Below are 72,089 nucleotides of genomic sequence, written 5' to 3' on the forward strand. Positions count from 1 at the left end.
TAATACCTTATGATTATGTAAGATTATATAAAAAATTGTTACAAAAAGTACTTTAAAAACTCAAAGTTCATTAAAACGTACTAAAAACTACTAAATTAAGTTGTTTTTCTCTAATATCGAAATCTCCCACAAACGTTTAATAATTTACTAAAGAAAAATTCAAGAAGAAAAGAAAAAAAGTAATATTTTTCGACTTAACCGAGTAAAAAAGCTTCATAGTGGTTTAGGAGCTCTTTGCCAATTTTTTTCAAATGCAACTTATATGCATGGCTGAGTTTATTACTTCACAGTAGAATTATTTTTTCAATAAATGCGTGAAAAAGCATTTTTTATCAAATTATAAGTTCTAAGGTCCAATATACACTTATAGTTGTGACAAACACAGTTCCCTAATTAAGTTGTCAGCTTTTTATTTTCTGGACGAATTTAATAATAACAAAGTTTTTTTGTGCTCTGACAATACTGTTTATAATTAAATTATCTTTAAAGTAGATAATTTAATATAAAACGTGCATTGACTAATACTTTTGTTAATTTTTGGTATAACTTCCTTGTTTTGTCAGTAGAATAACAAATAGAAACATTTTTGCCTCGCTTTAAAAAGTTTTATAAACAAAGTTTAATGCATAATTTATTAGCCTGCATGGCTTTTAAAAAAGAAACTACTAACTAAAATTAGAAATGCAAGAATATCATTAATATTTTTTGCATCTTTTACTAGATTAGAAGTGAATAACAAATAAAACATTCATAAAGTTAAAAAATTGTGTAAAAAAAAAATACTTTTTACTTCTATTACAAGTTGAAAATAAAGTAAATTTTATTTTTCCAATAATACTAATTTGTTTGTTAATGACTACACATTATGTAAATTTCTTACTTTTGTTTTATCTCTTGTAAAAACATGATATTTTTGATCTCTATCTTTTCTTACTCATCAAAGTTTTAAGATAGGTTTTATAAAGAAAAGTATTTTGACATATTAAACTCATACACAAAATTCTTAAAATATTTTCTGATTTCACAAACTAAAACAATGCTATAAAAAAGCTTTGAAAAAAAAAAGTTTTAAAATTTTTCCAATACTGGTCTTTAAACTCGAAAATAAGTGTTTCATAGTTCTATGTCTTTTATTTATTTTTTTTCTAAAATAAGCTATAAAAACAAACAATTGTAATAAATAACTAACAACCTTTTGGTTTATTAAAATTTGCAAAAACGTTACACTACACGTTGAACTTGACTGGCGAAGTCGCTGAACTGAATACAGCAGAAAAGAGTAAATATTTGTCGTTCGCATATCTTCGTATGCATATTCAGATTTAATTTACATTTTATGTGTTTTTGGACTACAGTAAAGAATTTATCACAGCCAATTTATTTTTATTTCTATCAAAAAATTAAGAAAGTAACACAAAAAATTAAGTTTAAAAGCTTATATGACTATCAGGTTGAAACTATTAGGTTTAAAAGTTTGTAAGACTATCAAAAAGTTAACTTTAAACTTTTTTACTGCCAAATTTTATTTTAAAACATATAGATTAAAAACAACTAATTTATATAAACAAATTCTTCTAAAAAAATAGTTTAAACTTTATAATATCAATTGTAAACTATATATATTAACTATATATATATCAATTTAGTTTTTTTTCTTTCCTTTTTCGGAAAAATAAAATAATTTTGCTTAACTGGCTGTATGCAACACTTTTCAATACGTCGAAGAAAATGCTTGATCGCATATTTCATGCTGCTCTTTCATTTGCATTATATGAATATTTGTTTTACAATTGAATTCGACGAAAAGCTTTGTAGTTGTTATCAAAAAATTAAAACTTTTTATTTTTGCAATTCCAAATCAAAACAAAACTAAAAGTACAAATAGTTTTTACTAGCTTACTTAATTTTCAAAAACACTAAATAAAAAGTTGTTAAGCTTGACACTTATGTTTGCATTAACTGTAAATTTTAATGTCAATTTTCGATGTGAAAAGAGTAAAGAAAAATAACATGTTTATTTTTTGTTAATTTGTAAATGCTAAACGTCTTTGAAATTTACCTTTGTGCAACACACCTTTTTAAGAAGTAAAAAGAAAACAATAAACGAGTATTGTTTATAATTTTAAGGTTTGCTTAAAAACAAATATTTAATATAGAAAAAAGAAAGAAAACTAAAAAGTTTATTTAAACTTCATATATTAATGTCGCTATATTCTAATGTAACGTAGTAGCTTAATAAATACAAAAGTATTTATTTACGTAGTTTTAAAACAAATAAAGTATTTCATTTGTTTAAAGTTTAATGTTTAAAGATCATAAGACTTACAGAAGTGTTTTATTTTATTAAACAAACATTAAACTTAAACGATATGTAAAACTTCTTTTTAGTTTTCGATGTTTTAAATTATGAAATATTAAGCACTTTATTACCAAACTTAAGGAAGATCAAATAACATCAATGTTAAACTGTTTTTACGTTTTATTATACTACAGAACTTAAAAAAAAAGTAATTTATTTTAAGAAACAAACTATAAAAAAAAAAACGTTAGAGCTAGATAAAATAAACAAAGCATATTTTTCAATGTTAGAAGAAAATGTTTTTTGTGTTGGTGATAAAAACAAATACGTTATTATGTACCAAAAATTTATAGTAACTACGATAATGAGCGCATGAAACTTAATAAAGAAAAATGTCTTTGTTTCCTGTTCTTGTGAAAGATACAAGCTAAAAGATAAAAAATAAAAATAAATTTCAATTTGCTAACAGCATCTGTTTGTTTAATCATTCAGCATGCATATTTTATTTACTCGAAGGTAAATTTTGACAGTTTAAACCTTCTATGTACATCTAAGCTTATTTATCTGTTTTTTAGCAGTAAAAGCGTATGTTACTAAATTTGTATAGTATAAAGTATAAACGTTCAAGCTACATGTACTAAGTTTTAAAAGAATAGTTAACTTTAAACAAAACACAAGTTTACAAATAGTTTTATTGTAATAATATACTCTTTAACTTTCTAAGGTGGTAAGAACAAACAGATTTACCGAAATATTTCTTAGCGTTTTAAAATAAACCTTCACTAAACTTCTATAACTTTCTAAATTGATGAACTTGAGTCGACTAATATAAATAAAATAATTTGATCAAGCAAAAAATTGTTTATATATAAAAATTAGATATTCAAACTCTAAAACTAAAACAAGTACAAAAGTTAAAAAAAAACATGAATAAAACTTTAATTTAGTTTTATTAGTGTCAAGGAAATAAACATTTAAAGTTAAGTGTTATTTTTAATTAAGTTAAAAGCTTAATTTATGCATTTGAAATATTTTTTATGTGGATATTTTAAAATCCATATTTCAATTCATATTTTTCACCTTTTTTATTTGGTCTTTTCATCAGAAACAAACTTAAAGTATATAAAGTATTTCTTGGTGTGATTGTACTAGTTATTTAATATGAATTTTGTTAATTTCGACGTAGTAATATGCATAATGAGTGCTTTTTCTAAACTTTAAATTCGTAAATTTTGCATAAACTATTCTGAAATATAATTAAAGAAGGTTGTCTTTTTTATGGCAAAAATCAATTAAACTGTATAATGTGAAATATAACACTCTCTTTAAAAAAAAAGCTCATTTAATAAAGTTCAGCTGTTTAAAAAAAACAATAATTCTCTTAAGTTCAAGTCTGTTTAAAACAAAAAGCTGTGAACTGTATTTGTTAATTAAACTTGAACACACATTTAAAACTATTGAAGCTTGTAAAATACATTCGCAGTTTACCGGTAAACAGTAGTATAAATAGAAACTATGACACTGTGCGGAAAAATTTAAAGATAATTTAATTGATGATTTTCTGATAAATATTTGCCAAATACTTAATTTTAGCACCAAATTCCATTTATTAACGACGGTTTAATGTAATGTTTATGGTCTTTTCAATACCGTTTGTGTTTCATAAGTATTTTTTTTTTCTTTACGTGAAATTATCCAATGTGAAAAAAAATATTGTGTTGAAAGGTATTTTTGACAATATAATACTAGTGTGTGTACAATAGCATGTTTAGCTTTGTACATTTTAAACATTAAAACTTTTAGTTGCTAATGTAATTGTGTTTAATCGTTCAATCAAAATAATAAGGTTTAACGTGTTGAGAAGTTTGGAAAAAAACACAAAAAGTTTTTATAAACGAAAAACATACTGACAAAATTTCTATGTAAGACATTCTTAAAACTGTTCAAAATATAGGTATAATCGTTTGCTAACAAAAGATCCTATTGAAATAATTTTACTCGAATGTAAATAAAAACAAATTGTACAGTAATCTTCCTTTATTGTACCAACATATGTTACTGTGTGTTAACGAATCAACACACTTCAAATGTGTATTTTAGTTTACTTTACTTGTTTTAGACTTAATAATTACAAATATTATATAGTTTTATAACAGTCGGATTTAATATTAAGTATATTACCTATTATCAACTGATATCTGTAGAAGTTATTTTATTTTAATGAAAAACATGTATACACCCTTTGTATTCTATGTTTCTATTCTTTCATTACAGTAATTATTTTTTTTACAGAACCCAGTTGAAATGTGTTGATTCGTTAACACACAGAAACATATGTTGGTACAATAAAGGAAGATTACTGTACAATTTGTTTTTAAAACTTATATACTTAGTAAAATCTAGATATCATCGAAAATAAACTTAAAAATTTACTTTAAGTAAAACATCGCTTAAAAGTAAGTAGATTCGTTTACAAACGTTTGAAAAAATATTTAATGTTATAACTCAAAACGAAATTTCAGCTAATAAAGTTTTTAAAAAATAGAAAACATTTATAACAATTGTTTTAAAATTCTTTACTATATTATAAAATCAATTATTATTACTATGCTTAATATGCTTAAGATTGTAACTTAAAAATGTACTATGTTAAAAGTCGAAACTCTATTAAATCGTTGATAACATTTTTGCTTTTGTTGAAATCTGCTGATCAAGATAATTTGTCATTTAATCTTACTAAGTATAGTTTAGTTATATAAACAAATTAATTTTTACTGTTAATATAGGGTACAAATTAACTTTGAATCGGTTTTGAAATTTGTAATAATCTTTATAAAAAAAGTTAATTGTTATATTATATGATGTTTCTTATGTCGTCAATTGGGTTTAAAATAAAATCATTTATCAATTTTTGTTTTGGTTTGATTAAACGTTCAGTCCAGGGACCAGACCTTTCATTAAGAAAAATCTTTTACGCCGACGTATTTTTAATTTATAGAAAAAATACACAAAAAAAAAGCTTAGTTTTTTTGTAAAACAGTGCTTTGAAAAGTTTTCCAAATTTGACTAAATGTATTTAACAGCGTTTTTTATATTTAGAATAACTTTCTTAGAAGTTTTTTTTTATAATTTTATTAATAATCAAGCGAATTGCGAAGACATTTATAAATTATTCGAAAATACTTTCTCTGCAACAAACATATATTTTTAGCAGGTTTTACATACTGTTTTAAACTTATTCAAAAAATGTTAGAATACATTCAAAAGTTCTTATAGTTAAAGTATTTCCATTTGTTTCGGCTAAAACTAAGTGAAAATAAATCTGAGTACTTTAACTTTGTTGAAAAATAAAACAACTCGAAGTTTAATTTTGCTTAGACTTATAGTAAATATTTAAAGCTATAACTACTTTAGAATTGGTTTTAATTTCTCTAAGTTTTGTAGTCAGATAAGGTTTTTAACAATCATTTAAGCTATGGAATATTTATTTTCCGTGTTTAGTCTTTGTTTACAAAGCATGATTCCAGATGTCGGCTAAGGTAATGTATTAAAATTTGAAAACAAGTTGTAACTTGTTAAAACAACAAGATTAAAGGAACACTACAAAAATTTTAAATATTTATTTGTGTATTAATTATTTACTATAACAGATTGTTATTTAATAAGGTATCTAAATAAATTGTCTGTGTCAATAGGCAAATGTTTCATAAATGCTTCAAATAAAGTTACTGTAATTTAATAAACTTTTACAAGTATTACTAGATGTAGATTATTCCTTAAAAAAATAAATTTTAAACTATATTATGAATTTTAGTAATTGATGTATATGTCCTATTGCTTGTATAACTTGACATAGCTTGTTATTAAATATTTGAAAAGTAGCAAGAATGTTTATATAAGTAACAAGTTTTTCATATACGGCTAAACAGTTAAAATTTCAGCAAAATTTGTAATTATATAGACACAAAAAATAGAAAGTTACTTTTATTAAGTTTTGAAAAACAAACAACAATAAAAAAATGGTAAAATACTTTTATTATTAAACATCAACACGATTTATGTAAACTGATAGTGTTATTTACTTAATGTAAATTCATACCATTAAGTGTTATTTTAAGAACCTGTTATTATTTAAGCATTTACTCGAACGTTAATAAAAAAAAATCTGTTTATATTACTCTACTGGTACTTAATTTGATTTTCTTTGGGTAAACTGAAATGCTTTTGACGCGGTCAATGAGCACCATGTGTGATGCAGTCTAGTCACTAGTACATATTTTTATTTAGTTAATTATTACTTACATTAAAGTTGACTATAAAAGTAAAAGTTGTTTTTTTTTGTATTAGATGTTCATGATATATATATATATAAAATAAGGTGATTATTCAAACTTGAAGACCTTTTTGCAGAGCTTTACGATTCTACAGCATCCAATGATTAAAGAGTTTAGCTTTATGAAACATATGTACTAGTATTTTAAAATCGTATTTTCCAATAAATTATATATATATATATTTTTTATTATTTTAAATTATTATTTTCTATTAGTACATTAGGTTTGATTGAATCAGACTTTTGCAAGAAAATTAATAACGTTTGATTTATATAATATTTGAATAACCATCATTTAAAAAAAAATCGTAAAAAAGTTAGCTATCTTAAATGTTACACAGACAATAGCAAAATACTTTTTAAAAACTGTTAGGTTATCAACCTTACAAAACTTTACTTCCCTTTGTATTTTTTCTTTCTGTTTGTAGTTTGTTAGTGTATTAGTAAGCAATTTCTTAATCCACATTTTATCTGTGTGAATAAAACTAATAGTCTCTAAATATATTTCTCCATAATACAAAGAAAGTCAAATATTTAAATCATGAACTAAAATCACTGATAAAATTTAAAACTTGTAATAGATTGACTTATTATATAATTATTAGTGTTTTTTATCTTATTTGTTTTATTATTATTTTTTTTTTCTTTCTTTTTCAAAGAAAAAACTTATTTAATACTTTAAGTGTTTTTCTTGTAGTTGTTTAAATTACTGTTTTGGTATAGTTAAATTTCTGTATTTAGACATTTGTTCAAGATTGTAAAAACTGATAGTTTTAATTAAAAGGATATATTTATTTTAAATTTTTTATCTAGTTTAAGCAAACTTTTTTTTTAATTGATACTGCTTTATTTTAGTTTTTTTTTTTGAATATTGCAGCTTTATTTTATATATTTATTGTTTTAATTTTTTAATAATATAGCTTTAATTTATTTTTACTTATTTATAAAAACTTGAAATAAGTTGATAGTAGAGTCTTAATTCTTAAACACACTTTAAAAAATAGAAAACTTTTTTTTATTTTTGCTTTTTTAACTCATATAATAAAATAAAAGGTTAAATTATTTGCTTAAGTAGTTGATAATTTTTAACATTAAACATATTATATATAAGTTAAAAACATTTCAGATAGAAACTTTACTTTTTGACGTAAAATTCAGTTTATGTTTTATGTGTATATAATGTTAGTTATGTGAATATGTAGATACATGTCGGTATAATTTTTTTTTTGATATTATTATCTTTTTAAATATTTAAAGTTGTACAGTTTGATAGGTTCATATTTCATAGAGTATTTCGTTTTTGAGTTTAAATTTTGACTGAAAGGTTTTTTTCTTTTTTTTTTAATTTGTAGCTCATTATATTTTTGATTAATTTGGGTATGCAACTGGATGACTAAGAGGTCTTTATGCATACCCAGCCCTAGGTCCTTGAACTTAAACATTTTGAGCAATTTTTGTTTTTTTTTCAATAAACCACCTTTATATGTTAATAATACTGTTTTTTATATCATCCTTTTTCTATTTAATATTTTTTGACTATAAAAATCTGTACTTCACCTATTCGAGACGACAAGCTTGTTATATTCGTTAAATATTTTTATAAACATGCTTTAAGAAACGATTATTTTTTATATATTAAATAGATGCTACTTAGTTAATACGTTTTTACTTTACCTAAAGAATAATCTTAAATTCAAAAAATATTCCTAAATCAAAAGCACTTCTAAAAAAATTGAAATCGTATTATGTTATTTTGATTTTTACATAATACATAAAAAAATTTATAATAAGTTTTATAAGTAATAAAACAAAATAAACATAACACTTATACAGTAATACATGTAATAATACATTGATATATGTCTTGTTATTTAAGCGTAGTTTAGTTAAAATACAAATAGTTATTAAACAAATTACTTAGAAATAAATCTGTTTTGAACAAATAACTCCCTGTATCGTTTTTAAAGACATTACTAACAATCTATAAGTTAAATAGTATTAAAACATTAAATTGTGAGAATTTTTTCATTTTAAATACTAATTGGCCATTCAATTACTTTTTCCTGACAAACCGCCAACAGAAGTCATAAAATATTCAAAAAGTGCACAAAATACACTGGACAGGTTTTTAAATGGAAAATCTGCTTGTTTTCAGACGACCTGTTAATAATTAACAAGGGATAATCATCTATCTCTTCTACTGTTTTGCATACAACACAAAGTTCAAAAGCAAAAATTACTTTTAAGCCCTTAATGAAAAACTAAGTTGAGCTTTGAACAAAACTTTTCACACGAAACCCCTAACAGTCAGGCATATCAATGTGATTATGAACAAACTAAGTTTTCTGTAAAACTTTAAAAATGACATATTAAAATCATTTTTTGAATAGTTATTGAAAGGGTGAACAAATAAACTATCATTAGCTAATGTACTATGTGTGAATTTATTTATAGAATAAGCATTTTTGTATACGTATGATATAGTATTTTTTTTACTTTAAAACCGAACTATCAGTTTTTCTTCCACGATATTGATTTATTTTAGGAACTGCAATCATTTAACTTTATCTATTGGTAAAATTTAAATATAATAGTTTTTAGGTATTTTTTAAACCATTTTAATGTGTATTTTGATAGCTATTAATTATACATACTTTTTCTTTTTGTAAAATATAATTTGAAAACTTTTAAAAATATTTGCAGTTACTTTTATGCTACTATCATCCTAAAAATGTAACATTTTACTTAAAACAAAATTCTATAAAACAATCAGTAGTTTTGTTAAAAAAAAGAAGCGGTCCAAAATATCTGAATGTTTTTAAACATTTATGCAATACAGTTGCAAAAAACGAGTTCATTAAAAAAAAACATTTCAAAAACATAGTATGTTATATTTATAAACAAATAAAAGGGCGCCGTTTGTTAAACTTAAGCTTAAATATTTTTATTCAAACTTTGTTTTTCTACTTTAAGTTATCGTAATCAACTGAACAAAAAAGTTATGTTTACTTATTAATTATTTACCAAACGCTTTAACAAAAAATACTACTTCTTCCTATAATTTTAAATCTTTTTTCTTCAAATTTAAAACGCTTTAAAGCTGTTTTAGCGACCAACTTAAACAAGCATTTGAACAGCTAGAAAAGCTTCTTAAAAATAGGTTACGTAAATCAATAACCTCTGTTGTTTTTCTGTCAATAGTTTTCACTACTTTCGTGAGATATGATATTTTTTGTAGTAATGCGTTGTTATTTTATATGTAAAAGTTATAGTGCTACTTTTAGAGTTGATTACAAAAACGTAAGATTTTGGTATAATATTGTTATTAAGTTTTTTAATCTAAATATTATTAGTTTATGTGGATATGTTTTCTTTATTACTAAAATTTTTTTAAATATAAAGTTCTAATTATAAAATGAAAATAATAGTTTTAATCAATAAAGTAAGTATTTTACGTAGTTGTAAAATAATTTATTACTTGTTTTAGATTCAAAATTTTTAAATAAACATATTATTTGATATAACCCTGTTTTTAATTACTGTTAATAAAAAGTAAATGCGTTAATTTTATCTGTTATACTTTTTAGTACTTAATTAGAATTAGTAAAATATATAAAACAAGTAACAATTTTTTTTTAAACGTTACTTGTTACTATTCAAATTATTAACAATTAGTTTTATAAATTTATTTATAAATGCAAATGTTCTTAAGAAAAATACCTACATAAAGAAAGTAATTGTAAGATATGGTTTTATTTACTTAAAACTCGTTTAGTAGTTTTCTTTAAAATCGTTATTTTCAAGCTATATACTAATAAAGATTTTATAAGCAAAAAAGTTTTAAATAAGTATGTAGAGTTAAAAAAAAAAGAATTTTAATGCATCGAACTAGGGACTTGTTGATAGTAGAAAATACTTTAAAGTTCCCGATTAATAAATATATTAGTTTTATTTTCTAAGATAGTTTTAGTTATATTAGAGCTAATATGATCAGTTAATTATTTCAGACTGTGACAAAAACCATGACACTTAGGTCATGTGTACTTTACATTACACTCTTTTCTACTGTTGCATTCAGCTTAAAATGTTTTGTGTGCGACGATCCAAAAGACAAGCTGTGTAAAATTCCAAGAGAAGAAACTTGCATCAAAAATCAAACTTTTTGCTACGTAATGAACTACACAACTTTCAAGTTAAAGGAAAAGTGGGTACTGAAAGGTTGTTCGGACAAATGTTCTCAGACATCGAAGGTTTCTAACGAAACGAACATGATATTGGAAACATCGTTTGAAAAAGAATGTTGTGAAGGAAGTCTGTGTAATGGGTTAAAACAAGAAAAAACTAATCAACAGAATGCTACAAATAAATCAGGCTATATTACAAATAAAAATTTAGTGCTTGTTGTTGTTTTTTATGTCTTGTTATTGGTAATATGTACATAATACATTGATTGTACTAACTGATATAATTACAGTAAATCTATATTAAGTCAATAAACTTGTGAAATTTAAACATTGAGTAAGATCTAACAAACTAAATTTGTTTTCATGCTTTTGTATTAACAAGCAAAAGTTATGGTTGTTATGCTTTTAAATTTACCATTAAGTACATTAATGATACACATGCAGTGCTTCTATTTTTGTTTTGAAAAACATTTTTATAATGGCTACTGACGGAAACAGCAGAAAACCTTGCAATTGAATTTATAATTTATTTTATTTGAATCATGATAAATAAAAAGTTCTTTAAAACAAAATACTTAAGTTTTTCTTTATAATATTTTATATATTATGTACTTTATTAAAAACTTAAAAAGTTAAAACTTAAAACATAAATATATATGTAGTTTTATTGAAAAAAACTTTTTAAGTATAAATAACATATTCCTTGAAGTTGTCATATGTTTAGGTATTTTTTTAATAAAGAATAAGCTTAAGAAATATTTTTTCTTTCTGAGTTTAATTTATAGTTAATCTTTAAATTATAAATAACATTATTTTAGTTTACTGTTTGTTGAAGTAACAAATTTTAATATAGTTGATAAATTTTTTTTTTGATTTAGAAACAAAAATTGAAACAAGTTTTATTACAAAAAAAGTAATACAAACTGTTACATTTCAATCTTAAATCAAAGTTAGCACGTTAATTTTCATAGTCGAGAAAAACAGACATTTTAAAGTACTAAATTTGTAAATATTACATGTATGGTTTAATTTAAGTCAATCTATCAAAGGTTATAAATAATTTAAACTGTATCTTAAACTAATTTAATAACGTAATTTGTTTCAGAATTGGTTTTAGACTTTTTAACAACTCTACTTTAAGTTCATTTGCTTTTGAATCAAGTAACAGTGATAAATTATTTTTTAATTTTTAATCACAACAAAAAGTAAACTTTATAGTTTAAGTCAGACAACTAAACTCAGTCAAAAGTGAACTTACATACTTAAAATGGTACTTTTTTTATCAAATTCTGTACATTAAAGTATAATGACGATTAAAACAGCATTTTCGCATATTTAGTGTTTCAATTATTGTTTTAAAATCAGTTTTAGACAATTATGAAAATTTATTATTAAACTTTATATGTTTAATACTAAATAAAAAGAAAAAAATCTTGCTTAATACAACTAGCAAAGACTTTATTTGTTTGACTTAATTAATCAATTCAGACATAAGAAAAACTTAAACACGTTAATAAAAAACTTAGTATTTCAGATACTTTAAAAAAATTAAAATGAGTATTAAAACAGCTGTATTTCTTCTGATAACCCTTTCATCTGCAGCTTTCAATTTGAAATGTTTCGTTTGCGACGACCCTACCGACAAACTGTGCCAAAAACCGAAAGAAGAAACTTGTGACGTAAATCAAACTTCGTGCTACGTCATGAACTACTACACTTTCAAATGGAAGGAACAATACGTGCTGAAAGGGTGCTATGAAAAGTGTTCTGAGATGTACGGCATAAACAGAAAGCTGGAAACTTCATTTGATGTAGACTGCTGCGAAAGTGACCTTTGCAACGGACCAAACAAAGGAAACAAGACATACTGGAGCTCCAGCACAAAGGCAGTTAAGAAAAGCGGATCAGCTAAGTTGAAACAACGGAACGTTGAAAATAAGTCAAAACACACTGGAAGTAACATTTTTATTATCGTAACTGCACTTAGTCTGTCGTTTGTTGTTATGCAAGCATGTTGAGTTTTAAACTTTTTAAAGATTAGAAAAAATTTTAGCTAAGCTGGTGTAATCTAACTATAGTATTCCTATAAAATTACCATTGACCAAAAAAAGGTATATTCAAATAGTGCCGCCTTTTCTTTCAAGAAAACAAAACTACTAGCATGATTGTGTACAACTTCGTAAATTTTTAGATAGTTATGCTTTTGAATAACAAATGTGTTTTGATATTACGTTTGTAATATTTACAATATAGCATAAACTGTTCATTTAAACGCTTACTGCCAGTTAGATTGAGCTTAATTATTTCAGAAAATCAATTAATTTAAAAAAAATTTAAAAATAACTTTGAGAAACTTAAACTCAAAATAAAAATTAAAGCCTTTTAGCAATAGTTAAAATATCATAAAATGTTTTTAGCAGTATTAACAACTAAAAATAAATCTTATCGATAGACAACGATGTGGTTTAAAAATTTAAAGAGTAGTTTACAATTACAACATTTTACTTGCAACATCTTATTAGTTTAACCAATAAAAACTAAACTTTTAAATGTAAAGTTTTTCACAGAAACTGTAAAGTCTTTGTATAGTTTCGATGAAATAAAGTTTGTTACTTTAAAACGCTTAAACAAATATCTTACATTGATTTAAGTTTTTAAACTAATAAATCAGTTTAAGTCTTTAAACCAAAAGACTTGTATGCTACTTTCAAAGTAATAATGAAATAAATGTCTAATACTTTAAATAAGAGATGTCCAATAGTTTTTCTTTTAGCATGATTTATGGTTTTAAGGTTTTATAAGAAGCTTAAGAAGTTTATGAATTTTATTTATTATTTAAACATAAAATAAAAACAATGTTGTACATTTGCTTTATGCTAAAAAAGTAAAGTAAATTTTTATTCATAGTAAACAACAGTTCTACATATGTTATAAATCTTAAGGTTATATTGGTATTGCGTTTTTGCAAAAGTTTCTAAAATAATTATTAACCTGTCTTATTTGCTTCGTCAAAGTCTTGATACATTTTAAATTAATTCAAGCATAAACTACTTTTTTATTTTCTCTATAATACAGGAATCCGCAGGCTGTGGCTCGTTATGTACTTTCGAACTCACAACATACGTTTTTATAACTGTTGAACAGAATTTTTTGTTGTTAAAAAAGAATTTAGGCTGTTAATTTGTAGCTTTAGATTACTACTACTTTATTGCTTACTGTTTTATTAAACTTTCAGTTTACACTAGTGAATTTTGTAAATTACTATAATTATTTTTTGTAGCTGTGTGCTGCGAATTTTATTTTAGACACTGTTGCTTAAAAACAGGTTATTACATAAAAACTGGCCCGTTACCTATGAAAGACTGTCAACCCCAGATTTAAAAACAAGCTAAAACTAAAGTTCATATAATGTTTAATAAAAAAGTTACAAACAAGTATGTTTTTTTTTATTGGACGCGTTTTGTTGCTTGCTTAAGACGGTTTTTAAACACTTCAACCTTAAGTATTCAGATATAACAAACTTTATGTAGATCTTTTTTATATAATGTTTATATATAGATAACAATTGAACAAGATCAAAAATCACAAAAACTTTTAGTTTTCCAGTTGGGCTTGAGGAGCAAAAATATTAAAAATATATGATACAATAAATCATAGTTTTTTTACTAAGAACAAGGAAAAATTATAAACAACAAAATATTAAAACTGATCGAACACTAATTATGTTTATCTACATTTTTAGTTTTATTTAATACTATTTGCGATTAAACTAACCTTAATTAAACAAAACTACACTTAAGCTTTTAAGTATAAACCTTTTGAATTAAGCTTACTGTAAAACTTTTCTGTGGATTATAGATTGTTTATATAGTAGTATTTCTTGAATTATGAAAAAAAAAACAGATTAAGTTAAAAACTTATAAAATTTTTCAAGCATTAGATTTAAAAATTTAAATTTAATATAAAAATAACGTTTGAACTACTATAGACGAATAAAAATTTAAGCACGTTCAATTCCTGTTTTAAAAAATAAACATTATAGTTTTATCACAAATAGAAACTAGATATAATTTAAAAAAACTATTTCATCTCAAGTGCTAAATAATTTGATGTTCTTTTATGGTTTTGTTTCAGAATTAAACCATCTACTTTAAAATAAACAAACAATTTGGTAGAGTAAACCTTTTAAATAAAAAAGACAAAAATTTATAAACACGAAGGACTTTAAAATATATATGTATACTTCTTAAAACTTCAGCTATAAATAGTTCAGATTAAACTTTATATGATTATGTCAGAACGTTTTGTAATGTACTCTATAACTATAAATCATTGTTTTGTGTTATTTTTTGATATCATGATTTATTTCAAAAGTATGTTTTAAAATATTATTAGTTAGTATTTTATTAATAGAACATCAAGTTGTGGGAAACTTAAATACAATTAAAAAAGGGTCTATTTTATACAGAATATATCATCAAACTGTGCTTTTTTTATAAAAAATTAAAAATAAAATAATCACTAACATAACGAATGACACTTGGTACGTTTAAAGTAAAAGGTCAGTAGAAAATAAGTTTTACATGAATTCCGAGTCTTTAATAAATTTACATAAACAATTTATACATAGGCTTAATTTTAGTAACTTATTTTATATTAAACTATACTTCAATAGTTTTTATTTAATGTTAAATAAAGTAGATATTGCTTACTAACTTAAGTTGTTTAAGTACTTCATGATGTTAAACTTTTTTAAAAGAATCTTACTGACTCTAAACATTAAATATTAGTCATGTTTTTTGACTATATCATATTTTTATCATGAGTAAGTTTATAGTTGTTAATTAAAATACATGTGATTAGTTCTAGCTTTATACAAAATTTAAATCCGCTTAACTGTAAAAGTTTTTCATCGAGTAAAAACAAAATATTTTAGTAAAGTTTTGTTCTTTATAAAAAACAACTAGATAGCGTAAAACTCATTACATATGATGATTTATGTGCTCTAAACAACTACAAAGTACTTCAACCAAATTACTTTTTCACTAAGTTTTGTTTGGTATTAATTTTATACTTTATATATACCAAAACACTTTGAAAACTCTATATTTTGTCATTTTAAGCAACTTCTTGTTACATTTTAAGAGTAGTGTTTGGTATAGTAAAATTTATTTTAATAATATTTTCAAGTTTTAGATTTATACTTTTACGTTGACTATTTTTAAGTTAAACTTGCTACATTTTTTTCGGAAAAACAAGCTTCCCTTAACTCATTTAGAATAAAAGTTCTACAAAACAATTTAGAAACTAAAAATTCAAACTAAAAGATACAAAGAAATTAAAAGTTATAGTTTAATTTTAAGAGGGTTTACTTCAAATAAATAAATATTTTTTTATAAAAATTTAGAGCACATAATATGACGTTTAAACAAAAAAAATTATTTAAAAAACTAAAAACAACTAAGTTATTATAATTTTCCTATCTTATTAAATTATTAGTTTAATGTTTAAACATAATTAGGTTGGAAAATTGGTAGTTTAATAAGGTGTTAAATTGTATAACATTAGAGCTATTTAGTAGAACACATTAGAACTGCTATACAACGAGCTAATTGAATATCTGATTTTTTTTTAATTGCAGTTTTTGCTTTTGATAGTTTAAAACAATAAATGTGTGCCCATCAGTAACAAAAGCTACTGCTTTTAAAAATTTACAACAAGCGTGTTGTCATTTTCATGAACAAAAAAACAACTTGAGTATAATCACAAAAAGCACTTTTAAACCAATTTATATTTTTACTGAACCAATAAAGTATTTTAGGAAGCTGAATTTTAACTAGGTATAACATTTATAAAATTGTATTAGTCAGTTGTTCTATAGTATAAAACTTAACTTACAAAATAAGAATGCAAAATAAAACGGAAGCGATGATTTACACTAAAACTTGTGACTTGCTTTTTTACTTAAAATAAAGCATAGATCTTAAAATGTTTAAAAATAATTAATCACTAATAAGTTGCGTTAGTTTATGATTAAGTTAGTTAATAGTTTAATACATTAACAATATTTAATTCCATTAGTTATCTTTAATGTCTATTTTTTTAATACGTCAGGTGTAAAACTTATAATTATTGTGTTCAAAAGTATTTTAAAAGATTTGATTGTTTTTCATAACAAAAATAACTTTAAATAAAAGTACAGTGATTATTTATTTAAAAGGTGACAAAGTAAAGCAAAATATATTAGAATCTGATCTATTTCAAATAGTTATAAAAAATGTATGTATAAAGACTATAAAACCTTAATTAATTTATAAAATACTTATTAAGTTTTGAATAGTTACGATAAACTGTAAGTTTTACGCTTATTTGCTGCATAAAGTATAAGTTTTACGAAAAGTTTTAGTTAAAAAAATGTATATAGTTTTAACTAAGTTAAGCTTATGTGACTTATTTCGTAATCTAATGAAGAGAAATTCAAATAAATGTTTACATTTGTTGTTTAATAAAAACTTTTTTGTTTCAAGTAAAGCTATGTTTTTTAAAAACAATGAAAACATTTTTAGTTGTATCAAACTACAATTAAGAGTAGATAATATATGTTTTATTTTAACTTAAGTCTAAAGCGAGAGTTCATGTTGCCTTATAAATGACTCAGTTTGGTTGTAACATTGAAAAATTTAGATATATTCACACAAAAACTTTAGAGAAATCATTATATGACAATGAGTTTTATTACTTTTATTTTGCTTGTGGCTATCAGTCTTACATCAGCAGGTCAGTTAGATTGTTTTAGTATAATTAAGTTTTAAAAAATATTGTATTTTAGTTTATGTTCCTTTAAAAAAATTGATGAACTTACTTTAAAACTGGTAGAGCTTTGTTACTTTTTTAGTAAATTTTCTAAGCTACCAATAAAACTACTTTTCTATTTTTGCAAGTTGCAATCTATAACGTAAAAATAAAATTTCTAGGGATATCAATCTACATTTTGATATAACTACTTTTTTTTAATAAAGCTAAAGGAATATGTATTTTTAGTAAAAGCGATTAGCAAAACTGGTTCAAAAAGTTGAAAATAAAATACCTAAAATATTACCTTAAAACAAGACTAAACACATAAACGTAATATAATTAAATATGTACATTATTCAAATCCAGAGGCGATGATTGATGATGTCATTGGGGGTCAGTAACAGCATACAACTTAAATATTTCGCAGCTTCAACGTCAATTTTTTTTTAATTTTTAAAAATCAAAACAACCGACAACATTTAAGACAGTTCGTATTGCTCCGCACCACTTATGACGTCATAAAACGTCGCCAGGCTATAAACACTTCAAAATTTCTGCTTACAAGCACAATGCATAAAACTAAAGGTGCAATAGTTATCAAAATACTTTATTAAGTATACTCTTTTCATACCAAAAATCTATAAGAAAATATTAACTTGGCATGAAATATTTTTATAACATAAATGTATATCTAAAGAATGAATATTAACATCATAAAAAATCGTTTTTAATAGTACTCAAATAAAACACTGAAATCTATCATCAATTTCTTAAATAGTTTTATGTGTTAAATACAACAATCTTTAAAGCAGTCAAAAATGTTCACTAACTGTTAGCATAAATTTACAGAAAAACTTGGTAGCGACAGTTTAAAGCCCGGAAGCCCTAATTTTTACGTCACAGTAATCATATGCGGCTATGCTGTTGTCAGTTTCGTCATTCAACTTTTTACTTTAATCTTTAAATGCTGTTCTAAAAATGGTTTGTTTAAATTAGTACACATGTTGAACCTGTATTTATATCTGTATTTTATAAGTTTTTAATTACTAATAACATAACAAAAGATAATTCTAAATTCATAGCAGTTTTTTATTATTATCTGTTATTTTATAAGATATTTACTAATTTTACCTAATTTGATAATTAAGTAATTCAAATTTATTTAATTTGGTTAAAAGTTACATTGCAAATAATAACAATGAAAGCTCTTGCTAAGCTGAACAACAAGTTAAGTTTTTCTTCAAATTTTAACTTAAAACTACTATATAACATCAATAGATAGTGTTTAAACTACAACAAAAATTCTGATTTAACACTAAGAAGGTGTTATAAGTTGAAATTTAAAAAACTATCAAATTAAACATAACCATGTTAAAATCTAAATTCTAGTAACTAAGCTGTTGCAATATTCATACAACAAGTAAAAAATTACCCTTTGTATAAGTTTCTACAATACTTATTTGTTATACTTTAATTATTTGTTGTGACTATTTTTTAGAAATTCAAGATAATATCTATGAAAGCATCGTTGCCGACCGGCCTAAATCAGGTAAGACATGTCTGAAATGTTTTAAATAATCAAACAGAATGTAAACAAACTTTATTTTTCTTATTGAAATATATTATAGTATGTGTTAATCTTATTTATTAGTAACTACAAAGAATATAGTAGTAAGTACATTCTTTCTATTGATAACTTCTAAAACTTTGAAAACAGTTGCAGATAAAGAGAAATCAAACTATATCGTTCTTGAAAAGACTAGCAAAAAAGAATAATTTTGTTTATTTATTTCAAAAAAAAGTTCGCTATTGGTTTTTTTTTTCTTATTGAAAATCGTTTGTTCTTTATATAACCCAACTTTGCAAAAATCAAAATTATAAAAAACTTTTGTTTATTTTAGTTTTTTCACTGGTTACTCAAGGCTTTAATGAATATTATGTTTATCTGGGAAAATTGTTTGTTTTTGTTATTTATTAAAAATCATTACATAAGATGTAAGTTAATTTAAAATTTAAACTTTCGAGAAAAAGTATAAAAATAAAATATGCAAATGTTTGTTTTTTTCAATTTTTCTTTTAAATAATATCGCAATATTTTTAAAAGTTCAAAAAATTAATATTTCATTTTTTCAAAAATTTGTATAACTTTTTAAAAATTACTTCAATAAAAATTTCAGAGTATACTATTTAAGCAAATTGTTTTAAAAACAGATGCTTTTTTTTTGTGCTTGTAAAAGATCTAAATAAAAAAAATGGTTCAATATAACAACAAAATCAAAATTAATAAGTTTGTTAAAATTATCGACGTTCTTCTATGTCAAAAGCGACTTTATCTTCCCCTTTTAGATTATTTTAAAAAGTCAGGGAGCAATAAACTGACTAAAAAAATTAGGAAAGCTGTAGTATATTCAGTTTTAGCTTGAGATTTCACTAATTTTAATTTGCTAATTAGCATTTGACACTGAGGTATGAAAAAAAAAACAAATATAGGTAGTTATTTTAAATTATTGCAAGGTTTTCAGAGTAAGAAATACCTTAAGATTACTTAGTCTGGCATAAACAGGATTAGAAAAATCCTTAACTCAATTCAGTTTGAAACACAAAATATTAACGAATGAAACCTTTTTACCTTACTTATCATATTGTAAACTAGGTTTTTAAATCAATTTTTCTATTTTATCTGTACACATAGAAAAGTTTATTAAAAAAAAGTGGTATAAAAATAAGTTGCAAATATTATACATATTAGAGTGTTCAACGTATTTGTGATAGATACTTATAAATACATTGCGATTATTCTTTTTAAACTTTCTTTTTTCTTAAGCATAATTATTCAAGAATACGTCAAAGCGTTATTTTTGAGGAAAAAGTTTTATCAAAAACTTACTTTTTTGAATACAATGCACCAGCATATATTCTACCGGTTATACATGTTATCGATTAATTAAATAAAATTAATGTTTGCTATTATTATTTTTGAAAATAATTCACGATAAAAGTGAAATAATGTTAAGGTAACGTAAGAACTAACGCTATTTTATATTAAAATTACGATATCTTAAGTTTTAATTTTAATTTTAATTTGACTATTTGTTTGAACTAATTTTACTATAAATAAACATATTTGTCTAAAGTAAATTTTCATCTTAAACAAGAGTTTTTAAAAGTCTCAACATATCAAGGTAGCTTAATCGTATTTAATATAAATATTAAAAACCGAGCTAATATAGTTGATTTTAAACTTTTAAACTACATTGTTAAATAAAGAAAACTTATATGTTTCACGTCAAATTTGACTCACAAAAATCTTATTTTCCTAAAGTGTTTTCACAACATAGTTTGTATAAGATTATATTGTTACACAACATCTTTCAAACCATTGGATTGAAGGTGGGCAAACTGCAGTCGGCACAAATGCGGCAATTTGTTCCAAAGTCTGCGGCGCGAAAGGTACTTATCTGCAAAAAATACACTTTGAAGAAATAATAAGAAAATTTATTCTAACAAAAGCTTACAATTAGTCTCTTAGTTTAATAACTACTAATTACTAGTACTGTATTTATACTTATTTTCTAACATTTTAATAAAAGTAGTACTTTGTTGTTGACTACTATAAATATTTTAAAATAAAATCTGCCCACGGAAGGCTATTCTTTATAAAAAGCGGCCCGCGCGCAACTGTATCAAGAAAAACTAGCCAGCAACTAATAAAAGACTTCCGATTCCTGCAAAAGATTAATCTTTTTTACAGTTGTAAAATCAAAATAATTTAATTGATGATGTGTAGTGCAGAAACTTCTATTTTTTCAATTTTTATTTGGTTAATATAGCACTTATTTTACACAATCTTAAAACATTTTATATTGTTTTGTTTCAATGCGTTTAAGATTTTTGTTTTTACTTTTTTTATGAATAAAGAACCCTTAAGTTTTCAACACTAAAAAAATTACTTTTTATATACTTTAAATATATTGAGTTCTGTTAAGAAACAGTATGATTTCAATAAGTTAAAATGATTAAGACTATTTGCTTGTAAAGTTTAAATCTACATTTAATAATATTTTCATTGAATTTTGACCAAAGAGCTACATAATGAAAGATAAAAGTAAAATGATTATAATATCTATGGGAGAATTCTTATTGTCTCGCTTTATCACTTATCTGACATACAAAATGCTATTGTGAGTTATTATTCTTTTGAGTTTTCATTCTATGAACAATTTAAATACAATTATTTCAATGCTTAGTGGATAAAATTTATCAGTTTCTACAGAAATCTTTATAATAACCTTTAACTGTATAAGTTAAATGGCAGACTCATAAGTTTAATTTTATGTATATATACATTTTTTTAATTTTTGCTTTACTATCACTGTTACCCTTACCTTGGTAATCGGTTTTCGAAATTTATCTGGTGGTAGACAGGTTAAACATAGTTTTTGTATTTATTTTTATTTTTTATACTAAAAAAATTATTTTATTTTGTTAGTTAGTTAGATGTTCTAATTACACATGAAAATATCGTTCACATTTCGTCCATGCTTTGTTTACGTGTGTTAACTTAATATTAAGCAGTAAAAGTTCACAAGTAGGTCAATTATTATTTTAACTAATTACGCTGAAACTTTGAGTAACTATTAACAGTCATATTACTTCATAAAATACTTAGCAAATTTAATAAACTAATATTATTTTTATTTCTACAACCGTATTGGCCTTAAACTAATCTATTAAAAGTACTTATTGTGGGTGTTTATCACATCTAACTAGTTTAAGTATAAAAAAAAGTAAACTGACAAACTAGTATGGTATGAAAATATTTCATACTGATGATCACAGTTTTTAAATAGAAAATAAATTAATACAAACACTTTGCTCTTTATTAGTAAAAAATCAGTTTATTTAATACTTAAACTATACACTTTATTCTAAAAATACTTAATTTTATTCAACAAAACAAACTTAGCTAAATAGAGTTTTTTTTTCCTTAGACAATTTCACATGCTTAACTTTTATAACTTATTACTTATAAAATGATAAAAAACCTAAACAGTAAGTTTATACAGAAAAGTACTTTTTACAAATGACTATTAAAAAAATTTTTATCATAAAATATTGATTTTTATTTTTTTAATTATTTATAAATAAACAATCAAGTGCATTTAATCTACTTTAAACTGATAAAAAAACCAAAGATCTACTGTCACTGTTGGAACTTATTGTTTGAATAATTGTTACAAGGAGGTTTGGTTAATTTCCTAAATTAGACACTTGTTACATAAATAAAGCAAGTTGACTAAAACAAACCGTGTGCTAAAAACGGTTTAATTGATGTTTGACTTATATGCGTAGTTTTTTTTTTATCATATTAAGCAAATAAAAATTACATTAAACGATGATAACGCGTCGTTTAAAAATAAATATAAAGATTAAGATAAAAACACACTTTTTTTTCATTGCTACTTATGTTTTTGCTTAATAATTTTAGTTTACATCTACAATAGTATTCGAGTAAAGTTTAGAGACTTGATTTAATTAATACCTGTTACATTAAGTTTAAGTAGCTTTGTTGTACAAATGAAAAGACTCTATAAAGAAATGTTACTTACAGCAATAATAAGTTTTCAAGCGTTAAAGTTAGTAAAAACGATAGATTACCATAAATTATTTTAAGTCTTAACTAATAGTTGTTAAATTTTTAGATTTCTTTAAGAAAACTGAGTATATTTACTTTATAAAACATAAGAACGGCCTAGTTAAATCATATTTTGTTTACAATATAGCTAAAAGTAAACAATAAAAAATTATCTGTGAAAAACATTATATACATTATGCTTAAAACAAAAGGGAAAAATTTTTTCTACAAAATTTAGACTAGTTTGCAGACTTTTTTAATTTTATTAACTATTTTTAGTAAAAAGAAATATATTTATTTAGTAACAAACTTTATGATAATAAAAAGCAAAAACAACTTTATCTTTACCTGTTGCGAGAATAAAAAGTAAAAGAGATAACATTTTTCTGAAAAGTTTATAAGCAGGTTTTTAATTTCTTTTTATTAATTTCATGACAAGGACTATAAAAAATTTATAAAATGCTACTTTTATGAGGTTTTTAGATATTATTTGTAATATTACGTAATTCTTTGTTGAAAAAATACAAGAAACTTATTTAAACAAAGAACTACAGATATGTACATATATATGTATAGCTTTATATAACATTTCTATAAATTGTGGATTTGGTTTTCGCAGATAGTTCATTGGAAAAAAATTATTATCTAAAACACTTTACATTTTTACAGAGGTTATAGATTATTTGTGACTAATTATCAATGTAGTTTAAGTTATTCAAACATTGTTTGATGATAAAATTTGTCTTATTACGTTAAATATATGACTATATATATATTGATAGTCTTGTATTACTTTATTGTTTTTTTAATTATTAACTATGAATAAAGACTTCATAATTCACATGTAAAATGTTGTATGGTTTTTTTTTCTTAAAGTAGTTTAAGTCTTTAAAAATACCAATATAAAGTAAAAATAATTCGTTTAAAGTAGTTGTTGTAAATTAAAATTTTGTAAGATTGTAAAAAAACAATACCACATTTTTTATTTAAGTTTATTACAAAGCAAATTGTTAAAAGCTAAAATATTACAGAATCATTAAGTAGTGATTTGTGAAGTAGAAAAACCAAACAGTTCGTAAACAACTTAGATTTCAATTTAACCTTGTAAGTATCTTTAAATTATAATTGTAATTAGAAAAATATACACTATTGTAAGGTATTTTTTCACAATTACCATCCACGAACAATTCCCGACTATTTTCTTCTTTATTTGTTTACTTTTTTACTATAACTGTTATCCCTAATCCTTAATTCTTAATTTGTGCGCAGTTGGGAACTTAACGTTTCTACTCAAATCAAACCAAAGGTAGAAACATCGACAACTTAAGTAAATCCGGTAAATTAAGAATATTTAATAAGTTAGACTATCTAAATGACATGTTATTACACAATTTATTATAAAATAAATACGTAACATATGTGTTTTAAAGTTTATATATAAATCATTATGTCAGTTGTACTTGAATAAACTGGTAAATATTTCACTTCAAGAAAAATATAAGAGTTTTCAGACTTTAAAAATTTTTTCATGAACTAAAGTAAAAGAAAAATTCTCGTTATCTGAGAAACACTTGAAGAACAAAGACCGAAAACACTTTTTTAGGTGTTTTCAGCGTTAAAAATCTTGCTTAACAGGTTTTTAGTATATTTTTAACTTGTTGACTGCTTTGTAATTGTAAGAAAATAAAGATAGATAGAAGTTTATAAAAATCTACTTCAGTGAGGTATGCAGAGATTTTTTATAAAGTCACGCACTTCCTTGTTGGTAGTTGTACAAGAATTTACTTTTACAGATAAAGAATTGACAGCATATATAAGAAGAACCATCACAACACATCTTGTATTTAAAATATCTAAACACACAGATAAGAGGTAAACCGTCAAGAGTTATAAATAAACAAGTAGAAATAGTTTTCAAATGGTCCATAGCTTAAAAGTTTTTTTGTTAAGCTTGTACAGTGCAACGAAACTAACTAAAAAGATATATGTTAACCTATAGATATAGTATTAGTCGATAATCAAAGTAATTCAAGTTTATCGAAAGCTATATTAAGCTTTATATTCAAGCTTGATATTACGAGTCGTCTTAAAAAATGATAAAAAACGTATATAGATAGTGTTAGTCAAAGTTTTTATCTAATATGGTATTTTTTTTTGTCAAGTACAGTTAGTTTTTCTAAATACCATACTAATGCTTAACAACTAAGAAAATTAATATTTAAATTATTTTTATTAGGGAATATTTGTTTAAGGTAACTTACTGTATTTTATTAAGTTAAAGTAGAAAGAATTGAAAAATACATTTTAATTTAAGCTCGTATTTTATTAAAAATAAATGAAAAATTTTAAACATTTGTTTAGTTCTAATTGAACAGAATCTATATCATGATAACTTTAACTACAGTCATATAACATTTAAGGTTTTTATTATATCATATTTCAAATGGATTTATCGTATTTTGATAAAGATGTTTTTACTTTTGAGTGAGATAAACTATCTCTTATCTTAGCTATAACGTGTTGTTTACAAAATACTCAAACCAAAACAACGTTTGTATGAGAAAATAACTTATTTAAGACAGATAAGCTTTTCAGTTCTGCATGACATACTTTATGAAATTTGTTACATGATGCTTTAAACGACTCATATTATCATGTTGTCATTTTTCTTATTTTAATTTTTGATAAACTACTTATAATCTTTGTAAAAAAGTAGTATTTAATCGTCATATATAGCCATACTCGAAATTTACTAATCACATTTATAACCAAGGAAGTAATATATTTATAATTAAGATTATAAAATTGAACAACTTTTTTTTTAAATTTTACAATGGCATAAATTTAGCTATCAGTTAATATAGTTGGATGTAATTTGTGCTTCCACAAAAAATTAAATTGAATAAGTAACATAAGAGATAAAACTAAACTAGTTTTTACATTATTAGCTTTATTGATAATAATTGTACACTACTTAATTTCTATTTAATTCATCCGTTATTAGACTTCTATTTAACTGGTTATTAGTATCACTTATAATAAGCCCATTGTTTGTAATTAATTGTCAAGTTTCTTATTATCCATAATTTATTTCAGTTAAGTTCATTAATGGAAGTACTTAGTAGACGTTGTTGAAATTATCTTAACTACGTTTAATCTAACAGGACTTATTTAAGCTATACATATCAGACCAAAAATCCTTTCTACCTTTGGTTGGATCTTTACATAACTGGTTAGTTACTTTCATATGTATAACAAAGTATCATAACTTAAATGCTATTGTTTGTAATTTAAGCTCTTTATAGTAACATTTTTTTGTTTAGTTTGGTTCTCATTTTCTAAAACAAAAAAAAATATTATTACATGATTTTTAGTACATTATTATTTAGGTTTATAACTTCTGTCATTCTGTATAATTAACATTTGCATCTATTACGTAGCTGGCTCGTGTTGAAAGTAGTGAGTTGTATTTATATAGCTTTTATATTAATTATAAGTTTTTCTTACTTTAAGTCTGTCTAAGTAACCTAAGTAAGTAGTAGTGGTTTGACTTGTGAATGTATTTTAACGAAACTTAACTTTTATAAAAAGAGATTAAGTCAGTTAAAACGTTATATAAGAGGTGAAACTACCCGCTATCATAAAGTGAGTTAAGCTTAAAACATTTTAAGTGGGTGTGTCTGAAAGCATACACGTAGATGTGTGTGTGTATTAGTGTAATGTGATGTCAGCTGTAAAGATTTTATCTTGAAAATGTTTTTGGTGGTAAAATATATTTGAATTTTAAAAATTTGCTTGAAACAGATCAATAAACGACTAAGAAAACACATTTTTAAAGACAGTTTTTAGGACAGGTAAAATTTGAAGTTTTTAAGAAAAAATACTTTTGTATGTCACATGCAGCATTCATACGGAGATAAAATAAACTTACGGATGTCTAACAAAAACAAACTTAAGGATGTGTAGCAAAAAATAAACTATAACTCATTTTGTTTATACATTTTTAGACTTTTCAATCTTAATTAAACTATAACAAATGTTTGAGATAGGCATTATATGTTTATGATGCATGCAGTGTGTGTCATTTTAATTCTAGTGGTCTACTGCAATGAGTAAACAGTAGGCTAAAATTATTTCAGATGGTGCTTATCAATTACCACTAAACTGCATTACTACCGTATAAAGGTAATAATTTAAACTGCATTATAATTTCTTTAACTACTACTTTTATATGAATAATATATTTATTATTTTATAATTAGTAAAATATGTTTTTATATATGATTATATTATTAATATTGTGTTATAATGCTTATTCCGAACAACTAAATAAACAGATATAATGGCTATTTTTATCGGTTTTGTATATTTATATCAGGATAAAAGGAAATTAAGTGGTTTGAAACTATATAAACGCCTTAGAGTTTTAACTTTTTTCCCCTTACGAACTAAGTCAACATACTGCTTTAAAATTATTATTATTGTTTTCGACACGAATAATTGTTCTCCAATGACTAGCTTAGAACAATTACTGCAAGTCGTTGTTAAAAAAATAGACATTTATTCGAGTCATAATTTTTGTATTAGAAAATATAATCAACACATAAAAAATGTCTTAAAAGAAGGAATTATATTTTTCTTTATGTATTTCCTTGTTTCTTTTCCTTGTTGACATAATTAGAATATTAATTATATATAACAATAAATATAAGCATAAAGCTTCTTGCTCACTTATCTAACGGTTATAGAGATAAGGAGCAGGTTTATAAATTTTTGTTTTATGGTTAGGGTATGCTTGAAATAGTTTTTAATACATTCATTAAGTTCTAAAAAATATATGAGAACAATAATCGACTATTATGAATTAAAAAAAATTTCAAAAAAATTAAAAAGTTACTTGAAAATTTAAAGAAGTCTATAATTTGAATAGTTTTACTTAATATTACCTTTGTATAAGTTTATTAATAAAACATTTTAATATGTATGATTTATTCAGACTAATTATCTAAAGTCTTTCGATCAGTTTATCTTATCATTGGACCTACACGAAACAATTGAGTTTTTATTTTATTGTTTAACATAGTTAGACAGTAAATAGTATAACATATAATGTTTTGATATTTAAGCTACTTGTTTATAGTTTGTTCATTGTTTAGGTATAGTGAACTTACAATAATAACCAAATTTTTTGTTTTAGTAAGTGTATAAACTTATAGGTTTAGTTGCTCTTATCAATCAACTTGTACAAACCGTCAAGTTTACGTGGCTGACCTTTGAGTGATTTAGTAAGTTGTTTTATATAGTTTTTTACAGCATAAAATAATTAAACTTATTACTATAGTTATTTTGATTTTTTGTAGAAAAACAGTAAGTTGATACATATCTTACTGATTATTAAGTGAATAATTCAACTAGAGGTACTGTCATACTAAAAGTGAAATAGATGTTTTAAACAACTAGCTTAAAATTAGTTATACAGCTAAAATAAGTTGTGTGTGAGAGAAAGGTAAAACTGTTCGTGTGTGTGTTTTGTGTTTAGTCTCTGTAAATGACAGCCTGTAATTTCTCAAACTAAATAAGAGAAAATTTGCAAGTAAATTTATTATAAGTTAGATGATATACTAAAAGAAAATGTATAGAAAAAAGGGGAATAATTAAGCTTTCTAATTACTTCTAGAATAAGTATACTTAGTTTAAACATGTTAATCGGAATTATATATGAATTTTATTTAATAATAGTATTTAACATACTAATTTATGAAACAACTTATGTAACACAATTGATATTTTAAAATTCCCCATGATTACTTTAAAAAAATGTGTATTAAAACGTCTTTAGTAATTATATAAACATGTTATCATTTTGCTTATTATAATGTTTGACAATCTATATCCAATCCAAAGTAATCAACTTAGCTTGAACTTTTAGCAACTCATTTAGTTACTACCCATAACATTTTTTAGTCAATCATATCTGAGATATTTTAGTATATAAATGAAAAATAGATCTATTATAGTTTCAATGTGCCTTAAAACTAGCAGCATCATGATGTTCCATGATACCAAAAATACTTTAATTTAATAACGGGAGGGACAAAACAAACTAATTTTACGACTATTAGTTATATTGATAACAATTGTAGATTGTTAACAAGGGTGATTTTAATATGTACTTAATTTTTATTTATTATGTCCTTTATTGGACCTTTTATTAGACTGATTATCAATATCACTTATAATAGGCCCATTACCTGTACTTTAATGTCCAGTTTCTTATTTTTCATAATTTGTTTCATTAAAGTTCATAAATAAAAGTATTCAATAAGTGTTTATGCAGTTATCTAAATTATATGTAAATTATCAGGACGTAGTATATAATCTAAAAATTCATATACTAAAAATCAAGTATCATTTTCTTTGTTTGACTTTTACTGAACTGGTTAAGTACCTTCTTTATGAACTTATTTCTTCAAGAATTATTTTACAAACTAAATTTAGGTCAAAGACCTCCTTAGTGCTTAAATAAATCTAAAGCGATATGTTACAGTCATGGAAATAGCACTTAAATAATTAAATAAAATAAAACAAACTTTTAATAAAAAATTTCTACTTAAAAAACTAAATAAATTGAATTTTAATATTAAGATTCAGTTTAAGATAAAGTTTTAATTTTAGTTAAGTTTTAAAATTATTATAACAACAGTAATAAAAATAAAAGCTGTAGGTAGCTTTCTTTTTTCTTCGAGTTAATTTTAAAGTAAACATTGCCTAAGCAAAAATGTAGTTAATAAAGTGAGCTTAAAGTTGAGGTTTATTTTAACGTAGTTATTCTAATAGTTACGTAACTAATGAAAATTTAAACAATCTTGTGCTTGTAATAGCTATAAAAAGTTAAAATCCCAACCGAATGCTTTATATAAAACAAGTAGTAAAAACAATTTTTTACTTAAAAACCTAACAAGTTAAATCATATAAGTAAGATTGAATTTGTGGTAAAGTTTAAATTTTAGTTAAGTTTCAAAATCAAAGAACAGCACAAATAATAATATAAATATGTATGTAGTTTTCTCAAATTTAAGCACACTTTATTAACTACATTTTTGCTTAAACAATGTTTACTTTGAAAGTTAACTAAATGAAAAAAGAAAGCTACATACAGTTTTTTTATTAGTATTGTAGTTATCTTTATATTAAAACTTAAATAAAACTTAAACTTTAACTTAACCTCAATTTTAATAATAAAATTTAATTTGCTTAGTTTTTTAACTAAAAATTTTGAGTAAAAATTTGTTTTTATTTTAATCTAATTGTTTAAATGCTTTTTTCCATGACTGTCAATCATCTTTTTAGATTTATTTTAGCACTAACGAGGTCTTTGACCCAAACTTAGTTTGTAAAATAAATTCATGAAAGAATAAATTCATTAATTTCTCCTCCAGTAGTCGATATCTCTTTATGTTTACTTAAAATCACAACATATAAAAAAGTACCCTTATATGTATAAAAAAGTATTCAATATTCTTGTTTTGTTATTTGAGCTTTTTAAAGTAACGTTTGTTTTTTCTTGAGTCTTACTAACCATTTCTTTATAAAAAGGTATATACAATAAGATTTTAAATAAATTATTCTATAGGTTTTCAATTTCTTTCATCTGATACATTAAAGTTTGCATCTGTCACGTGGTTCGCTCTTGTTAGCAATAGTGAGTTATTTTTATACAGAGTTTATACTTATTATTTCTAAATGTATCTTATATTAAGTAAGTCTAAGTATTCTAAGTAAGTAAAGTTGAATAACTTGTAAATATACTGTAACAAGACTTTACTGTGATAAAAAGAGATTATGTAAATCTAATAACTGTATAAAAGGCTGAAACCACTCGCTACTAAAAAGTGAGTTATGCTGTTTATGTTTTTAGTGGGTGTGTACGAGAGCACATACGCTGACGCGTGTGTGTATTTGGTGTGTTTGTTATGGGTCAAAAGAATGACAGATGTATATTTTATCATTGTAAAAAATTTCATGTTAGGTGAACTATTTATTTTAAAGTGTAGGACTGAATAAAATACTTAAACTTATTCACAAAACAAGTAGGCAAACACTGTATTTTAAATTACTTCATGTATGTAATATGTATAATTCACTCTTTTTAAGCCTAGATGTTTTTGTGAGCATAAAATATCAGTTATAGCTTGTCTAGTAAAAAGATTTGATTGTTTTTCATAACAAAAATAACTTTAAATAAAAGTACAGTGATTATTTGTTTAAAAGGTGACAAAGTAAAGCAAAATATATTAGAATCTGATCTATTTCAAATAGTTATAAAAAATGTATGTATAAAGACTATAAAACTTTAATTAATTTATAAAATACTTATTAAGTATTGAATAATTACGATAAACTGTAAGTTTTACGCTTATTTGCTGCATAAAATATAAGTTTTACGAAAAGTTTTAGTTAAAAAATTTTATATAGTTTTAACTAAGTTTAGCTTATGTGACTTATTTCGTAATCTAATGAAGAGAAATTCAAATAAATGTTTACATTTGTTGTTTAATAAAAACATTTTTGTTTCAAGTAAAGCTATGTTTTTTAAAAACAATGAAAACATTTTCAGTTGTATCAAAGTACAATGAAGAGTAGATAATATATGTTTTATTTTAACTTAAGTCTAAAGCGAGAGTACATGTTGCCTTATAAATGACTCAGGTTGGTTGTAACATTGAAAAATTTAGATATATTCACACAAAAGCTTTAAAGAAATCATTATATGACAATGAGTTTTATTACTTTTATTTTGCTTGTGGCTATCAGTCTTACATCAGCAGGTCAGTTAGATTGTTTTAGTATAGTTAAGTTTTAAATAAATATTGTATTTTAGTTAGTGTTCCTTTAAAAAAAATTGATGAACTTACTTTAAAACTGGTAGAGCTCTGTTACTTTTTTAGTAAATTTTCTAAGCTACCAATAAAACTACTTTAACTATTTTTGCAAGTTGCAATCTATAACGTAAAAATATAATTTCTAGGGATATCAATCTACATTTTGATATAACTACTTTTTTTTAAAAAAAGCTAAAGGAATATGTATTTTTAGTAAAAGCGATTAGCAAAACTGGTTCAAAAAGTTGAAAATAAAATACCTAAAACATTACCTTTAAACCAGACTAAACACATAAACGTAATATAATTAAATATGAACATTATTCAAATCCAGGGGCGATGAGTGATGATGTCATTGGGGGTCAGTAACAGCTTAAAACTTAAATATTTCGCAGCTTCAACGTCAATGTTTTTTTAATTTTAAAAATCAAAACAACCGACAACATTTAAGACAGTTCGTATTGCTCCGCACCACTTATGACGTCATAAAACGTCGCCAGGCTATAAACACTTCAAAATTTCTGCTTACAAGCACAATGCATAAAACTAAAGGTGCAATAGTTATCAAAATACTTCATTAAGTATACTCTTTTCATACCAAAAATCTATAACAAAATATTAACTTGGCATGAAATATTTTTATAACATAAATGTATAGCTAAAGAATGAATATTAACATCATAAAAAAACGTTTTTAATAGTACTCAAATAAAACACTGAAATCTAGCATCAATTTTTTAAATAGTTTTATGTGTTAAATACAACAATATTTAAAGCAGTCAAAAATGTTCACTAACTGTTAGCATAAATTTACAGAAAAACTTGATAGCGACAGTTTAAAACTCAGAAGCCCTAATTTTTACGTCACACTAATCATATGCGGCTAGGGTAGGTCTTTTTATGGGTAGTATTTTATGGGCATTATTTTATGTGTAGAATTGCTGCAATCAATTCTGCCCATAATTTGATGTTATGTCATTAAAATTATATGTAGTATTTACATGTTGCTGCAATTAAATTGATGCAATTAAATGAAAAATAAAATACTGTCCAGGCCTTATATAGATACTATGGATAGTTTTTGTAGTTTTAAATTTATAAACAAACAAATAAAAAATAACTTGAATACACATAAACCAATAGTTTGATTTATTTGTACATTTATTTAAATTATATTTTGTAAACTAACAGAAGTATAGGCTAGACTTATTAAAAGATTATGGATATTTTTTTCATTTAAGATTTAATAAAGAAAAAAAACTTGAATACACTTAAACCAATTGTTTGATTTAAAAGTATATTTATGTAATTTATACTTTTCATATTAACAGAAGTAATGGCTTGGCATATTATAAATATTTTGAAATTTTTTTTATTTAAGATTTTATAAACAAAATTGAAATTGAACACACATAAACCAATTGTTTGATTTATAGTTTTATATATGTAATTTACATTTAGTAAACTTATAGAAGCAGTGGTTTGGTCTTATGTGTACTATTTTATGGGCACTCTTTTATGTGTAGAATTGCTTGAATCAGTTATGCCCATAACTTTATGTGATTCCATTTAAATTATGGGTAGTATTTAGATGTTGCTGAAATTAAGTAAAAATAAGATACTGTCTACTTTTAAATCAAACAATTGGTTTAAATGTATTTAAGTTTTTTTATTTTTAAATATTACATAAAAAAACTATCCATAATCTTTAAACAAGTTTAGCCACTACTTCTGTTAGTTTAAAAAATACAATTTAAATAAGTGTACAAATAAATCAAACAATTGGTTTAAGTGTATTCAAGTTTTTTTTTTCTTTTTTAAATATTACATAAAAACTATCCATAATCTTTTAATAAGTCTAGCTACTACTTCTGTTAGTTTACAAAATACAATTAAATAAATGTACAAATAAATCAAACTATTGGTTTATGTGTATTCAAGTTTTTTTAATTTGTTTGTTTATAAATATAAAACTACAAAAACTACCCATAATATTTATATAAGGCCTAAACAGTATTTTATTTTTACTTAATTGCAGCAACATCTATATACTACCCAATTTTAAATGAAATCATATAAAATTATGGGCATAACTGATTCAAGCAATTATACACATAAAAGAGTGCCCATAAAATAGTACACATAAGACCAAACCACTACTTCTATAAATTTACTAAATGTAAATTACATATATAAAACTATAAATCAATCAATTGGTTCATGTGTGTTCAATTTTAATTTTTTTATTTTGTTCATAAAATCTTAAATAAAAAAATTTTCAAAATATTTATAATATGCCAAGCCATTACTTCTGTTAATATAAAAAATATAAATTACATAAATTTACTTTTAAATCAAACAATTGGTTTAACTGTATTCAATTTTTTTTTTATTAAATCTTAAATGAAAAAATATCCATAATCTTTTAATTAGTCTAGCCTATAATTCTGTTAGCTTACAAAATATAATTTAATTAAATGTAGAAATAAATGAAACTATTGGTTTATGTGTATTCAAGTTATTTTTTATTTGTTTGTTTATAAATTTGAAACTACAAAAACTATCCATAATATCTATATAAGGCCTGGACAGTATTTTATTTTTCATTTAATTGCAGCAACTTAATTGCAGCAACATGTAAATACTACACATAATTTTAATGACATCACATCAAATTATGGGTAGAATTGATTGCAGCAATTCTACACATAAAATAGTGCCCATAAAATACTACCCATAAAAAGTCCTACCGTGCGGCTATGCTGTTGTCAGTTTCGTCATTCAATTTTTTACTTTAATCTTTAAATGCTGTTCTAAAAATGGTTTGTTTAAATTAGTACACATGTTGAACCTGTATTTATATCTGTATTTTATAAGCTTTTAATTACTAATAACATAACAAAAAATAATTCTAAATTCATAGCAATTTTTTATTATTATCTGTTATTTTTTAAGATATTTACTAATTTTACCTAATTTGATAATTAAGTAATTCAAATTTATTTAATTTGGTTAAAAGTTACATTACAAATGTTAACAATGAAAGCTCTTGCTAAGCTGAACAACAAGTTAAGTTTTTCTTCAAGTTTTAACTTAAAACTACTATATAACATCAATAGATAGTGTTTAAACTACAAAAAAAAATTCTGATTTAACACTAAGAAGGTGTTATAAGTTGAAATTTAAAAAACTATCAAACTAAACATAACCATGTTAAAATCTAAATTCTAGTATCTAAGTTGTTGCAATATTTATATAACAAGTAAAAAATTACTCTTGTATAAGTTTCTACAATACTTATTTGTTATACTTTAATTATTTGTTGTGACTATTTTTTATAAATTCAAGATAATATCTATGAAAGCATTGTTGCCGACCGGCCTAAATCAGGTAAGACATGTCTGAAATGTATTAAATTGAAATCAAACAGAATGTAAACAAACTTTATTTATCTTATTGAAATATACTATAGTATGTGTTAATCTTATTTACTAGTAACTACAAAGAATATAGTAGTAAGTACATTCTTTCTATTGATAACTTATATAAATTTGAAAACAGTTGCAGATAAAGAGAAATCAAACTATATCGTTCTTGAAAAGACTAGCAAAAAAGAATAGTTTTGTTTATTTATTTCAAAAAAAAGTTTGCTATTGGTTTTATTTTTCTTATTGAAAATCGTTTGTTCTTTATATAACCCAACTTTGCAAAGTTCAAAGTTATAAAAAACTTTCGTTTGTTTTAGTTTTTTCACTGGTTACTCAAGGCTTCAATGAATTTTATGTTTATCTGGGAAAATTGTTTGTTTTTGGTATTTATAAAAAATCATTACATAAGATGTAAGTTAATTTAAAATTTAAACTTTCGAAAAAAAGTATAAAAAAAAAGTATGCAAATGTTTGTTTTTTTTTAATTTTTCTTTTAAATAATATCGCAATATTTTTAAAAGTTCAAAAAAATTAATATTTCATTTTTTCAAAAATTTGTATAACTTTTCTAAAACTACTTCAATAAAAATTTTAGAGTATATTATTTAAGCAAATTGTTTTAAAAACAGATGCTATTTATTTTTGCTTATATAAGATCTAAATAAAAAAAATGGTTCAATATAACAACAAAATCAAAATTGATAAGTTTGTTAAAATTATCGACGTTCTTCTATGTCAAAAGCGACTTTACCTTCCCCTTTTAGATTATTTCAAAAAGCCAGGGAGCAATAAACTGACTAAAAAAATTAGGAAAGCTATAGTATATTCAGTTTTAGCTTGATATTTCACTAATTTTAATTTGCTAATTAGCATTTGACACTGAGATATGAAAAAAAAAAAACAAATATAGGTAGTTATTTTAAATTATTACAAGGTTTTTAGAGTAAGAAATACCTTAAGATTACTTAGTCTGGCATAAACAGGATTAGAAAAAACCATAACTCAATTCAGTTTGAAACACAAAATATTAATGAATGAAACCTTTTTACCTTACTTATCCTATTGTAAACTAGGTTTTTAAATCAATTTTTCAATTCTATCTGTACACATAGAAAAGTTTATTAAAAAAAGTGGTATAAAAATAAGTTGCAAATATTATACATATTAGAGTGTTAAACGTATTTGTGACAGATACTTATAAATACATTGCGATTATTCTTTTTAAACTTTCTTTTTTCTTAAGCATAATTATTCAAGAATACGTCAAAGCGTTATTTTTGAGGAAAAAGTTTTATCAAAAACTTACTTTTTTGAATACAATGCACCAGCATATATTTTTCCGGTTATACATGTTATCGGTTAATTAAATAAAATTACCTCAATTCATTTGTTATTATTATTTTTGAAAATAATTCACGATAAAAGTAAATTAATGTTAAGGTGTAAGAACTAACGGTATTTTATATTAAAATTACGATATCTTAAGTTTTAATTTTAGTTTGACTATTTGTTTGAACTAATTTTACTATATATTAACATATTTGTCTATAATGAATTTTCATCTTAAACAAGAGTTTTCAAAAGTCTCAACATATCAAGGTAGCTTAATCGTAAATAATATAAATATTAAAAACTGAGCTAGTATATTTGATTTTAAACTTTTAAACTACGTTGTTAAATAACGTTTTCACAACGTAGTTTGTTTGCGATTATATTGTTACACAACATCTTTCAAACAATTAGATCGAAGGTGGGCAAACTGCAGTCGGCACAAATGCGGCTTATTTGTTCCAAAGTCTGCGGCGCGAAAGATACTTATCAGTCAAACATACACTTTAAAGAAATAATAAGAATATCTATTCTAACAAAAGCTTACAATTAGTCTCTTAGTTTAATAACTACTAATTACTAGTGCTCTATTTTTGCTTATTTTTTAACATTTTATTTAAAAGTAGTACTTTTTTGTTGACTACTACAAATATTTTGAAATAAAATCTGCCCACGGAAGGCTATTCTTTATAAAGTGCGGCCCGCGCGCAACTGTATCAAGAAAAACTAGCCAGCGACTAATAAAAGACTTCCGATTCCTGCAAAAGATTAGTCTTTTTTACAGTTGTAAAATCAAAATAAATTAATTGATGATGTGTAGTGCAGAAACTTCTATTTTTTCAATTTTTATTTGGTTAATAAAGCACTTTTTTTACACAATCTTTTAACATTTTATATTGTTTTATTTCAATGCGTTTAAGATTTTTGTTTTTACTTTTTTTATGAATAAAGAACCCTTAAGTTCTTAACACTGAAAAAATTACTTTTTATATACTATAAATGTATTGAGTTCTGTTAAGAAACAGTATGATTTCAATAAGTTAAAATGATTAAGACTATTTGCTTGTAAAGTTTAAATCTACATTTAATAATATTTTCATTGAATTTTGACCAAAGAGCTACATAATGAAAGTTAACAGTAAAATGATTACAATATCTATGGGAGAAATTCTTATTGTCTACGTTTTATCACTTATCTGACATACAAAATGTTATTGTGAGTTATTATATTTTTGAGTTTTCATTCTATGAATAATTTAAATACAATTATTTCAATGCTTAGTGGATAAAATTTGTCAGCTACTATAGAAATCTTTATAATAACGTTTAATTGTATAAGTTAAATGGCAGACTCATAAGTCCAATTTTTTATATATATTTTTTTTCTAATTTTGTTTTACTATCACTGTTACCCTTACCTTGGTAATCAGTTTTCGAAATTTATCTGGTGGTAGATAGGTTAAACATAGTTTTTGTATTTACTTTTATTTTTTATACTAAAACATTTAGTTTATTTAGTTATAAATAAAAACAAATTATACAGTAATCTTCCTTTATTCTACCAACATATGTTTCTGTGTGTCAACGAGTCAACACACTTCAACTGGGTTCTGTAAAAAAATAATTACTGTAATGAGAGAATAGAAGCATAGTATAGAATATGTGTATACATGTTTTCATTAAAATAAGATATTTTCTACAGATAATAGTTATTAATAGGTAAAATACTTAATATTAAATCCGACTGTTATAAAACTATATAATATTTATGATTATTTAGTCTAAAATAAGTAAAGTAAGCTAAATTAAACAACAAAACAACAAATTATAATATAAACAATCAACTCACGTAAATGGGAAAGATAACTGATTCAAAATTTATTGTCGTTAACTAATGAAAAATATATTTATTGCAACTAATAATTACGTCACAATGTAAACGAGGTTATTTAAACTATTTAATTTGTATTGCAAAGATCATTAATTTAGTTTTTATGTAATCTATTTTGAACAAAAATAAAACATTAACCATTAGATAGTTGATCCATAAAATTTAATAAAACTTAACGACGGTGAAGGCAATAAGAGTCACAGAAACTCGATGTAACATGTTTATTACATATTGAATGTTTGTAATGATTGAATCAAAGTTATATAGAATTAGGAAGTAGATTTAGTTCAAAATTTAAAAATCAAAATAAAAAAATTAAACTTTAAGAAAAAACAAAAACACAAAAAAACAAAATTGTTATTAGGTTTACGATGTATTGACCGATAATTAATTTACAGCGACATACATAAAATCATAATGAACTAAATTTAATATATATTTTATTTTATAATTAATAAAATAATTAATTAGTAAAGTAGGAGTCGGTTGTTTAATTTAAAATATAAATATTACAATAATATAGCTGTAATAATATTACAGATGTTTTAAATAATTAATAAGTAAGTTGTGTTATATATGAAATTTAAAATGTAAAACAACAAGGTAGTCATATGCTAAGTATAAACTGCAGTAAAAAACAACAAAAACCTGCAATATTTTTGTTCAAAATAGATTACATAAAAACTAAATTAATGATCTTTGCAATACAAATTAAATAGTTTAAATAACCTCGTTTACATTGTGACGTAATTATTAGTTGCAATGAATATATTTTTCATTAGTTAACGACAATAAATTTTGAATCAGTTATCTTTCCCATTTACGTGAGTTGATTGTTTATACTATAATTTGTTGTTTTGTTGTTTAATTTAGCTTACTTTACTTATTTTAGACTTAATAATCATAAATATTATATAGTTTTATAACAGTCGGATATAATATTAAGTATTTTACCTATTAATAACTATTATCTGTAGAAAATATCTTATTTTAATGAAAACATGTATACACATATTCTATTCTATGCTTCTATTCTCTCATTACAGTAATTATTTTTTTACAGAACCCAGTTGAAGTGTGTTGACTCGTTGACACACAGAAACATATGTTGGTAGAATAAAGGATGATTACTGTATAACTTGTTTTTATTTATATTCCAGTGAAGTTACCTAACTAGGATCTTTTGTTAACAAACGATTAAACCTATATTTTAAATAGTTATAGTTTATTTAGTTAGTTAGATGTTCTAATTACACATGAAAATATTGTTCACATTTCGTCCATGCTTTGTTTATGTGTATTAACTTCATATTAAGCAGAAAGAGTTCACAAGAAGGTCAATTATTATTTTAACTAATTATGCTGAAACTTTGAGTAACTAGTAACAGTCATATTACTTCATAAAATACTCAGCAAATTTAATAAACTGCTGTTATTTCTATTTCTACAACCGTATTGGCCTTAAACTAATCTATTAAAATTAGTTAGTGTGGCAGTTTATCACATCTTAATAGTTAAACAATAAAAATAAAATGAAATGACAAACCAGTATAGTATGAAAAAAAGGTATACAAATACTTCATACTGATGATCACAGTTTTTAAATAGAACAAAAGTTTATATAAACACTTTGCTTTTTATTAGTTATAAAACAGTTTATTTAATACTCAAACTATACACTTTATTCTAAAAATACTTGACTTTATTTAACAAAACAAACTTAGCTAAATAAAGTTTTTTTTTTCTTAAAACAATGTAATACGATTCATACTAATAGCTTATTGCGTATAAAATGATAAAACACCTAAACAGTAAGTTTATACAGCAAAATACTTTTTACAAACAAACAATGAAAAAAAATATTATAAAATATATATTTTTATTTTTTTAATTATTTATAAACAAATGACAAAGTCTACAAAACTAACAAACAATTTACTTTAAAGTGGTAAAAATAATTCAAAGCATATACAAGATCTACTGTCACTGTTGGAACTTATTGTTTGAATAACTGTTAAGGAGATTTAGTTGGTTTCCTAAATTAGACATTTTGTTGGATAAATAAAGCAAGCTGACTAAAACTAACCGTGTGCTAAAAATGGTTTAATTGCTTTTTTACTTATATGCGTAGTTTTTTTTTTATTATCTTAAGCAAATCAAAATTACATTAAACGATGATAACGCGTCGTTTAAAGATAAATATAAAGATTAAGATAAAAATACACTTTTTTTTCATTGTTACTTATGTTTTTGCTTAATAATTTTAGTTTACGTCTACAATAGTATTCGAGTGAAGTTTAGAGACTTGATTTAATTAATATCTGTTACTATAAGTTCAAGTAGCTTTGTTGTACAAATGAAAAGACTCTATAAAGAAATGTTACTTACAGCAATATTAAGTTTTTAAGCGTTAAAGTTAATAAAAACGATAGATTACCCTAAATTATTTTAAGTCTTAACTGATAGTTGTTAAATTTTTAGATTTCTTTAAGAAAACTGAGTAAATTTACTTTATAAAACATAAGAACGGCCTAGTTAAATCATAATTTGTTTACAATATAGCTACAAAGTAAACACTAAAAAATTATCTGTGAAAAAAATTATATACATTATGCTTAAAACAAAAAGGAAAATTTTTTTGTACAAAATCTAGACAAGTTTGCAGACTTTTTTAATTTTATTAACTATTTTTAGTAAAAAAAAAAATATTTATTGTGTAACAAACTTTATGATAATAAAAAGCAAAAAAAACTTCATCTTTACCTGTTGCGAGAATAAAAAGTAAAAGAAATAACATTTTTCTAAAATGTTTATAAGCAGGTTTTTAATTTCTTTTCATTAATTTCATGACAAGGACTATAAAAAATTTATAAAATGCTACTTTTATGAGGTTTTTAGATATTATTTGTAATATTACGTAATTCTTTGTTGAAAAAATACAAGAATATTATTTAAACAAAGAACTACAGATATGTACATATATATGTATAGCTTTATATAACATTTCTTTAAATTGTGGATTTGATTTTCGCAGATAGTTCATAGGAAAAAAATTATTATCTAAAACACTTTACATTTTTCCAGAGGCTTTAGATTATTTGTGACTAATTATCAATGTAGTTTAAGTTATTCAAACATTGTTTGATGATAAAAGTTGTCTTATTACGTTAAATATTTGACTATATATATATATTGATAGTCTTGTTTTACTTTATTGTTTTTTTAATTATTAACTATGAATAAAGACTTCATAATTCACATGTAAAATGTTGTATGGTTTTTTTTTCTAAAGGTAGTTTAAGTTTTTAAAAATACCAATATAAAGTAAAAATAATTCGTTTAAAGTTGTTGTTGTAAATTAAAATTTTGTAAAATTGTAAAATAATAATACCACATTTTTTATTTAAGTTTATTACAAAGCAAATTGTTTAAAGCTAAAATATTACAGAATCATTAAGTAGTGATTTGTGAAGTAAAAAACCAAACAGTTCGTAAACAATATACATTTCAATTTAACCTTGTAAGTATCTTTAAAATATAACTATAATTAGAATTATATACACTATTGTAAGGTATTTTTTCACAATTACCATCCACGAACAATTCCCGACTATTTTCATCTTTATTTGTTTACTTTTTTACTATAACTGTTATCCCTAATCCTTAACAGTTGGCGGTAGGCGGTTCTTAGATTTATTCAGGTTGGAATTGTGCGCAGTTGGGAACTTAACGTTTCTACTCAAATCAAACCGAAGGTAGAAACATCGACAACTTTAGTAAATCCGGTAAATAAAACATATTTAATATTTTAGACTATCTAAATGACATGTTATTACACAATTTATTATAAAATAAATACGTAACATATGTACTTTAAAGTCTATATATAAATCACTATGTCAGTTGTACTTAAATAAACTGGTAAATATTTCACTTCACCAAAAATATAAGAGTTTTCAGACTTTAAAAATTTTATCAAGAACTAAAGTAATAAAAAATTCTCGTTGTCTGAGAAACACTTGAAGAACAAAGACCGAAAACACTTTTTTAGGTGTTGTGAGCGTTAAAAATCTTGCTTAACAGGTTTTTAGAATATTTTCAACTTGTTGACTGCTTTGTACTTATAAAAAAATAAAGATAGATAGAAAATTTATAAAAATCTACTTCAGTGAGGTATGCAGAGATTTTTTTTTTTAAATCACGCACTTCCTTGTTGGTAGTTGTACAAGAATTTACTTCTACAGACAAAGAATTGACAGCATATATAAGACGAACCATCACAACACAACTTGTATTTAAAATATCTGAACACACAGATAAGAGGTGAACCTTCAAGAATATTGATAAACAATTAAAGATAGTTTTCAATGGTTCATAGTTTAAAAAACTTTTTGTTAAGCTCGTACAGTGCAAAGAAAATATATAACAAGATATATATAAAGCTATAGATTTATTATTGGTCAATTATCAAAGTGATTCAAGTTTATCGAAAGCTATATTAAGCTTTATATTCAAGCTTGATATTACGAGTTGTCTTAAAAAATGATAAAAAACGTATATAGATAGTGTTAGTCAAAGTTTTTATCTAACATGGTAATTTTTTTTTTGTCAAGTACAGTTAGTTTTTCTAAATACCATACTAATACTTAACAACTAAGAAAATTAACATTTAAATTGATTTTATAAGGGAATATTTTTTTAAGGTAACTTACTGTATTTTATTAAGTTAAAGTAGAAAGAATTGAAAAATACATTTTAAATTAAGCTCGTATGTTAATAAAAATAAATAAAGAATTTTAAACATTTGTTTAGTTCTAATTGAACAGATTCTATATCATGATAACTTTAACTACAGTCATATAACATTTAAGGTTTTTATTATATCATATTTCAAATGGATTTATCGTATTTTGATAAAGATGTTTTTACTTTTGAGTGAGATAAACTATCTCTTATCTTAGCTATAACGTGTTGTTTACAAAATACTCAAACCAAAACAACGTTTGTATGAGAAAATAACTTATTTAAGACTGATAAGCTTTTCAGTTCTGCATGACATATTTTATGAAATTTGTAACATGATGCTTTAAACGACTTATATTATCATGTTTTCATTTTTCTTATTTTAATTTTTGATAAACTACTTATAATCTTTTGTAAAAAAGTAGTATTTAATCGTAATATATAGCCATACTCGAAATTTACTAATCACATTTATAACCAAGGAAGTAATATATTTATAATTAAGATTATAAAATTGAACAACTTTTATTAAAAATTTTACAATGGCATAAATTTAGCTATCAGTTAATATAGTTGGATGTAATTAGTGCTTCCACAAAAAACTAAATTGAATAAGTAACATAAGAGATAAAACTAAACTAGTTTTTGCATTATTAGCCTTATTGATAATAATTGTACACTACTTTATTTCTATTTAATTCATCCGTTATTAGACTTCTATTTAACTGGTTATTAGTATCACTTATAATAAGCCCATTACTTGTACTTAATTGTCCAGTTTCTTATTATCCATAATTTATTTCAGTTAAGTTCATTAATGGAAGTACTTAGTAGAATTTGTTGTTGAAGTTATCTTAACTACGTTTAATCTAACAGGACTTATTTAAGCTATACATATCAGACCAAAAATCCTTTCTACCTTTGGTTGGATCTTTACATAACTGGTTAGTTACTTTCATGTGTATAACAAAGTATCATAACTTAAATGCTATTGTTTTGTAATTTAAGCTCTTTATAGTAACATTTTTTTGTTTAGTTTGACTCTCATTTTCTAAAACAAAAAAAAATTATTACATGATTTTTAGTACATTTTTTTTTAAGTTTGTAACTTCTGTCATTCTGTATAATTAACATTTGCATCTATTACGTAGCTGGCTCGTGTTGAAAGTAGTGAGTTGTATTTATATAGCTTTTAAACATATTAATTATAAGTTTTTCCTAATTTAAGTCAGTCTAAGTAACCTAAGTAAGTAGTAGTGGTTTGACTTGTGAATGTATTTTAACGAAACTTAACTTTGATAAAAAGAGATTAAGTCAGTTAAAACGTTATATAAGAGGTGAAACTATTCGCTATCATAAATTGAGTTAAGCTTAAAACATTTTAAGTGGGTGTGTCTGAAAGCATACACGTAGATGTGTGTGTGTATTAGTGTAATGTGATGTCAGCTGTATAGATTTCATCTTAAAAATGTTTTTGGTGGTAAAATATATTTGAATTTTAAAAATTTGCTTGAAACACGTCAATAAACGACTAAGAGAACGCATTTTTAAAGAAAGTTTTTAAGACAGGTAAAATTTGAAGTTTTTAAGAAAAAATACTTTTGTATGTCACATGTAGCATTCATACGGAGATAAAATAAATTCACGGATGTCTAACAAAAACAGACTATAACTCATTTTGTTTATACATTTTTATAATTTTCAACTTTAATTAAACTATAACAAATGTTTGAGATAGGCTTATATGTTTATGATGCATTCAGTGTGTGTGATTTTAATTCTAGTGGTCTACTGCACTGAGTAAACAGTAGGCTAAAACTATTTCAGATGGTGCTTATCAATTACCACTAAACTGCATTACTACCGTATAAAGGTAATAATATAAACTGCACTATAATTTATTTAACTACTACTTTTATATGAATAATATATTTATTATTTTATAATTAGTAAATTATATTTTTATACACGATTATATTATTAATATCGGGTTATAAAGTTCCGAACAACTAAATAAACAGATATAATGGCTATTTTTATCGGTTTTGTACATTTATATTAGGACAAAAGGTAATTAAGTGATTTGAAACTATATAAACGCCTTAGAGTTTTAACTTTTTTTACCTTACGAACTAAGTCAACATACTGCTTTAAAATTTATATTATTGTTTTCAACACGAATAAATGTTCTCCAACGACTAGCTTAGAACAATCACTGCAAGTCGTTGTTAAAAAAAACGACATTTATTCGAGTGATAATTTTTGTATTAGAAATTATAATCAACACATAAAAAATGTCTTAAAGGAAGGAAGTATATTTTTTTTTATGTATTTCCTTGTTTCTTTTCCTTGTTGACATAATTAGAATATTAATTATATACAATAATAAATATAAGCATAAAGCTTGTTGTTCACTTATAATACATCTAAAAGTTATAGAGATAAGGAGCAAGTTTATAAATTTTTGTTTTTTGGTTAGGGTATGCTTGAAATAGTTTTTAACACATTGATTAAGTTTTGAAAAATATATGAGAACAATGAACAAACATTATAATTAAAAAACTTAATTTCAAAAACGTTTAAAAATTACTTGAAAATTTAAAGAAATCTATAATTTGAATAGTTTTACTTAATACTTACCTTTGTATAAGTATATTAATTAAAAATTTTAATATGTATAGTTTATTCAGACTAATTATCTAAAATCTTTCGATCAGTTTATCTTATCTTTGGACCTACACGAAATAATTGAGTTTTTATTCTATTGTTTTCATAGTTAGACAGTAAATAGTATAACATATTTTGTTTTAGTATTTAAGCTACTTGTTTATAGTTTGTTCATTGTTTCGGTATAGTGAACTTACAATAATAATCGAACTGTTTGTTTTAGAAAGTGTGTAAACTTATAGGTTTAATTGCTCATATCAATCAAATTGTACAAACCGTCAAATTTACGTGGCTGACCTTTGAGTGATTTAGTAAGTTGTTTTATATAAATTTTTATATCATAAAATATTTAAATCTATTACTGTAGTTATTTTGATTTTTTGTAGAAAAATAATAAGTTAATACGTTTTTTACTGATTATCAAGTGAATAATTCAACTAGAGATAATGTCAAACTAAAAGTTAAATAGATTTCTGAAACAACTAGCTTAAAATTAGTTATACAGCTAAAATAAGTTGTGTGTGAGAGAAAGGTAAAACTGTTCGTGTATGTGTTTTGTGTTTAGTCTCTGGTAATGACAGCCTGTAATTTCTCAAATTAAATAAGAGAAAATTTGCAAGTAAATTTATTATAAGTTAGATGATATACTAAAAGAAAATGTATAAGAAAAAGGGGAATAATTAAGTTTTCTAATTACTTCTAGAATAAGTATACTTAGTTTAAACATGTTAGTCGGAATTATATATGAATTTTATTTAATAATAGTATTTAACATACTAAATTATGAAACAACTTATGTAACACAACAGATATTTTAAAATTACCCATGATTACTTTAAAAAAATGTGTATTAAAACGTCTTTAGTATTTATATAAACATGTTATCATTTTGCTTATTATAATGTTTGACAATCTATATCCAATCCAAAGTAATCAACTTAGCTTGAACTTTTAGCAACTCATTTAGTTACTACCCATAACATTTTTTAGTCAATCATATCTGAGATATTTTAGTATATAAATGAAAAATAGATCAATTATAGTTTCAATGTGCCTTAAAACTAGCAGCATCATGATGTTCCATGATACCAAAAATACTTCAATTTAATAACAGGAGGGACAAAACAAACTAATTTTACGACTATTAGTTATATTGATAACAATTGTAGATTGTTAACAAGGGTGATTTTAATATGTACTTAATTTTTATTTATTATGTCCTTTATTGGACCTTTTATTAGACTGATTATCAATATCACTTATAATAGGCCCATTACCTGTACTTTAATGTCCAGTTTCTTATTTTTCATAATTTGTTTCATTAAAGTTCATAAATAAAAGTATTCAATATGTGTTTATGCAGTTATCTAAAATATATGTAAATTATCAGGACGTAGTATATAATCTAAAAATTCATATACTAAAAATCAAGTATCATTTTATTTGTTTGACTTTTAATGAACTGGTTAAGTACCTTCTTTATGAACTTATTCCTTCAAGAATTTATTTTACAAACTAAATTTCGGTCAAAGACCTCCTTAGTGCTTAAATAAATCTAAAGCGATATGTTACAGTCATGGAAAATAGCATTTAAATAATTAAATTAAAATAAAACAAACTTTTAATAAAAAATTTCTACTTAAAAAACTAACCAAGTTGAATCTTAATATTAAGATTCAGTTTAAGATTAAGTTTTAATTTTAGTTAAGTTTTAAAATCATTATAACAACAATAATAAAAATAAAAGCTGTAGGTAGCTTTCTTTTTACTTCGAGTTAATTTTAAAGTAAACATTTTCTAAGCAAAAATGTAGTTAATAAAGTGAGCTTAAAGTTGAGGTTTATTTTAACGTAATTATTCTAATAGTTACGTAACTAATGAAAATTTAAACAATCTTGTGCTTGTAATAGCTATAAAAAGTTAAAATCCCGCCCGAATGCTTTATATAAAACATGTAGTAAAAACAATTTTTTACTTAAAAACCTAACAAGTTAAATAATAATATTAAGATTGAATTTGTGGTAAAGTTTAAATTTTAGTTAAGTTTCAAAATCAAAGAACAACACAATAATAATCTAAATTTGTATGTAGTTTTCTCAATTTTAAGCACACTTCATTAACTACATTTTTGCTTAAGCAATGTTTACTTTGAAATTTAACTAAATGAAAAAAGAAAGCTACATACAGTTTTTTATATTAGTATTGCAGTTATCTTTATTTTAAAACTTAACTAAAACTTAAACTTTAACTTAATCTCAATTTTAATAATAAAATTTAATTTGCTTAGTTTTTTAACTAAAAATTTTGAGTAAAATATTTGTTGTTATTTTAATCTAATTGTTTAAATGCTTTTTTCCATGACTGTCAAATATCTTTTTAGATTTATTTAAGCACTAACGAGGTCTTTGACCCAAACTTAGTTTGTAAAATAAATTCATGAAAGAATAAATTCATTAATTTCTCCTCCAGTAGTCGATATCTCTTTATTTGTTTTCTTAAAATCACAACATATAAAAAAGTACCCTATATGTATAATAAAGTATTCAATATTTTTGTTTTGTTATTTGAGCTTTTTAAAGTAACGTTTGTTTTTTCTTGAGTCTTACTAACCATTTCTTTATAAAAAGGTATATACAATAATATTTTAAATAAATTATTCTATAGGTTTTCAATTTCTCTCATCTGATACATTAAAGTTTGCATCTGTCACGTGGTTCGCTTTTGTTAGCAATAGTAAGTTATTTTTATATAGAGTTTAAACTTATTATTTCTAAATGTATCTTATATTAAGTAAGTCTAAGTATTCTAAGTAAGTAAAGTTGAATAACTTGTAAACATACTGTAACAAGACTTTACTGTGATAAACAGATTTAAATCTAATGACTGTATAAAAGGCTGAAACCACTCGCTACTAAAAAGTGAGTTATGCTGTTTATGTTTTTAGTGGGTGTGTACGAGAGCACATACGCTGACGCGTGTGTGTATTTGGTGTGTTTGTTATGGGTCAAAAGAATGACAGATGTATATTTTATCATTGTAAAAAATTTCATGTTAGTGAACTATTTATTTTAAAATGTAGGACTGAATAAAATACTTAAACTAATTCACAAAACAAGTAGGCAAACACTGTATTTTAAATTACTTCATGTATGTAAATTGTATAATTCACTCTTTTTAAGCCTAGATATTTTTGTGAGCATAAAATATCAGTTATAGCTTGTCTAATAAAACATCTCTAGTTGAAGCTATGACTTTTTTGCTAAAACTTTATAACTGTCTAGCTTGAATTGATCGATGTATTTTTTGAGATAGACGTTAAACAGATACCATGTACGCACGGCAGTTGTGTTTGTGTATTTATATCTAGTAAAATATTCTATTGGCACAGGCTAAACCGTATACTTTTAAATTTTATTCGTCTTGTATATTATGTTATTAACGTATAAACGTACTATAAACTTTAATTGATCCGACTAATTTTGTACAAACTATTGAGTCATTATATTTATAACTTTCTAATAAAATTTATATACCAACTAGTTAGAATTTCCTCAATATTTCAAAACTTTCGTTAACTAAATACATTATATAGCAGATGTGTTCTCTAGTAACTTAGGATAAGAACGGCTAGGGTAATTAGATTTATTCAGTAATTTTAAGTTATATTTAGCACGTACAAGGTTTTTATTCCAAACTTACAAATTTAGTTGAAACTATTATTGTTTTTATATTCTAACTTTTTAAAATAATATTAGTAAGAAGAAAATGCTTTTTGTTATTTAACAAAAACTATTAAAACAATAAGTTAATTAAGTATAAAGTTTCTGTTTGTTTTTGTCTCAATACAAAACGTTTTACACAAAAAGTAGTATTAAACTGCTTTTAATTAGAGTTTATATTGCGTCAACTATTTAGTATAAAAACATATTGCCAACATCATAAAACGTTTTTTAAAAGGAAATTGAAACTTCCTTATTCCATAATTTAAACAACTTAAAATATTCAAATTATTTTCATAAAAATTAAATTATTAGATATCTCTAATAATAAAAACTACCATAAAGTTTTTTGTGCATTTAAAGGTCGTAAATTTAGGTTACTATACGTTTAAGTATTAAATTCAAAATAGAAAATATACCTTAAACAGTATATAAATTGAAAACTAGTTCATTATTAAATTTATTTACAGATTATTCAAAGAAATTGGTTAAATCGATTAGATAACAATAACATATTATTAAATATATAATAAGACTAAGTTTGGATTGAAATCTAGTTTATTTACATTTTTGCTAAAATTTTTTTTACTATGTGTAATTTATATAGACTTAAAAATAAACCTTCAACACCAATATAATATCAAGTTAACCACTAGTTTGGACTAAATTAAACATGTAAGTCAATTATAAGTGTAGGATAAAATTCAATACTTATTAATTTGGACTAAAATTTAAACTACTTATTTTAAGATTATTTTTTCTTTGTATTTACAATACATTATAATAAACTAAAACATTGTCAGATTAAATTAGATTACTTACTGTATCAGCTAATAGGTGTTGATCTTTTTTTGTTTAAAACTTGAAGTCTCCAATTTATGTAGTTTATTCTTGTTTGATTAGTTGTAGTTTGTTCACATTATAGGAGTAAATTTTGATACTATTTAATTTGTTTTTTAATTGTTCAAAGTTTGGTAAAATTCTGAAGTCAGTGTCTGTTGTTTACGTAAATGTATGCTAATGTGATAAACTGAATTGGTGTAAACCTGAATTTTATATAAACCGATCAAAAAAGTTACTGTGATAGTTATGTTGAAAAAAGTGAGAGAAAGTGTACGGGGTGTGTGTGTGTATATTTGTTTTCGCTAAGTGTATTGTGATTATAACTACACAACAACCCATTTAACATAACTTTGTTTTTGTAAAACTCACATCATGATAAATCAAATAGGCTGAAATACTTGACATAGCATAAAGTAAAGTTCGCAATTACATAGTTTTGTTCTTATTGTTTCTAGTGTATGCAAGTTTATACAAGTTAAAAATTCTAATAGAAAGTAAAGTACCATACAACACTAAACCAAATTATAGCTTTTTAGAATAAACTATCTTTAAAACTGTAATTTGATTTACAGATTAGTGTTTATTCTTTATTTTTGATCAATCTATAATTTTTTTAGTAATACGAATATTTATATCTGTTGAGTTAAATTGCACCCAGTGCAGGCAGTATAATACTTAAACTACAAGTAGTAGATATAAAATACTAGTACAAAGTGTTGTTAATAAATAAAAGTTCTATTATGAACTACATATTTTTTACGTATATGAATATAAACATTTTATTTTTTTTCTAAGATTAAGTAAAAGTTATACAGTACACAAAAATGTTTTAAGAATCACGTATGAAAACTTTAACAATTTACGTAAAACTTTAAGAACACTTTATACCATGTATAACACAATTTTCAATATTTAAAGAACTATGTGTTAAATACTTAGTAATTTTGAAAATATCAAAGGTTATTTGGTTGTACACCAACTAATGCACCTATATATGTTTTTTAAAACTGTTATACACGATTTTAATCTGTAAAAAAATACTGTATATTTTTAATAAATCATTTTCAAAACAAAAACAGGTTCTTTTTAATCTAATTTATGTCTGAATATAAAAAGTTGAAAAAAAAACAGATTAAAATGTTTGTAAAATGGTTGTATTTTCAACAACTATTTAGTATTTAAAAATGTAGTCTACGAAATAGCAGAAAATCATAAACGTAAATAGATTTTAGTTTAATTATGATATATATTTCCTTATTTCTTTATTTTAAGTTAACTATATTAATAACTTTATTAATAAATAACGACCCTCGAAAGACTAATGTCAAGAATTTTTCAAGAGGAAGAGTTGTAAACGTTGATTAAGTTTTGAATATATCTTAACTACGAACAAACAGTAAATTAGTTTATCAGAAAATTAACAGATCATGTTATCATTACACTTCTTATCATTTAATTGATAATAGTTATTTTCAAATAGAAAAAACATATATAAACAAATTAATAGTTACATCTTTATATTATTAGTTACGTAAAATATAGTGTTTAACTAAAGATATATCCTATATGATAAAATTGTCAAAATATAAAATATTTATCTATTGATAAAACAAATAAGTTTATAATAGTAAAACTTTTAAAAACTAGTTGCAAACAGACTTTGTTTAATTTAGGGCTATAGCTTAAAGGTTCAGAGTATTAATTCTGTTATTCGGATTAAAACGCATCTAACTAATGTGTTATTATTAGCTTATGCTCATCGGCTTATATCCAAGCAATTTTGTTTAGAAAATAAATATTATGAAGTTAAGTTACTTCAAAAAAACAATCAGTTACAATTAATTGAAAAGCTACAAGTCTTTATTGATACTAGTTTACGTGGTTTATTCTTGTTTGATTAGTTGTAGGTTGTAAACAATATAGCAGTATATTTTAAAAATCCAAGTTTGCACTTTGATTATTTAAAAGTTTGTAAAATTTCAAGTCAGTGTCAGTTGTTTACGTAAATGTATGCTAATGTGATAAACTGAATTGGTGTAAACCTGAATTTTATATAAACCGATCAAAAAAGTTACTGTGATAGTTATGTTGAAAAAAGTGAGAGAAAGTGTATTTATTTGTTTTTCGTTACGTGTATTGTGACGATAACTACATAACAATCCATTTCACATAACTTTGTTTTTATAAAACTCACATCATGATAAATAAAATAGGCTGAAGTACTTGACATAGCATGAAAAAGTTTATGATCACATAATTTTGTTTTTATTTTTTTAGTGTATGCAAGTTTATACAATTTAAAAATTCTAGTAGAAAGTAAAGTACCATACAACACAAAACAAAATTATAGCTCTTTAGAATAAACTATATTTAAAGCTGTAACTTGATTTACAAATTAGTTTTTCTTTTTTGTGCTTGATCAATCTAAAAATATTTTAATAACATAAACGTTTATATCTGTTGAGTTTAATAACACCCAGTGCAGGAAGTATAATATTTAAACTAAAAGTATCAGATATCAAAGTATACAGAACACATTACCAAAAAAACTTATGAATATTTTAACAACTAGATAAACTCTTTATACGATCTATAACACAATTTTGCAATATTTGAAGAACTATGTGTTGAATACACAGCATTTTTGAAAATGTCAAGGGTTATTTAGTTGTACGCCAAGTAATACACCTATATATCATTTTTAAAAGTTTTATAGATGATTTAAACCTGCAAAAAAATTGTCTTTTTTGAATAAATCATTTTTAAAACAAAAACAGGTTCTCTATAACTTTAATTTTGTCTAAATACAAAAAAAGTTTAAACAAAAAGACACATTGAAATGTTTGTAAAATGATTGTAATTGCATTAATTCTTTTGTATTTAAAATTATAGTCTACGCAATAACAGCATTTCGTAAAAGTAAGTAGAGTTTTTGTTTGATTATTATAAATACTTTATTTTTTTCTTTTTTTGGTTTAAGTTAACTATATCATACACTGCATTAGTAAATAAATACTGCCGTAAGACTTTTATCAATACTTTTTTAAAAGTAATAGCTGTAAATGTTAATTAAGTTTTGACTACATTATTGTAGGAACAAACATTAATTTAGTTTATCAGGAAATTAACAGGTCATTTCATCACTACAGTTATTAATAATTACTTAATAATATTTATTTTCAAATATAAAGCAAAGTTATATAATTAAATTAATTACATAACAGTTTATTTCTTTTATACTTAAACAAATTTATATCATTAGTTACGTAAAACATAGTGTTTTACTAATGAAATATCTTATAAGATAAAGTTATCAAAAGATAAAATACTTATCTATTGATAAAGAAATAAAGTTTATGATAGTGAAACTTTATCAAATAGTTGTTAACCGATTTTATTTCAAATACTTTTTCTAAATATATTTGACTTTTTTTTGCATTGCAAATTGAAGACTATAGCTTTAAGGTTGAAAGTAATAATTACGTTACTCGGATTAAAGTGTATCTAATTGGCTGTAATTGTAAGCTTTTGCTCATCGCTTTATATCCAACTAATTTTGTTTTGAAAATAAACATTATGAACTAAAGTTACTAGAAAAAAACAAATAAAAAATACTTAGTTACAATCAATAAAAAAAACTAGAAGTCTTTGTTGATAATACATAGTTCGGTCACTTTTAAAGTATAGTTTAACATTTTGTAATACTTATTGGTAACCATTTCTATACATGTATACATAAAAGTTCAATATAGATCAATGTAATCTTAATAAATGTTTAAACTATTTATAATAAGCTTAGTTTTTTGTTAGCAATTTTAGTTTAGAAGAATACTAATTGTATAAGTTACTAGGTTGTACTTCATCAAAGTTTACTTAAACCGTTTGCTAAGTAGCTTTCAAGTTCACGTAGCTAATCCTTGTTGACTTTTAAGTTTTAAGTTGTTTATGTAACTTATTTTACAGAAAAAACATACTTATCTTAACCTACTTTTTTTTTCTTATTTTTAAGTAGCTAAAGCTGTTTACGTAATTTATTGTGCGTTCTCGTGGTAGTGAATGAAAATAAAACCAGGTTTAACTTTACATAAGCAGCTTAATTATTTTACTATCATAATAAAACTGAACTTTTTTACATTTGAAGTAAGTGATGAATGTGAGAGAGAATAAAAGTTTTTCACGTGTGTATATGTTATCGTTTAAATGTCTTGTAATAACAGCTGCCTAGATTACAAATTTTTATTTAAATAACTTTAAAATCGAAAGAATTAATTAAAATAAAATAAACAACACTTTCTTTTTGGTCGGCACAAATCTAACTTTTAAAACTGATTCTAATATATGTAAGTATTTCTAAGTCATACTTTAGGGTTTTAAATATGCAACATAAAACTTATGTATATATTTATATTTAAATCATATGTATTTATAACTTTAAGCTGACCTAAGTTATTCATTGTAATAAATTTGTATAAAAACAATTGAGAAAAGTTTAAATAAACTATATGTAACTGTTGTGTGCGTGTATAAGGTCTGGTAAAATATTATCATGAACAGTTTAGGTAGTATAATATAGTAATTTTCATTAGTATTTATCGATTATCAGTACGTAGCATTTTTATAATGTAAGTTATAATTACAAACTGTACTAACAACATTTTAACTACGTTAGTATAATTTAGTTTATTAAAAAATTATATTGAAAGTGTTATACCTTCATATATAAAGCAATTATACAATTATTGTTATAATTATTTTGACAACTAATTGAAACTTTCTTTATGATGTATTTTGCAGTATTGTGTTGTTTTTAGAATTATGGCTTAGATACTTAATAATGTTTCAAATGTACGATGATATATTTTCTCTATACAAATTTGTCTTACATGATAGAGTTTTAAAATAGAGCAATTTTATGTAAAATAACAATTTAAGAGCAGAAAATTTTTTATTAAACTTAGTTTTCGATTTAATACAAAAACATAGACGCAAATAAAACATATGTTTTCCGACAATTGTAATCGAGCCAGTTATTCTACAGTAAAATATTGTCAACAGTTAGATAAATCTTTTAAAAAAGGAAATAGTTATATATATATTGATTTACTATTAAATGTACTTCCCAATTTCTATTCCTTATTCACAAAACTATAAAACTATTTATATTTCAAAATAAATATTTCTTTACAGAATACATCAGAGGGTGTTAGCGATAGGAAAATAGTTAAAACTGAGTATTACAAAAGTTCTACTGTCTGAGTCATAACTACTTTAACACGTTAGTTTATCTAAATATTAATTTAAAAAAGTCCTTATCAATATTTAAGTTAAATATTCATAAAACTTATCTATAGATAAAATTAAAAAACTGGAATTTTTCTTATAAACATATCAGTTTATTTTTAGTTGTACTAGTTCTTAAATCAAACAAAACATTTTTTACAATGAAAATAGTTCAATATAGTCAAACAAGGTTGGTCTTTAATGTTTTAGGACTTGAACCATAAATAAAAGAAAGTGGAATATGTTTAACAGTAAAAAAGCTTAGCTATTATTAATAAAAAAAACTATTAAAAGTTTAAAATTTTATGAGTTACATACTAAAGCCAATCAAGCACTACAAGTTTTTGTGTTATACTTCTAGAGAAATTAAATTGGTAATTTGATATTTACTATAAGCATTAGATTATATTAACATTATTTCTCTATAAAATGTGAATACTTTAAAAAAAATGATTCTTTTAAAAACTGTCATTCAAAAACTTTTTTTCAGAGTACTGTTTCTGAGATAACATACTCTATAAGTAAAAATGGCTCATTTAAGGCCCAAAAATAAATATAAACTTTTTATACTCAAAATTGGTGCTAATCAAAATAATTTTTGTTTTAAGTTTACATCAATTATCTCCCTTAAACTAAAATCTAGAACTGTTTATCGTTTGTTTCTTTAAAATAATCATTGTTTTATTGTAATACCATTTAATTTTACAGAACAGTATTTTTTTTGTGCACTCGAGAATTCATATCTACTTTTAAATTGTAGTTCATACTATTGTTGGTTAATTATTTATAACTTATTGATAATCTTTTAGAATTATATTTTATCATTAATTGATTTATTGCTTAGTTTAAGATTAGTATGGTTTAAATACATTATACCTACAGTAAAAGCTATCGTAACAACACACTGTAAACATATTAAAAACAATAATTTGACACTAAACTGTCTATAAATAAAATGTTGAAGTAGACAGTGCACTAAAAGTGTTTGTGTGTGTGTGTAAACGTCTATAATATAGTAAGCGTGTGTTTATTAAAAAATAATTAAATAAACTTAGGGCCGCTAATTTCTATAAATTTCAAGCTATTTTAAAAGTAACAGGATAAAACATCATTTTTTAAAGAATTATATAAAACAATTATCATACTAAAAAACTCTACAAAGGATAAAATAGGAATAAAAATATTTTAAAGGTGATAAAATTGTATAATTGATGAAGCTTAATATAATTTCAATTTTATTGATTTATAAAGAATAACTATAAGTATTTTTAAGATAAGTATACTACCTTTTTTACTAATTCTGTTAATACATTAGCTTCATCACGCATAGCAAAAGAACATAAAAATAACCAAAAGTATTTATATTAATTTATATTTTATCTAATTTATCGTATATTTTTTTAATTTAAGTTTAATTAATAAAAATCATCTATTAGTGTTTTTTAACTAATTTAGACTAGTTCAATTTTCAATTTTAGCCATGTTACTTATCAAACTTTTGTAAGTTTTTAATATTAAGTTTAGAAACAAATAAATAATACTCATTGTCTAAAAAATAGAATTCGAAGCAAAGATAAACCGTAATCTGTTTTTTTTTTCATAAATTTATAAGAACATTCTTTTGATAAAGAATTTATGGAATAAACATTTTAAATAACAACCCCTAGCATAGAATAAATTAGACAGATCATACTTGAGCACATATCTTATTAAACTGTTTTTTGTAATGCTAGTACTAGACTAGTAATAATTTTCATATAGCTTTTTTATTTATTGACGTAATTTTTGAAAGTGTTGTTTTAGTAATTAAGCTTTTTAGTTTTAAGTGTTTTTATGTTTGTTTTAAAACACTGAGACTTTTACACGGTATAATTAAGCACAATAATATACTTGTTATAATTTAGAAATGTATTCTATGGTCTACTTTAAAATAAAAAGGTTTTACATAAGATAAAACTTTCAGCATTTTAGTTAACTATTTAAACAACATTTTCCTAAAGTTAAAAGATAAATTGTTAAAATTCTGAACTTCTAAATAATTCTATGATGCTAAAAAATACTTAATTTTATATATGACAGTTGTTTCATTATTTACAGAAAGTAGATATCTTAATTTGCTTATAAAACTTAGGGTTACTATTGTAAAGTTTGTAATTGACTTTAGTTAAACTATTGAAAAAAAAAAACGCAAACAAATTATTATTTGGTTTGAAACTTATATATTTTTAATTATATGATCAGTATTTCAATTTGGTAATAAATATTATTCACTTTTTTTAAATAAAACAATTTTCCATTTAACTTTTGTTTTATAGCTAAAAACAACTAAATGGTTGTTTTGTTGTATAGTTAGTCATTATTTATAACTATCTTAATGTGTTATAATTTTTTCGCACAAACCAATTTAAAAGATGTACAAAAAAATATTTTCAAACTAAAACATTAAATGTAAACAAATGCAGTTAGTCTTTGATAAAGTTGCGTAACTAAAACAAATTTCAAATCCACATCATAATTTTCACGAAAACTTCTGTAGAAATTAAATTATTGACATAATTTTGTAGAAATGTTGTTTTGTGTAATGTTCAGTAAGTTTATTTAGTCTACGAAAAATTATTTTTAGAAAAAAAAAACAAAGTTCAAATAAACTACATTCAAGGCAGAGGTGTTTAATTATTACGAAACAGAAGCATCCGTTTTGTTTTGTAAAACTTTAAACTTAAAAAACGCCTATAATAAGTTACAACATGGTATAAGTTATATAAACAAAAAATAATTAGCGAAGTAATTATCTTATAGAATACTACTTTTAAACTTACAAAAAAGATAGATATGAAAAAGTTTAGAATATAACAGTTTTAATTGCAATCATGTGAAAATAACCCCATAATTTAACTGTATTTTCTTAAAAAGTCAGTGTTGACCGTTTTTAAAGCTTTAGCATTTATTTCATCTAAATACTGAAAACATTTTTTTTTATTATGTTTAAACTTACTGCAATTTACTTCCTTAAACTAAATGAGGTAATTGTCTAACACTTTTTTGTTTAAAAGAATCAATCTTACTGTCTTATTTCAGAAGGTAATTTAAACACGCATTTTAAGACTTTACCCAATTACTTAATGTTCAAGTCGAGTTGGCAAATTTTTAGTGACTTACCTGCCGTCTTAGTTCTCCAAGCTTATTAACCTTGTTAGCTTTTTGATGTGTTTTATAATTGTATAACAGTTATGTAAATATTAGTTATAAACTGTTTTATAGCATTGTTTAAGTTGCATAATAACTTTAGTGTTTTAGCTTATATTTATTGTAAAATCAGTTGTAGTGTAAGTAGTATAAAAGACGGCCATATTAGGCAGCGCACTTCTATTTTGGGCGCATTTCAAAGTTGTAGTATTCTATTGCTGTAATTCTGTAGCGTGTGTGCATTTGTCTGAAGCATACAGAAGGCAAAGTAATACTTACATTTTATATAAATCTTACTCAATACTCGTATCATCATTTTGTACTTGTGCAAAAATTACTTTTACAGTTTACTAACTTATTTTACCTAGTTTATTTTTGATCCTGTTTTTCATTACCTATCATGTTATTTACTTTATTAAACCACTTTTATTTTTATACGAGTTAAAGATATTTTAGATATTATTGTCTTCTTATTGTTTTAATTTTGAATTCGGATTTAAAAAAAAGTTTAGTTATTCTACTTAACATAAACAAAACATTTAAGAGCAAAACAAAGTTACATCAAAAGTACAGCCCTAAAGTTTAGCAAACTGACTGAGATTTTTTGTTGAGAAAAGGTTTCAGGTGTATATTCAAAGTTAATATTGTTTGCTAGCACGTGTGTGTGTTCTATTTTGACAGCTTTTAAATTTAGCACTGTTAGGTATGCTTGGTATGGTAATTTTCTGCACACCTACTTATGACATATCTCGTCAGTTAAATGATCTTAAAAGAAAAGTTTTCGCTATTGTTACCATATAAACTTATCTTTAAGTAAAAACTAGTTCTTAAAATCTGTTTTTTAATATAACTAAGTAATACATTTAGGACTCGTTGTAATATACCATCAAAAATATATAAAACATAGATTAAGTAAGTGTTTAATCAATACTTAGTTGAAATGAAAATAACCCTTTGTTACGTTAAACTATTGTTTCAAACCAGATATAAAACATTTATTGTTTATATTTATATTATTACAAAAACTTTTATTAAGATTATGGTAGTAATATTTCACATAAAATTCATTAAGTACTTCTTTGTTGTAATAGTTTTAAAGATAAAAACTATTCATTTTTAATATAAAATATACAATATAATGCTTCAATATATAATAGTTATTAGACTAAAATAATGTTTTTATATAGTATAAAAAAATAAGCAATTCTTCTAAAGAATTGCAATAACTTTAAATGTTTTTTAACCATTTAAAACAAGACAAAAAAGTTTTTTACTTACGTTGCATAAGTTTTATTTAACCGACATTAAATCAGTACAGTTTTATGATAAAAAAAATCTTAAGTTAAGCAATATTTATTTACTTAAAACACAAGTTTTAAACATATATTTCTAAAAAATAATGTATTTACTTTACCACACTTTTTTAAAGTTTTTAATTGTTTTATACAACAATTAAAGAGCCTTATTTACTTATAATATTTGTCTTACTCTTGACAAGTTTATAACTAGTTGTTAAGAGTCATTTAATTTACCTTGACAAAATGATTATATTTATCTATTTAAAGTAAATGTGTATTTTATAAAGTTTTAAATTTTGTATTTTATTTAAATAATCTTTTGTGCTTTGAACATTTTTTTGTAAGTTTCGTCAGTTACTTATTGCTATCTTTAAGTCGTCATGGTTTACCAACCTAAAACAAGTAATAAGTGTGTAAACCAAACTCTCCGCAGTACTAAAAAGCAACATATACAACGACAATCTATAATTTTGCACCATAACTTATGTAAAATATAAATTGCATTTAAAAAATGTGACTAAAAGTTGTTTTTTATAATTAAAATAAGAGATGAACACTAAGAAAATTAAATTTAAAAACATATTTTTTATTTTGCGTAAACTAACTTGCCCTTTAAATTAGCATTAACTTTAATTCAGTTAGTACTCCTTATTTACAAACATTTTTACTCACTTCGTTATAATTAGAATATTGAATAAGTTATTTGAGTGTTTAGCTTATAATTACTTTAATTTCATTTAACCTATCAATAATATTTAAATATTTTATTTATATTAATTATTGACAATTATAGTAATTACGTTTAATTTACACAGGTTACTTACTCTTGCACCTAAGTTTTCTACCTCTCTATTCCAGTCACTAAGTTTTTGGTTGCTAATATCTACTGTCTACTCCTCAAAGTTATCTACTTTCGTTTAACACTTAAGTTTCGTTTTAGTAGGTGAGTTGTATTCACAGTTCCGAAAGACTTTATAATAAAAAAACCTTTCAAGTATAAACTATTTAAAGTTTTGTTTAAGATGTGATACAGTTTTATTACATTGTTTATAACTACTGTAAAAGCAATTGTAGTATCAAAAATTGTTATATAAGTCCATTTTCAGTCTGTGTGTGTGTTAATGTGCGTGTTTTAATGTGTGTGTATTTGTTAAGGATAGATTAGCCCCATCATAAAAAGAAAACAAACTTTGTTAATACTTTTTATTTCATTCTGAAGACAACAAGAAAATAATAAGCTAAAAATTACGGATTAATATGAACAATAATTATAAAATTTATTTATTTTGAACATTTGTTTAAGCAGTTTAAAACTGCTGTTTTTACGTCTTTAAAAATTGTGTCAATAAATCTCATACTATTTAAATTTAAAACAGTTAAAAACGTGTGTTTATTTAGAAAAACTATATTTTTGTAGTTTTCTATCTGCTAAAATAAACATTGTTTTTTCTTTAAATGATGTTAGTGATGGACAAGCAACATAAGCTAATAAATTGGAATAAAGTCCTTTTATGAAGCATTAAGAATGCGCTGTTATATTTATATAGTCAACATCTTTTCAGCACTTTAGTACTTAGTTTTTTCTACTTAAAATGGTTGACTAACTAATAGCTTTCTTTAGTTTTTTTTTTGGGATATGTTTACCAAAATTAATTGCTTAAGAAGATTTAATTAATTAAATTTTTTAATATGTAATAAAATCAATCTTATTTTTCAATGGTTAATTTATCAAACTCAGTTTCGCTAAAAGAGCTTATTTTAATTATTTGTAGCTATTCAGCCATACTGTATTTGTACAAGTTATACGTTTACAACTTCCTTATTAATGCTAGCTAATTTAGATTCGGTTCAATTTTACTTTATATCAATACATTATTGTAAAGACTGCATATTTTACTTTTCTTCTGTTGTGCTAAAAAAAGAGTAATAAGATTTAAACTTTGTTTTATCATTGCTTTTACATATTTTTTATTTATTTTTTGAACAAATAAAATATACCGAGGCAGAAAAAGATAAAATAAAATGACACAGCCGTAAAGTTTAAGAGAATATAATAAGACATTTTTTTGCAAAAAAGGTTGTGACGTATACTCTAATTTTTATTAGATATTCACATCAGTGTGTGTTTTCTATTTTTAGAACTTAATTTTATAATATACAACTGTTAGTTATGATATGTGTGGTAATATGATACTCAACATATTTTCACACAATTACCATTAAACAATCAAAAAACTAAAGCTTTTGATACTGTTACCGTCAAAGATTCAATTAAAAGAAAAACTATTTTTTATGACTAAATAATATAAACTTACACTACCTAAAACTAATAAACTACAAATTGTAAAATATTAAAAGTTATTCAAACTTATTTTACAGCATATATAAAACATAGATTAAGTCACTTATGTAACTAATAGTTAATTAGTGTTTTGTCAAGTTTAAAAACTATTGAAGTTCTTTGCGATCTATTTAATATAAGATATCAGTTATTTTGAATTAGGGGGAAAATTTGAAAAACTTTTAAATTATAACTTTAAATTTTTTTGTTTTTAGTTTTAATCGTTTTTTTTTTTAGAATAGTAAAACGATAGCTTTAAGTTAATTAAGCTTTAGGTTTTATGTTAACTTTTTCAAAGGTAATTTGTTTTATTATTTAAGCTTAATGTACATTTAAACTTGGAACTAATGTTTTAACATTATTAGTATAAGTATTTTTAGTAGAAAACTTTAATACCTGTATTTAGAAGCTTTAGTTTATTTAAAAGCTAATCAATGTTTTGAAAGAAAATGAACAATATATACTATCAAAAATATATTGAGTTAGAATAAACATTTGTTATATTAAATTTTGTTGTTTAACAGCTATAAAACATTTAATGATTGAGTTCATATTTTTACGAACGTACTTATTAGTTGTATAAAGTACTCATATTTAGGTAATTATTAAGCATATTAGGATTTGGATACTACGAATTTAAGTACTCTGGGTAATATATTAATTGTAAGTATTTTTTTAATGTTTAAATTTCTAAATATTACATTTTATATGAAGCATTTTTTGAACAAAATGCAAATATTAATCGTCTCATATGTAAATCACTAAGATTATCTAGCGAGAGATATTTGTAGTTTTGAACTAGCTATATCATTTATCAAGATAAATGTTTACTACAATTAAACCATTTTGTAAGATGCTTTAAGATAAATAAAAGATTTAAGATGTTGAATAGTTAACTACTTAACTGTTGATAAAATATAGGTTTATGATATATAATGCGTTTAATGATGTATTTTGGGTGTGAGAGTATTTGATTTCGGTTACTTTAAGCTAAAAGTAGCTTACTTTGTTAAGATGTAAAACTTAGGCACTGTTGAAGTTTCTTAAAAACATTTTTAGAGTAGTTATTTGTTACTTATATCTTTAGTTTATTACTTAAAAGAATTAAATTAGTTTAAATAACACAATTAATTGTTAAATAATGGTTATCGTTACAAACCGTTTTTTGTTTAAGTAATCATTGGCTGTATTAAGTTTTTGTTTTAAATTAAGCCAGAGTTTTTTAACTCCTTTTAAAGCGTCGTTGTAAATTTACTATAAAAACATATATATATATATATATATATAACTTCAACTAAAATATCGACATGAATTTATTTTTTCAATTAACAAATTAACATAAAAGAAACGTTTTTTGTTTCCACGAATTGAGTGTTCTGAAAATCCTTCTTTAAATTATTTGACTGACATTACTTATTTTCTTTATTGTTTAGTAAACTTTATACAACCAAATATGAAAAATTACTATTAATCAAACAACTTTATTATAAATATAGATAAATTACGTCTATAAACGTATATATTAAATGTTTGTAATACAAACGCGTTTGAAAATTTAGATAAAGGTTGACAATAAGCTACTTTGTAGCTAAATTTATGTAACCACAAGAAAATGAAGTAATTATCTCATTAAAAGATATCTTTAGAAGCATATGAAACGATGAATATGTACAAAACATAAGTCTTGAAAGTATAAATTGTAATTACATGACAATAGAGTTTTTGACCAGACTTAAGTATTAACTTTGAATCCCTGTTCATTAGCATTTTAAGATATCTTTCAACTTATGTTCTTAAAACAATTTAGTCCCAAATTAAGTTTACATATTTTTAAATTGTTTTATTTTTTTAAACTGATATAGTAGTTGTTTCTATTTTCTTAATTAAAAAAATTATTTTATTTTATATGATTATGTTTATTTTCTCCAGGTTGAAAAAGCGTTTCAAAGTTTTACTTATTGTCTGTACTAGTCGTCTATTGAAAAAGATTATTTAAAAATTTCTATCTATTATTTCGGTAAGTAACTTTATTTCTCAAAAGTCACAAGAAAGACAATAACAAATAATGTATTTGTTTGTAGTTATATAAACTTTCTATCTAATTTTTAACTAAATAACTTGTAAAACCACTTAAAGAAATATATTTCAAATATTTATTCATGTTGGAACATAAATTACCAGTAAATATGCAATAAGTTACACAAGGCAAACAATTTCAAAAACACTAAATATATTTCGAGCAATTCTCTTCAGTAGAGTACAATGCTAACAAACAACAAGATTTTACACACTTATATAGTAACCAAGTTGTAAAGTAATCATAAAATAATCAAGAGATTTATATAAGACAAAAGTAAATAGTAACAATTAAAATTAAAAAAGTCCATTTACGTTATAATTGATCTACAGTAAAACTATCCAATGTAAAAAAAAAATAAAAACAATCCTTGTAACAAATCGTAAAATTTTATAAGGACTGTTTTTATTTACTTTTAGTTTTGCTGTAGATCAATTATAACGTAAATGTAACTTATTTTAATTTTAACTGTTACTAATTGCTTTTGTATTTTTTTTAGTCTCTTGATTATTTTATAAATACTTGATTACTTGGTTACTATATAAGTGTGTAAAATCTTGTTATTTGTTAGCATTGAACTCCACTGAAGATAATCGCTCGAAATATATTTAGTGTTTTTGAAATTGTGTGTCTTGCGTAACTTATTGTTTATTAATTTATAGTTTTTACAACTGAAAATGCAGTACTTTATTTAGTTAGAGATAATTTTACTGTTAAACCAAACAAACTTTATATCAAACAAATATTTGCTTTACTTCAAGAATTTTATCGAGTTGTAAGTTGGGTAATATACAAAACGCTAAGATTCGAATTAAGTTAAGTAACAAATTTTTGAATTGTTTAGCTCTACTAAAATTTACAACTTATTATAGCTTTTTTTTGGAATATTTTTTTAACTTAACTAAACTAGTTGTAAAACCCGTACATAAACTATAAATTAATTTTACAAGAATTTAAACTACACGTTAATATTGAGCTAATATTACTACACGTTAATATTGAGATAAGTTAACTAAATAGTTTTTTTTTTAGATTCAACACATTAAGTCTGTATTTGCCATTTATTCTAAACGTGAGCGGTTGACCTCTATTATATTTGGTTAGTTTTTCTTTGACATGTCAACTGTTTGATAAAAATTAAAAAAAATTCTATATGTATAAAATGTAGGTTACAACTTATCCAACAACTTATTTTGTTTTAAAATTATACTTTAACTAAACAAGTGTATAAAAATAGTTAAAGAATAGTAAGTATATATAGTAAAAGCCTCTCTTTAGCTGATTCTACGTAGAGAACAAACACGGATTTTTTTTAAAAATGGGCAAAAGTATGTGTTTATTTTTTCAGGTTAGGTTCTTGAGTTGTGAAATAACAGCTTTATATTGTAAACAGTAAATTCATTAAATTTAAGGAAAATATAATGACTTAAACTTAAAAGCCGAGACTTAAGATAATTTTGTAAACTAGTACCCAGAAGGATTTTAATAAATTGTTATACGATATTTCATTTGATTTTTTTTAAACTTAATAGAAACCATACATTAAATAAAAAAATCATACTTATAAAGTTTTATTACAATTTACATAAATTATAAAACATTTTTAACCTAATAGTCATTTGAATCACAATAATCTGTTTGTTAAGAAGATCTATAAATAAAGGATATTGAAGAAATGTATTGTTGAAAATACCGAGTTTGGTAAATGGCAGTGTGTTTTTGTTGTATTATAACTAATAAAAATTGCTTTATTTGTAAACTAAATTAAGAATCACTGACTAAAAATTAACTTTATAAAGTTGTGAAAAAAGAATTAAGCTATCTTTGTCAGACATTTTTCATTGTTTATATAAAGTTTAACAATATTACAACATAACATTTAATAATACAACATCTTAAATATTAACATTAAAATTTTATTTATTATCTTAATAATATAAAAATAATAAAAAAACCTGCGCGGTACTTTTTATTTATTGAACCGACATATTTTTCGGTTTGTTAGACGAGTTAAAAGTTATCTACGAAGTTCTATAAAACTTTATAAATACTACAAGGAAAGAAAGCAGGTAAATGGAACTCTGTTGAAGTGATTTAATTTGTTTAACACACAAGACATATGTCAGTTAAATATAAATGAGTACTGCTTAAGTTGTTTTTAAGTTAAGTATTAGCACATTTGCTTCGCTAGAATCTTTATTAACAAACAATTAGCTTTAGTAATAATAATATTTATAATTTTAAGTTGCTTGAAATGATTTCTGGAAAGCTTATCACTAAATTGTATTTATCTTTTATTCATCATTTTATACAAACATAAAACAAGGAAATTAAGTATGTAAATAGAACTGTTAAAGTAGAAAAAAAAAACCTTTTTAGAATTTAACATAACAAAGAAGTTATTTAAACTGGCGTCACAAAGTTTGAAAAAATGTTTCTTAATAAGAAATTTTTGACTTTGGTTTATTTTATGAATATTATTTTATATACTGCCCAGTAAACTGTTTATCATTCTTTGTATCACAGTAATTTTTCATTTGAAATTATAGAACATTTTTACAAGTATAAATGAATTTTGTATTTAAAACTGAAGTATTAAATTTATGTGAAACTCTATTTTAGGAATTAGTTACCAATAAGTTAAAGACATAAGTAAAGCTAAAAACAGTAATGAATCAACTTATATGTCTTTCAATTAACTTTGACATTTATTGCAATTTTGTATTAATCACCTTCGAGACTTAATTAGCTTTTATTTAAATGCAGTCATTATCCTCATTAGATTATAAACATTTCTCTAAATTATTAGTATTAGTAAAAATTAAGTTTAATATTTAGTAAATTTAGCTTACATTTACTTCAATTAAATCTGTTTAATTAACCGCGATAATTGGTTCACTATAACTTATTTAAAATGATTATTGAAATTACCCTAACTAATTTTAATTTACGCAGATAAAATATATAAGCCCCCGTGTATTCTAACTTATCCATTCATTCCGTTTCTATTATCAAGTTATCTTTCGTTTAAGAAGTCAAGTTGTTTCCTTATAGTATCAATTTCTACTGCACCAGTTACTAATTTCGGTGAGTCATTTGAACAGTTTTAATTATTTTTACAAAAAGTACATATGTTTTAAAACTAAACAGTTTTTCGAATTTATTTAAAATAAAATAAAATTATAAGTACTCAAGCTTAATAACGTTGTAAAATATGTTGATAAAAAAAATAAATTTGGTAAAAATAATAACTTACGCTTGTGTCCTAGTAGACAGTGCGCTTAAGGTTTGATATTCAAGTAAAAATTATTTCATAGTGTAGTGTAATAATGTGTTTGATAGTGTGTGTTTTGAATCGTGTTATTTCTAGCTTGAAAAGGACTGCATGTTGAAAGATAGACTTCACTTGTTATCAAAATTAATTTGGTGCTTGAAAACATGAACTCAACAAGTTTTAATTCTTTTTAATTTGTTTCTTTACAATCTAAACATAACTAACATAAAAATAATATGTTTTTAAACAACTCTTATATAGTTCCTTTACTTTTTTTTTTGTTATACATGTTATCGGTTACCATTTTTATACTTACAAGTATTTTATACTTTAAACAACGACCTTATACAATAACTTTGTGATAAATAACATAAAAATAAAGTTATAAACATTCTTTCGGTAACCTAATAATTTATAGGGGGAGAGGGGGCATATATGCTAAATTTATTAAAACTACATTTTAACAAAAAAAAATAAAAAATTTATTTTAAAGTTTCAACTAAAAATGCTTTAGGTTTAATGTTTTTAGTTTGAGTCATCAGAAAATGTTCAAACCGTAAAGTGAAAAGTTTGTACTTTTTAACTACAGTTTTAACTTATGTAGCGATAATAATAACTTTTTGGTGGTTCTTAAAGTAATACATTTAGTTAATTTTACATTATTTAAGCGGAGATTTAGTAATTGTGTTAAACTGCAGAGCTTTATAGTTAAGTCAAGTTTATGGTCAAGTACTAACGAGACAATTCATGGGAAAAAAACTATTTAAATACAATTGTATATATGAGTGAGTGTGTGAGCCGACTATTGTAATATGCTACACTGTAAAGATAGTGAACTAAATTAATAAACACTCGTTAACTAAATGTTCTAAATGAAAGAACGAGTTTTAAATTTTTATTACTTTGGTAAAGCTATAAATCAGTTCAATACTGTTTCGTTTATATGTAATGTTCCATTAAAATTAAGTTAAAGTAATTTTAAAATTTTATGGTAGTTTTAATTTCAACTGGTATCTATTTTTAGTCCAAGTTGTTATGTGATACGATATATTAACTACTCATTTCCTATATTTTCCTATATTTAAACACAAAATTCAAAATAATTTATAAGTTTATATGTTTTTTTAATGACATACTAAAAACAACAAACGTGAGGATCTTAAAAAAACGCTATATTAACATTAGGAACCGAAAGAACTTGTTTTAAATATTAAAAATATAAATATATATACTTTTACGTTTTTAAGTTAAACATAGTAACATAAAGTATCTTAAGAATTTTCGGCACACAAAAAGTTAAGCTATATCATATAAAATTAAAAGTCTCGAAACTTAACAATATAAATTAAATTTTTAATTAAAATTTTAGTTAATTGATATTAATGGCTATTAACAACTGTAAATAAATTTTGTATTTTATAAATTAATTATTTATTAAATTTAAGAAATTTTTAAAATTGCAAGTGTTGTTTTATCCTGCAGATACTAAAAAAATAATAATATTTAAGTATTCTACATTTATTTTTGATATATTCATTAATATTTTTAATCATGGTTTAACTGAAATATCGTAACTAGTAGCTCAATTTACTAATTTTATTATTTGAGTTAATTTTTTAATAATAAAAATCTATTTTGTTTAAAAGTAATATTAAAGATAGAAGTTTAACTAAATTATAAAAATCATTAAGTATAAATTACAACACTTAAGTTTAAAATCTTTAAAAAAGCATTATATCTGTAAATTACTTTATCTACATTAAAAAATATTGTATTGACTTTTATCAAAAAGCATAACACAAATTTTTTAGACAATTCTAATGTGTACTACAAAAGTTCGATTATCAATAGTTGTTTGACTATACGCAAACTATATCTTTTTAATACAGTTAATCTTTGTTTTTATCTTTATTGGAGTACAATAACAACAATATGTGTTAAAAGAAAACAGATTAATGTTTTAAGTATAAGACAAGAAAACAAAATATCTATTTTTGTAGATGTATATATATATATATATATATATTGATTTATTTATTTGAATATATTTAATCTGTAATTTTACTTATTTCTTTTTATAGCAGCGTTATACATGCTTAAGTAAAATAGTATCATGAACTAAATAAACCTGTTTAATTTAGAATAACAGTATTGTTTTTATTTAAGTAATACTATTTTAGATTAAATAAGTTTGTGGAATTATTTTACTATTTAAAATTTAATAGTACATTACAATTCATTCAACTTTAATTACTAATCCAGTTTTATAATTGAATTTAATGTTCTGTTGTTATTGTTTTGGTTAGTGTTTCGTTTTATTTCAGTAAAACTTTAATAACTTTAAACCTTTAATTTGTTCAAGTTATTTTTAGGTTTTTATTAACTACTGTAACCCGATATATATCTAAAAGTATATCAATTCTCTTTAACATAAAGTCAATCAACTTACCTAATTTACCTTTAGGCTGTAAATTTAAAGTAACATACAAATTCAGTTTTTCATTTGTCATTTATTAGCTTTAATTTGTTTATTGACATTTAATAGTTTGTATTTGTCAGTTTTTACCAAAAACTCTTTTTTAACTAATTTAATATACTTTTGAACAAAACTAGTTACTATTCTTTAAATTAAAGAATTAGTAGTCCTGAATATTGAAACCTTTATGACTAATAAATAATGACTGTTGTTATACAATAAGTAAAATACTGCAACATTTCAAGTTCAGCAATGCATATTTTGATAAATGGTAATGTTGGTAATACTTCAGGGAATCTTAAAATTATTGAAGTCCAATAAAATAAAACAGTCAAGTTTTACATTTTTTTGTTTTAAAATAAAACTTCAATAATTATAAGATTCCCTGGAATATTACCAACATTACCATTTATCAAAATATGCATTGCTGAACTTGAAATGTTGCAGTATTTTACGTATTGTATAACAACAGTCATTATTTATTAGTCATAAAGGTTTCAATATTTAGGACTACTAACTCTTTAATTTAAAGAATAGTAACTAGTTTTGTTCAAAAGTTTTATTAAATTAGTTAAAAAAGAGTCTTTGGTAAAAACTGACAAATACAAACTATTAAATGTCAATAAACAAATTAAAGATAATAAATGACAAATGAAAAACTGAATTTGTATGTTACTTTAAATTTATTTGCAAATATCTTTAAAATCGAAAAAGTATTTCAAATAAGCCACGTAAAAGATTAAATAAAACTTAAAAACTTATTTATTTCAAGTTTTTGTTTAAACTAGATTTTTTGAGTGAAAATATTTTAATAATACCAAAAAATTTAATAAAAATAATATTTTAAGCGTTCTTAAACTAAAAGTATTTAAAAACAAAGATACTTTTTGTAAAAATTTATCAAACTATTTAACTTTAAGTTTCTCCTTAGTCAAATCTGATTGTTAAAATTTTACTCGAACTACACCCGCTGTAAAATACTGTGTACAATAATTTTACAACTTTATATAACTAAAGAATAAATATGTTAAAGCTAGCAAATACATATATAATGTATATAACAACAAAAAACAGCTTTTTAGGAAAATTTTAAAAAGTAGGTAAATTGTTGAAAAATTGATTATTAATATTTTTTGTTATCATTTATCATAATAACCGAATGTCTTCATGAATTAAAATAATGTTTACTATAAGTTGTCTCTAAAAACTACTTAACTAACATAGTTTAGTATTAAATTTGGTTTATATGATTACGTTTAAGTTGTTTTATAAATAACTCAAGTTCTTGGTATAAAAGCTAGACCTTTTATTTTATTTGTATTAAAAAACAACAAAACTTTTCTCATTCAAAACACTTAAAGTAATGTCTTTGGTCTGATTAGAAAAATAAAAATATTTTTCTAGACAAA

General features: G+C 23.2%; 1 long non-coding RNA gene across 1 annotated transcript; it reads left to right on the top strand.

The window, feature by feature from the left end:
- The first annotated feature begins 18,482 nt into the window (after positions 1-18,482).
- Positions 18,483-19,377, top strand: LOC145849250 (uncharacterized). Its single transcript, XR_014372337.1, has 3 exons — positions 18,483-18,592; positions 19,110-19,160; positions 19,329-19,377. It is a non-coding gene; the product is annotated as an uncharacterized LOC145849250 (long non-coding RNA).
- The last annotated feature ends 52,712 nt before the right edge of the window (positions 19,378-72,089 follow it).

Source organism: Thalia democratica, chromosome 1, assembly GCF_965202585.1.
Source record: "Thalia democratica chromosome 1, ktThaDemo2.hap1.1, whole genome shotgun sequence".
In the NCBI taxonomy this organism is placed as follows: domain Eukaryota; kingdom Metazoa; phylum Chordata; class Thaliacea; order Salpida; family Salpidae; genus Thalia; species Thalia democratica.